The 60,948-nt window shown below is 39.7% G+C and overlaps 1 protein-coding gene across 5 annotated transcripts; it reads left to right on the top strand.

Moving 5' to 3' along the window:
• Nucleotides 1-4,135: 4,135 nt before the first annotated feature.
• MAP3K7CL (MAP3K7 C-terminal like) lies at nt 4,136-42,936 on the top strand. 5 transcript variants are annotated; one of them, XM_075101241.1, is made up of 6 exons: nt 4,136-4,254; nt 13,810-13,954; nt 14,472-14,580; nt 23,915-23,973; nt 33,349-33,464; nt 41,755-42,936. In XM_075101241.1, exons 3-6 carry the CDS (start codon nt 14,511-14,513, stop codon nt 41,933-41,935), a joined length of 426 nt encoding a protein of 141 aa, XP_074957342.1. In that variant the 5' UTR covers nt 4,136-4,254; nt 13,810-13,954; nt 14,472-14,510; the 3' UTR covers nt 41,936-42,936. The 5 variants fall into 5 exon arrangements, with proteins under 5 accessions (XP_074957342.1, XP_074957337.1, XP_074957350.1 ...); XM_075101236.1 differs by lacking the exon at nt 4,136-4,254 and adding an exon at nt 11,226-11,666; XM_075101249.1 differs by lacking the exons at nt 4,136-4,254; nt 13,810-13,954 and adding an exon at nt 32,664-32,924 and having other exon boundaries at nt 14,554-14,580.
• Nucleotides 42,937-60,948: the final 18,012 nt, after the last annotated feature.

Below are 60,948 nucleotides of genomic sequence, written 5' to 3'. Positions count from 1 at the left end.
GCTGATGGCCAAGATATCCCTAAGCCTAGGTTAAATATCAAAACATGAAACAGTGCTTGATCTTTTGATCAAGGAGTCTTGATTCATGCTAATTGAACATATACGATACCCCTCTTTCCAAGGAGGGGACGTTCTCTTACTGAAGAGGGTGGCAGGCTCAGGGCTGAATAGCTAAGGACATAAGTCATGGAGAGCAAAATAAATAACTGTTTGCAGACTCCTGGAAACAAGCTACTGTCACACCTGATTTGTATTTCTTTCAGCTCTGCAGACACTAAGCAGAAAAAAATGTAGCTAAAAGGTAGGATCCTGAGATGAAGACCACAGCTTAACGTTGGCTGGTGCCTGGGCCACTGAGATCTGTAGTCTTTCTTCAGTGTGTCACACCTTGACTTGGATGCCCAATCTGGAATTCTCTAAGGATGGTCTAAAACAGTACTAGTTCTTCAGGACAAAGGCAGATTTTTGCCCATTTTTAATACTTGGTTCCTCTACTCAAATAATTTTAAAGACCGTGGCCAAGTAACTGCAAATTTTGTTTCTCACATTGTCCCTATTCTTATTTGGGAATTAACTTTAGGATTCTTAATCATGTGTCATCTGAATATACCTGTTAAGAAATCTGTTAATTCTCCAGAACTGAGGTCAGTGGGAGTGTCCTGGCCCACCTGTCTCCGAATCGGGCCCAGGGTCTGCAGAGCACTCTCCTTCTTGCTGCCAGCATAGACCGTGACCCACCAGCATGACCTGGGGAACTTCTGGGGGTCCCATTACTTCCTGGCTACACTGTCAGCCCCATATACCTGCCAGCAGCTAGGAAATTGGCCCACATCTGAGCCTGGTTGTGAATCGGAAGAATTCCAAAGACACCTTTGCAGCCCTCATTTCTGCACTGCATAACCTTCCTAGCTGTAACTATGAATCATAGCTCGCACAGAAATGCATGGTCTTTCCTACATGATTCTTTTAGTGTTTAAAGAAATATTAACAAATAAGTGCTGTGCACTTCTGCAAAGCCGGAGATACTATATCACATTGTACAAATAAGGGAATCATGCCATAGCGTAGTAAAGGCCAAAGGCCACGGAACGGATTCATGCCGAAAGCTGGGACTATCACACAGGACTTGTTCCCATCATTGCATGCTAAATCCCAAAAGTGCGATCTCATGCCTGAGCAGTAGACACATCGCCTACTGCTTAAAAAACCTGTTACGTTGAAGACTATACCGTCGTTATTTAAGTTCCACAGGAGAGAAAAATAAAGTAACAGATACATGTGAATAAAATAACTATGTACAGTTACCAAAGTATCATTTAAGCAGTGCATCACAGTTTACTTATAAAGAATAAGCAGAGAACATTTTCTAATGAACACTTTCAAAACAGGTAATTGTGAATGTACCGGTGTTGTAATGTCTACAGCAAAAGAAAAGCTAATGTCCTGGAGGTTTGTTTAATAAGAAAATCACCCTAATGTACATCTAATCAGCAGAAACTAATGTTTGTACTGTGCTATGACGATATGTAAAGCTACAGAAATACTGCATTAGTTTGTTCACTTAGATTTGCATGTATTTGCTAAGTATTTGATCTCCGGGCCCTTTGCATGCTACGCAATGAATGGGTGAAGTGAGAACAAGAGAACTAGGCTAAGGGAAGCAAAAGGATGTTACCGACATCGAAGTTCCAAGGAGAAGATGGCATCTTCAAATATCCCTGACTCAGCAGTATCAATAGTTTTCCTTGTTGGCTATCAACCAGATTTAATTCCAAACCCTGTATTGGGGTTAAGATTCTTGAAACTAATTGAGCGGTAAAGAAATCTCTGCTTTTTTGCTTTTGAAGGATAATTGTCCCAACTGTTTTTCATCATCAGTATTGCTTGTCTTTCCAACTCTGCAGGCTGGGTGTTCATTGCTTAGCAAAAAATAGATTTCATCTGTGATGCATTTCAGCTTCTTAATTTCTTTTTTTCTCTAAACATAGTACAGTGGAGTTCTGAATGTCTAAATGTCTGTTATGCATCTTTATGGTCCAGGTTCTGAGTTCTATTGACTAAAATATGGGCATCAGTAAGCCATGTGTGAGATCACAACAGATTCTATGCTCATCATTCTCTTGAATGAAAATGGTCCAAAACATATCACACAGCATCACATCAGTTGTTTTGATCCACTAACAGATGTCCTTGTTGGCAGCCAGCTGGTGAAGAGACAGCAGAAGACATTAAACTGGTGCTTGAAGTGGGATAATATGTGGCAGCAAGCCATACCACCACTCTTACTTTGAACATCAGCATGTTGTGGGTTTAGGAGGGAATCATCTGTGTTCCCAACACCTGCAGAAGCTCTGACAGAGCAATTGTCTTGTTTGATCACTTACAAAGGTTTTGGATATGTTGGCCCAGAAGCCACCACCTTCACAGAAAGGAGTGGTGGAAGGCAGAATGTACAGGACTCCAAACCATACTGCTATGTTTTTGCTCCATTTGTACATAATTTGCTTTATTAATAAAAGAATACATTTGACAATTAGACTTGCTTTGTGCATGAACTCAGAAAAATACAGTGGAACAGGATTCAGAAGGATCTTTGGGAAAGACGGGAAACCCAAAGCAGTCATCTGGCAGCGTGCAATTCCATTTACGATGCTTTTGAAAACACAGGTGTAACTCCCTTTGTTCTCATCAGCAGTTTGATGCCTGCTTTTCAAGCCTTCGGAGTCCCTGAAATTTGAACGCACACCTTGTGGGGTGAGTTCTGCTTCCCGGCCTCCAATCCTCTACAATATGGTCTAGCCAGCAATTTGTCTTCGATCTTGAATTTCTGTTATGCCTGGCGCGTACAGGAGAACTACAAAAGAAGATGCTCTATTCTGATGAGACTTATAAAGGATTATCATTTTGAGAGCTAACAATTGATTTTATGTACTAGAATAACAGTCCAAGCTGAAACAGTTAAACACAGAGTGTATGTTTTTAAGGGTGCCATGTACAGCATTTTTGCTGTAAAAAAAAAACCAAGTAAAAACATTCTTATGATTTTACCCACTGATGATGTAGGTTAAGATACTAGTAATGGTGTGGCTTATTCAGTTAATCTATGATCAGACTCAGCAGTTATAAAAAACTACCCCAGGACCATCAAATGGGTGAAAATAAGGGGACTCTCAGAACAGGTGGGATTACAGGTGTTTTGCTGTTGTATGATACGTGGTTCCAAAAGGTTCCAAATGCCCCAACAGCCCTCCTGCAGACTTCTCAGCAGCTCTAAAGAAAAGGTTGTTTTCAGTTGCACATCTCTCTCTAGTTGCTTGTGTTAAAGGATTCTAGATATGTGCTTTCAATGTTTCTCCCTGAAATCCTGGAGAAAAGAATGAATCCTCTGCATAACGTCTTACGGTCTCACAGGAACCAACTGCTTTAACTTTTTGTTTGTGCCTATTTCTTGGTGTTAGGAAGCTTAAGTGAGGTTATGGTGAAATCCGTGAGTGATGGTGTGAAGATGAATAGCAAAAACCTTGTCGCATGTGGATATTCAGAACTTTGAAATAAGGGAGTTCATCAGCAAGTGAAACTAGACAATGTTTCTCAATTTTCAGTATTTCATAATCATTATGGCAAATTATGGCTTGTAAAAGAAGTTTTAAGAGAACACATTTGAAAGGTTTTTTTCTTACTTTTTTGCATTTTTAAAATTCAAAAGCAGTCTGTCAAATCTATATGCCATGTTTTTTGAAGCTTTTGAAAGCAATGCTTTAAAATGGAATTCTCATCAACCGCTAAGCCGGGGTAACACAAACTATCCAGTTCTAGTAAACAGGACTGTATTACTGGATTTAGCATTTCAAGAACTGTGGGCTTTATTAATAGCTAATTTTGTTCATTTTAAACCACTGTTATTTTGTTTGCAAAACTGTAGGAACTAAGTGAATGAAATGGGAGTAGTTTTCATTTTAGGTATGTCAATAGTAATCTTCTAATTTTGCACGGTGTTTGAAGACTCATAATACTCGAGTGGCAGACAAGTTGATGATGACCTGAACTGTAACTTGGATTGTACAGTTTTCCAAAAAAATTTATGTGCTACCCCACGTATCTTACAGGTTTTCTTATGGTGCCATTGACGGCTACTTGAGACTGCAGTCTTGTGTTTCATAGCGTTTCATCTGAAGTGGACAGTTACCAGACATTGAGATCTAACTGCTCATCTAAAGAAAAGGCATTCAAGGGATGATGAAGCTTCACACACAGGTAGAGGTGTTGTATTTTGCAAGATGAGAACCTTAAACTTTTTTATCAGGAGCCTGTAATTCAGATAATTTAAAGATCAGTATCCCCTGCAGCCTCCCTGTGAAGGTGGCATTCCTGTCACTCTCACTTGAGAATCAGGGGTTAGAGAGCTCAAGCAGGAGCTATGGCAGCCTGCGTGTAGTTCATGGTGTTAAAACAATTAGCTGGTATTGCCAACAGAGCTTTAAAAAACAAAAAAGAGTAAAGACATTAAAAAAGATTCGGCACAGGTTTAGTTTGGAGATATCACTTTATTCTTGGAATATTGTGGATGACCACATCAAGAAAATAATAAAATCAAAACCAGGATGTCATTAGGGGCTTGCATGAACATGGTATGGGGAATCAAGGACTTTTTTTTTGACAAAAATTGCTGTAGCAAAGGCGATTTCTTTTTAAAGAAATTACTTGATTAACTCTGAGGACTTTTGCATTAATGTGCTATACTGGTGAACAACCAGTATCAATATAGTCAATAGGTTTCAAATGGTGCAACTTTATACTGTCCTGATCCTGTTCTCCTTGTACTGTCTTCAAAGGCTCTTTGACACGAGGTGGATGAATTTCTCGAATGTGTCCTCTAAGGGGCAGCATTGAAGAGCAGGTCTCTCCATAAACGGCTGCTTCTATTCCTAATATGGAGTAGGTGTAAAGAAGTGACTAACAAATTAGTGCTTTTTCTCTGTTGTTTGGAATTACAGGTTTTCAAAGGTAACCAATATGTTTGGGAGTCATTACTGCAAATCTGTCAAAATCCTCTAGCAGACATATTTCAGTTTAAGTGATAAAACCATTGGAATTCTCCCCAGTGAAAAGACTCAAAATCATACAAAAAAGTTGGGCATCTTGTTAATTATTTTCTTAGTGAGAAACTGATGGCAGAGCCTATTTGCATTTCTTTCTTGTGAGAAATATCAATATTATGTCGTTCTAGAAGCAATATGTCATCTTGGCTAATGCTAATTAGATAATGTCAAGTCTTTCCTGTCAGTATTGCACTTAAATAGTATTGTGTGGGTGCCTTAATACGGGAATATTCTCGCATATTAATATCACTGGCTTAGTGCTGCACATTAGATCACAAGAATATCTGCTTCTTCCTTATTAAAGTCCTGTGATAAGAGGAAGAGCTTGGCACTAATAATGACAGAATGGTAGTGCTTGGTCCTTTACCTGCAGTCAGCCTCAGGGGCATGGATAATCATTTAGGAAAAACAAAGATCAAATGCTCTTTTCCCCCTCTGAAAAAGAAGCAGTTTACTGTCCTTACCCTACTAGGTCTTGTCAGTGTCCCACCAGAAAATTGGTAGCGTCTTGCTTTCTGGGCAGGAGCTGTTGCTGAGTGAGATGGCTTTTGAAATTGTCTTGTATAATTTATCTGCCATAGCAAAGTTCTTTTTTTTTTTTTTTTTGTATAGCATGACTTTATAAAAATATAATATCTTTGGGTTTATAAAAATATATCTTTCATTGGAACAAGCAATCCTGTCTGAATTTGGGTTCATGGGGGAAAGTGGTGTGAAAATCCATCATTAAAGACCATATCAGAGATGCACAAGGGTTCCAAACCAACTGTAAATAGGGAGGCAGGTCACAGGTCTGATCGTTTTTGACTTTGTAACCATAATGATTTCTCGTTTAGTGTAGTTCATTCTACTGAACAAGATAAATTCATACACACACGTCCTGTCATTGTGTGATAGTCATGTGCCTGATACATCTACCACACTGCTGAACTGCCTGCTCTGCTCTTGCAAGCTATAATATCATGTTTTCTCTTCAGGGAGGGAGGGAGGATAAATATCTAGAGGAGGCGTGAGGACTTCCTGGACTATTATAAGCCACATTTAGTAATTAAAAATTTTTGCTAATAAGCATTCCAGCATTTATTGTTTCTAAACTGCTCGTCTACAACTGCAGCTGGCACTATTAACTAAGGCAGTTTTGGTGCTGAATAAGCAGTGAGATTTCAAGTATGGGCAGAATACCAGCTGCTTCTGGGGATTTCACCGCATTCTTCTGAATGCTGATTTCTTCCTTATAGCAGCAAAGCTTCATGAAAAAGTGTGTTGACTTAAAAGCCTTTTGCATGTATCCACGAGAGCATGATGACCTCAGCCATCATCAAGTGAGGCTGTAATGTCTTGTAGCATCCTCTTCAGGTAAGTTCTTAAGTCAGCTAAGCTAAGCATTCCCTTAAGGAATGGCAAGTCCAATTGAAATGGAGTGATTACTCTGCTTTTACATGGATATGAGAGAACTATCTATTCATCCTAGGAGAGCTGGTTGTGGTTTTGTGGCACAATCGGTAAGCAAAACTGATACATTTTTGTTTAGGTGCTTGTGAGAAAGTCCTGGTCTTTTCAGTTAGTGCTTGCTAATGCTAGCTTTGAACATTCAGCTGCTGATCTCCCAGTGAATTGCTTCACACTGTCAATCAATATCCGCCATCATTCCCTGATGAGATGATGTGCCACTATTCTTCCTGTAATTAGTTTCTAAAAGTTATTGCCATCTCTCTGCTCATGTGAGTTTGCACCTGCTGATTTCTGACAACAGAGAGGCTTTTCCAGTAATATTTCTAACTTCAGCTTTCATCTTGTTTTCAATACAAGAGATATGCAAGGGTCTTTGGCAGCATCATATCTCAGAGGCTGCAGTTTTCTTCCTCTCAGCGGAATTAGCTTCCCACAATTTCTGTCTAGAAAGCGGTGGAAATGCTTCTAGAAAGCTTCTGTTGCTTCTAGGTGGAAGCGATAGAGTTTTTCACCAGTCAGGCTTTCAAACGATTCAAGATGCAGTTATTTCCAGGTGGTCTGAAGGCAGGTGTAAACATTGTTGAGTCAACAGCTGTAATTCCACATTAGGTTGTCTGAGCCAATTTTTTAATTGTCTGCAGCAACCTCCTTCATTAGATCTGTATGATCCTATATAAGTGAATTCAGATATTGCTTATCAATTTTCCATTAATTTTAAAGTTTCTTATGTGCTATTTTTTAACACAGGGCTCAATGTATGTTTCATGCTGGTTTTAATGACTTAATTCTATCTGATAGTGTTCAGCCATCCATGAGTGTAGAGCTTGGGGGAAAGTATGTCATTTTACCTGTGTTAAACCACTGCCCAGGCAAAGAGACTGGAGGTAGTATCTAAGAACAGTAATGAAGTGCTCTGTTGGATGCTCCAGTTGTCAGGACATTAAGTTGTGAGTGAGGTGCAACAAGACTAATTAATGTATATTTGATCTATAACTTTCCGTTACCCAAAAGACAAGAAAGAAGTATTCTCTGGTTCCGGACTTCTGGTTGGGAATGTTGTGATTTGATTACGTCATATTGGATGTTCTGATCTCATCCAGGATAACTGCTGCTGTAGAAAAAAACACTTCTCTACCCAGTTCCATGCAGACCTGAAATGGTTATCCTTATGACTGCAAGAAGAAACAAGGTCAACAAAGAAATTCTATTTCTGTGGCTAGTGTGAGGGCACTTATCCAATTACAGTGGCAGACAAACTGAATATACCACCTACCTTTTAATATTTGGCGAACTCTGGGCCATGCAGTCCAAGTGGTATCGGAAATTCTACAGGTAATGTGGAGTTGAAGGACGTGACTCACCAACGTTTATGGTTTCAAAATCAATTATCTGAAGCATGGAGCAGCTGCACCCTGATCAGCCCCAACGTCAATAAAGGGGAGCAAATCCCTCCCACAGTGGGATTTTTAACAACTTTTGCTGCAAAAATAAGTTCATCGGAAATTGTCAAAAATGGGATTCTGTTTGTACTCAGAGGAATCTATAAAATGAAGATTTTGCTCCGTGTGCAGTTTTAGGCAAAGCATTTTTTTTTTTATTTCTCCTTGGAACATCTTCCATATGCTAGAATATTTAAAGTGTATTTTTAAATAGTGACTGGCAAGCTGTGAAACACCATTTTAGCATGAATGAGGTCATACGCTACTAAAATACTACTTATACTAGGAAACGGAGATGAATTGAAAGTAGCACAGCTAAAAAGGGGAAGGCAACAGGTGTTTTATTAGATAGCAGATATTGGCTTTTTTTACATGTGTAGAATAACCGATACTTCATCCTAAAAACTGTAACAAATTTGCATGTTTCTGCTACTGAACATCAGTAAGTCCCACTGTTCTTAATTTAGAGTGTTTCATTAAGGTTTCTTTGCTGAATAAAACATGATATCCTCTTCTAACATTTCACCAGTTTCATAATGTTATACAGGATTGAAAGAATTTTTGCTTGGGTACCAGGCATCGGATGACTAAGAATATGCTGGAAACAAAACAGGGCAGGCTGTGCTTCTGCACAAAAAACCCTGGAGTTATCAGCATTCTGTAATTTTCACAGAGATGACTGTGAGGTGTATGCCCAGCCTGTTATAAAGAAGGGGTTTTTGTGTTGCGATAAATGGGAGAGTAATTTTCTTAGGTGGGCAGATTTTAGTCACCTACTTAGTGAATAAGAGAAGTGAGACTTATCTCTACCCAAAATCTACAATGCCTTTAAATATTAATTCGAGCAAGTAACAGAAGTGAAGCACCCTGGACGCAATTTCCCTGTTGTTCCAAATTGAGTTCTTCCCTAGTTTGTTGTTATAAAGTAATTTAGAGAGCTTTTTAAAATATGCTGCTCAAATACATGTTGTTGGGGGTTTTAGCTCCATAGCCCCTAAAATAAGTAGATGATAAAATGATTACAGTCAAATAATTTCTTCTAATGCTTCAAATTATATGGTCTGTATACAGAATGCTATAATATTCTCACGTTTTAAAAATATGCTACCTTCCATAAAGTAGTAGTTTCAGGTGACTAATCATTGTGTAAAGCACGGAACTGATATTTAAATGCAAATCAGGGGCCTTTTGGTTTGTGCAGTTTTGGTATCTTAGCCCATGATTCATAGCTTTCGGGAGCAGCACACCCCTTAAAGAGGAGTGTGTGAAGTACAGGTGATTCCACCTCCTTTTGTAAAGGGTGTATAATAATGCAGATTTAACCAGAAACACTGAGATTTAGGAAACGTGTACAATGGATACAAAACATAAAACGATTATGAACTCAGTTTGCAAATGCAGATACAGTTTAAACTAAGTACAACTGAAGTGTGAGCATGGAAATGTGGGGTGTCAGAGCCATCTGGAAAAACGACCCCATGGCTATTCAGCCATCATTTCTGTCCAAGACCCTCACTGTCATGGCTATTGAAGATTTTACGTAGAGAGCCTTTTTTAGGCTTTACTGTAATGGCATGTAATGAAGGCCATTACATGAGCAGGAATGAGAGGGAAATTTTTCACAGTGAGGACAGTCACCCATTGGAATAATCTCCCCAGGGAAGTGGGTGAATCGGCCACATTGGACACTTTCAAGATTCGGCTGGACAGGGTGCTGGGCCGTCTTGTCTAGACTGTGCTCTTCCTAGGAAGGTTGGACTAGATGATCCCTGAGGTCCCTTCCAACCTGGGATTCTGTGAAGGCACTTATACAATCTAAATACCATCTGTCCACACAAAGCAGAAGAGGATTTGGGGGAAACCCTGACTCCATGGAAACTGAAGCAGAATATTTTTAGTGACTTCACTGGAGCCAGCATTTTCTGTATCTTCAAACAAATACTTTCACAATAATTGGACCTGGAGCTGGAGATCAATATCAACTGCTGATGGTATTGAGCTGCAGAATGGTATTTGCAATAAAGGTTGTGATCAGAAACAAATCTCTCTCTCTCCCCTTCCAAAGGAAACGTATAGGGAGGAACCCTTAATCTTTTTCAGAAACACATCAAAAGAAGAGAAAATTGTCAGCGTAGTCAGAGGCGCAGTCCCGCTTTTCACTAACTCTTTGGGGCAGAGCCCATAGTCTGCTCTGAAAACACACTGCAGTTAAAAAGGCAGCCTCACCAGATACCTAACTAATGGTGTAGCTGTCTGATACCCTCCTGGGTCCTCGCTGGGGGAAAGGCTGTGTGGGTAGAATATCTTTGCAGTTTAGTCATTTCAAAATATGAAAAAGGTCTTTTGAGGCCACAAGGGCAACTGCTGGCTTCCTGAGATTTGCACTGATTAGATCAATCTTGGGCTAGGGCCAGAAGGTGAGGGGGTGAGGAAGGATGACAATTTGACTTCAGTCCTTCACGTCTCTGTCCTGCAACCTCTTTGTATCTCAGCGGAGCCAAGAGAATCTAGCAGTGTGCCTACACGGGAGATCTGTGTTAGATAAACCTTTTCCATTTGAAATTTAAAAACATAAAAAATGTCTTCAGGATAAAAGATAAAAGGAGGAGAGCCCCCTTTTCAAGCACAGAACAATAATTACAAAGACATCCTGTGTAATCATTCCATAATTTCTCTCAATTTTTCTCCATTTTTTTTAATGACTGTGATAGCAGTCAATAACAGAAGTAATGTAGACAGTACATGTGTGTGACACAGCTACAGAAAAGTAAAGTTTAGGCTGAAGAAATTAATCTCTCCTGTGATACCTCAGGATGTACCTATTAATTGCTTGCCTGTGGTTTCAAAACTGACAAAATCTATCCAAAATTACACTAGGAAATCCTCTGAGTTCAGTCAAGTCTCTGACTTAGTCAGCTATCACTGCCATCATCAGCTCATCTATAAATACATCTGCTTTCACAGCATACGCATTCTGAAATTTGCCCGTTGCCTCCTCAGAAGAGCGGGGCTATCATCTGCTATTAGACAATCCTGGCTTGACCAAAGCCAACATGAGCCTAGCCTAACGCGCCAAGCCCATCCCTTGTTGTTAGCTTTGATAGTCGCTGCTATCATTTGATAGTTTGCTTGTAGCCAGTCCAAGTTGGCAGTGTCAGCCCAAGCTGATTGGAGCCGCAGACATTTTTGCTGACTGGAGTCATGCTATCTTTGCCAGTTTGCTGGAATAGACACAGACACTGATTGGGTCATGCTGAAAACATTCCTGTCCTATGAAGCAAGTCTGTTTGTATTTTAGGTTTGCCAGGACTAATGAATTAAAAATCTTGGGCTCGCCACAGTTTGCTGCTTAATAATGCCTGTGACAGAAGGATTTTTTCCTCCCTGAAGCGTGACAGCATCACAGTCTCTCATCACTGGCAAGGAGAGGAAGGAAAAGCGGAATTGGGGAGAAAAGCGGAAAAGGGTGATCTTTTGGGACAGCAAAGCCTATGGGAAGTGCAGGTAGCAGCATGTTGCCCTGACAGCTGTCTCAGCTTCTCAGACCTTGTCAGTTTGTTGCTATGCAGCAGGTGCAGCCTTTTCTTTTATTGAAGCTTTACTCCATAAAGGCAACGACAAGCCAAGGCAGTGGCTGGCCCTGGATTATACAAGTGCAGACACTCTGCTAAGTGAGGTAAGGCAACAGGTGTGAAAACTGAACTAAATTGATAGAGCTGTAACAGCACTTAATCTGAGTTCTGCTGCGGATTTTTTATGGAGAAACAGCAGCCAGTTCTGTAGGCAATTGTTGTGAAGAAGGGAGCTGCTCATTAAATCTCGTTAAATTCCAGGTTGCCCACTCACCCTCATCTCTGTCTACAGAGATATTGTTCTTCATGCATGGAGAAAGCAGGTGGGGAATTGGGGGCAGTCGGTCTGCGCGTTTCCTGTACCACCTCATTTGCACACAGCCTGCTTCCATCCCTCTCTGTTCCCTTTGATTGCTTTTTGTGATGAAGAGCTTGAAGATTTTGCACAAAAAGGAGTGAAGGGATAAATGCAATATTAAAAAAAACAGATAGGAGGGTAATTGCTGCATATAAAGATGAAATTTCTTTTTGTGGATTGCAATAAAATGAAAACACAAATTTGTGTTATGATAGAATTCACCATTGCTTATTGAAGGGGTATTAATTTTTGTTCTCACATAGTAGGTGGTTAAAAGGGGTAATTTAAAGATATCTCAGACCACAGAGTATGTGGCTGGGATAACACAACAGATTTAATCCTAACAATATTGTTATGTCAACTTTGAAACCTCTAGCAGAATGCATAATTTTAATTTCGTAGGCTATGATACGAAAAGTTAACGATACTCCTTTGTGGAAGACCACTTGAGATAGGAAGCAGATGTCAGGGGAATGAGTGCCACCAACATAGAATGATGAACAGCTTTGTTTCAAGGATGTGCTTATCATTTAAATATTTTTTTTTTTTTGCTTTACCTTGTATTAGGAGGTATGGAAGGGAAATATGATAAAGAAATTTGGCTTAGTAGCTCTGTTGTTTAATTTAAAAACAGTGAGATGTCTCAGATGTTTCTTATAAAGTGAGGGTTTGGGGGGAAAAAAAGAGATCAATAATACTCAGAAGGTAAAAGTTATTTAGTCTAATGCAATGCACTTAAAATTAGAATATTTTGGTTGATTCCAGGGATCTTTTCCTGAGTCCAAAAACATACACTGCAGCACTTTAGTTGACTTTGCTTTGTGTCTGCCCAATAGATAACCAGTTTAATTTTTGTGTGTCTTGATTATTAGCAATGGAGATAAAGGGCAATCACTGGTATCCTTTATGTATTAGTAGAAAAAGACACTCTCAGATCCAGATAAGATTTATCTTTAAGCCGTGATTTTAGAACGTTTGTTGTCATTTTAAAAAAAGATTATGCACTGCAAATAACAGTTCCTTGTGTAGCATTGCTACAGAGTAACCATATCACTCTGCTAGCTAAATATGAAGACAGACAAAGCAAATAAAAAAAAAAATGCTGAAATTAATGGGCCAAATGCAAATTTGATACTCTTCCACTGATTGCAAGGCAGTGATGCCAGAGAAGAGTTTGATTCACTTGTGCATCACTGAGGAAGATTATAAGCCTGAAATATTGTGCTATTCTATTGACTTTCTGAGACTGCCAAATAATTAAGTGTAAATTAGAATGAGTTGTTGGGATTTCCGTGCAATATAATAGCTACTTTACTGAAAAACTGCAGGACTATTAGCTTAGGAAACTGTCTTTTGTTTTCACTAGCTAAATGCCGTGTTGTCTACTGACGTGTGGTACAACTTTTAGTAAATAAATCATATTTTCCTGAAGAATTTGGTTTCTAATTGACTGAGGAGTTTTTATGGTAATTTAAAAGCTACTCTCATCATTGTCCACATAGCTGGTATGGATACAATGCACTCTGGATAGCATAGTCTTCAGTCCTAAAATAATTTCTTTATGGGCAGATGTTTTGCGTGCATGAAGTCCCACTGACTTCATGTTCTCCACACATGGAGCTAATCAGAAGATTAATATCTGTGAATTTTAGCAGCTTTGTGCTAGGTATACGAGGAGATTAAGTTTGCATTTAGCTATGTGATAGAGTTTAACCAAAACTGCTCATTCAGAGGGTTAAATATACATGGTAGAGCTCTGAGTACAACTTTTGAGTGTTCAGAGATGCTTTAGTTGTACCATTAACGATCAGTAGTAGCTAATTCTTTTGTTGCTTAACAATTCTTTAGTGCCCTGCTTGAAATGAACTAGCAGTTTTCTTAATGGACAGGGTTTCATCTCAGTAAAACCACTTTTTGGAGCTGGTGGTCTCAGAAGAAAGACCGAGGACTGAATAAGGTCCCAATCTGGAGTAAAAACCCATGCAGACAGACCCCTACACCTGCACAGAGTTCCACTGAAGAATCACCACCAAGGTTTGGAGACCCAGTAACTTTCTGACCATTAAGCGTGTGGCTATCAGGCGCAGTTTGAGTGGGGGAGTATGGGTGGAAGGTAGGAGGATGGGTGCCTCCTCATTGACACCATGTGGAGTGGTGTGCACGTTTCCAATCACATGGCAGGCTTGGGGTCATGTTACTGTCAACTCCCCACCCCTTCTTCCTTCTTCACCTTCAGAACCAGGCAGCATTGCCACGAGTCAAGGCTTGCTGAAGGGGCAATGGCGGGGAGCAAGCAGGTGAGGAGAGGGGAAGCTTCCTTTGCCATCATTCTTTCTAATCTGTAAATAGCAAAAGAAAGGCAGTCTCTGCACTGTATTTCACTCGACTCCTTTTTAAATGGAAAAGTGAAATGGCACTCCCTTGACTTTGATTCTAAATGTTGCTTAGCTAGAATGAGAAAGGTGGCTGTGAATGCATGAAAAGCATTAAAACTCATTTGTTGAATGGTGTCACATGCTCTGTAATAAATATATTGTTTGTATTATTGCAGCTGGAACAAACAAGTAAAAGCATTGACTCAAGTGCCCACATGATCACCACCGCCAGGGTACCTGCTGATAAGCAAGTACGAATTGCCTTCAGCCTCAATGACTCCCCAGGTACAGTTTAATTTATGGAGTAAGCCACAATGAAATAATTGCTTTTAAATCTTCATGTTTTTACCAGCGTTTACAGTATCAAATGAAGTCCAGTGTTATGGGTGCATTTTTTTTCCTGAGTGATAGCATGTGATCATTTTTCCTGTCTGATAACTTTTGATGTTGCCATTAACAATTTCATTAGACTAAAACCTGTAGACTGACAGTCTCAGCTTTCTTTCAGTGGTTTGTGGAATATACTTAGGACTGTAATTAACTCTCAAATTTACCTGCATAAGCACTGGAATTTTAAAACAAGTAAAAGGACATTTTGTATTGAGGATGAGGCTAGAGCAGTAAGAGACTTTCCCTTCAGCAGGAAGGTTGGAAAGTGCTGCATGTGCCCAGCTTGGTGAAAGGTTTCAGGAAGCGGATGCCCCGCATGGCATGTTCCCTGAGAAAGCAGGAGAAATTTCATTGATGTTTATCCTGCCAGCTAGTGCTGATTGAGCATTAATTTCCCCAAACATACCCTGTACCTACATGGACCCTTTGGCCTTTGGAATAAATGAATATTATTCGTTTGCATCTTAAATGTTATTAAGGTCTAGAGAGCTGTTGCCAAACAGTAGAAGTCAGAATGAAAGAGAGTAAATCAGAAGTTGGGAAGCATCCCAAAAAAGCTGGCTGTGCTGTTGCTAAAGGTGAGTGCCTGGAGTCAGGGTTGAGATGTGTTTATGGCATGAAATGTAAGGATCTCTGATAAGAATAACTGAAACCCACTGCTGCTGAGTGCTTTATGGGATGGTATGCATTGTAGGGTTATGTATGAGGCAGCCTCCTGAGCTGTGCGTGAATAGAGTCTCAGCTTGAACACAATTTTCTCATTTAAAAAATATTTCAGAATATGCATCATCTTTCCTAGCTAATTGCTGTGTAATATTAATTTGCAGCTACAAGCCTGAAATAGAATCTCATCACCTATGCAAGGGAATTTAAAAACAAACATTTTCATATATTATTGCACATAACTTCCAGCACGTAAAAATGAGTGACACAGAAAGATTGGGACAAGGAAGATAAAGAAGCCGATGTGGCTATCTATGTACCCTTTTTTATAAATTAAAATAATCTGGTAATTACATTTTTATTACAGAAAGTAATAATGAATCATTCTCATCTCTCAATGTATGGTAGCATGGTAAATTTCTTACAGGAATTATGGGAAAGAGAGGTCCTGAAAAGAGATGTAAAAGAAAGGGGAGCGCTCTGACAGCTTAGGGAAAAAGAATGATTATGTGAGACACTGAAAACAAGTCAGGGAAAGCCGAGACCATGGGAAAATCAAAGAGGGTAGAGTGGTTTGGGACAAGAGATGGCAGTAGGAAATGACAAGGTTGTGAATAGCTTGGAAGAAGAGGACATGAAAGGCAGGAAGCCTAGCTTCCTTAACATTGCATCATATTTTATTTTTTACCTTGCTATCCTGCTAATAATTCCAGCCTCTCTCTTAACATTTAGAGAAAGGAAATTACAGAAAGGTAATCTTTTTCTGCTACATTTCGTTCAACTTCTCCATAAATTTGAGTCCTTTATTGTAAACATACAAGCGTCCCTACAGCATGCAATCCAGAATCTCTGTCAATACTGACAAAACTAAATAGCAACCAATAAAGTGAGTGCCATGTTCTCCACTGCATCACATCCCTTTGGGGTTTAAACCAGCATACTGTTTTACCACATCAGAGAAATTCCACTATTGCTTTTAGTGGTTAGCCTGAACACGGTTGTTATGCTTGATATATTTAAAGAAGGTAAAGGAAATGAACTTTCATCAGGTTTGAAAATTTCCAGCAAACCATAGTTGAATCAAGAGTACAAATAACTATATAACAATTTTTTTTAAAGATGAGCTGCAAAAACATTGAACAGATAGACCTTTAGGTATTCTATACTTGGCTTTTATTTTATTTTTTTCCGTCCTTATTTTTTTTGTATTTCTTTAATATTTTTTTCTGCTTGACAAGGATATTTGTTTTCAGTTCAAACAGGAGTTACGTGCTGTAAGTGTGACAGTAAAGCATCAGGTGAGGCTTGTGTACTGCTAGGGTATATAAAAAAAGTCCTTCACCTGGGCTAAGCGGTGAGGGAATCTATCTGATTTAAGCTTTTCTGTAAATTTTACCTCACTTGAAAGGCACAGTGACAGTTTTCACCAAGTAAGGCTGCATTCTCCTTCCGGGGGCTGTACAACTGCTTACTAGGAGGAACTGGCAGCATAACTAGATATAAAAAGGGGAAATGGAATGTTTCTTCTGGGTGGCGATTATCTCACTGGCTAGGATTGTAACCAAGCACTGGGTGTGAGGAGCAGCGAAAGGAGAAACTGCTCTCAACTCATGAGAAGAGATTACTTTGTGTTAACTGACCCACAAGAGCAGAGCTGGCTTATCCTGAGTGTACAAGAAATAATTTAATTGTGGTATATTATTTGTCAGTCAACACCTGGTGACTGAAATCCTGGCCAGCTTTGTGCAGTATTTTTAATGTGAAAGAAGGCTAACCAGTTCCTTAAAAGTCTCAGGAGCAGCCCATCAGCGGGTGCTAAATAAGAAGACAGTTTTATTATGTATCTCTTATTCCTGTATATATAGATATCTATGTTTGGCTCTTTTACTCAAGTTCACTAAGCTACCATCAAACATAGGTTTGCCAGGGCGTGTCTGCGCACTGTATTGCACCGAATTGCGCACTGTATTGCAGTTTGACCGAAGGTACTGTTTTAAATTAATGAATTTGAAACATATTCTTTCAGCATATCTTGTATCAGTTGGAAACTAATGCAAGTTAAACTGATTATGGTGTTCCAAAATTTAAATAAGTGTTCCCAAATAGAAAGTTTGATGTCATTTATCAACATCAATTTAATTAAATCAGTGAAACTCAATATGTCCTAATTTATATCACTAACTCTTATTTACTGAACATATTGAGAATGAATGATTATAACAGGAACTTTATTAAATTTAGAAAAGTGGATTTGTTTTGTGTATTATTTCTAAGGGAAGGTTTATAGGTAAGCATCTCTTCACCTTCCCTCCTAGAATAAAAGCTTGAAAAGTTCTGCTAGTGACATGTGGTGATAAATAACTGGGTTTGAAATTATTAGTAATTTCTTTTGTTTGAAATTAGTCTGCCTCTGATAGCACTCTCCAGGAAAATCACTGATAACAAAGGCAAAATATACATCTTCTATTGAAACTGACAGACAGTGGAACAGTGTAATGTTTTTGCAAGCATAGCAAATCACTAATTTTACTCCTCTTTATGCCTTTGTTATCCTAGTGACCATGAAGAACTTTTTACTTTTATAGTTGTTCATGCAAGACTGTTTTGCAATGGTTGCTTCTTCAGCAGCAACCTTCAAATCCCTACTCCATCCTCATTTTGGTTGTAACGGCAACAGAGGCTTTCCAGCAGGTAATGTTTTTGTTGAAAACTAGTGTGGATTTCTAAAATATATGGCTAAAATTTACAAAGCTAGTTTCCTAAAACTACACCCAACCTACAAGTAAGTGGTTTGATCTTTGGGAAGTTAGACAGGAATTTGGGTGAGATACCCTCTAAAGGATAGTGGCTGTGTGTTCATCAGAGGATGCTTTAGGCTTAGGTGAAGGTGTGTGGAGTAGCAGGGCTTTGCTCTTATCTCTTGTGTTATGGGCCATTGCTATTTTTGGGAGGTCCACAACTCTTATTATTGAGCAAGCCTTCATAGCCTATTCCTGTGTCAGGCAGTGACTGTTCCCCACCATTTTATGAGTGAGGTAACTGAGGGGTTGTGTAAGGTCACATCAGGCAGGGCTGTGAATAGAAGCCTGGGAGCTTCACGCAGCAGTGCCAAGTCGCAGTCATTTAGCCACACAGCCTTCCAGGACAAGTTCAATGAGTCTATGCTTGTCTGTCAGTAACTAGGGCTGGAGCTGCTAGAGCTCACCACCCTCCTAAGACCAAGACTGGACCCTGATACACAGTTTGCCAGCGTTGTCCTGCTGTGAGTTGCAGTGCTTACAGTCGAGTCTAAGAAATTTTCCTTTGTGTGCTGGTTTTGGCCAGGATAGAGTTAATTTTCTTCATAGCATCTAGTATGGGGCTATGTTTTAGATTTGTCCTGGAAACAGTGTTGATAACACAGGGATGTTTTAGTTACTGCTAAGCAGTGCTTACACGGAGTCAAGGCCTGTTCTGCGTCTCACCCCACCCCCCCAGCGACTCGGGGTGCGCAAGAAGTTGGGAGGGGACACAGCTGGGACAGCTGACCCCAATTGACCAAAGGGAGATCCCATACCGTAGGACGTGCTCAGCAATAAAACCTGGGGGAAGAAGAAGGAAGGAGGGACGTTTGGAGTGATGGTTCTTATCTTCCTAAGTAACCATTGTGTGTGATGGAGCCCTGCTTTCCTGGAGATGGCTGAACACCTGCCTAATGATGGGGAGCGATAAATTAGTTCCTTGTTTTGCTTTGCTTGTGTGCACGGCTTTTGCTTTACCTGTTAAACTGTCTTTAGCTCAACCCAGGAGTTTTACCTTTTTTTCAGATTCTTTCCCCCATCCCACTGGTGGGAGTGAGTGAACAGTTGTGTGATGTTTAGCTGCCTGCTGGGTTAAACCACAACACTGTGTAAGAGCTGATCCACTTACAGGGCAACAGCCTACTTATGTTACCAATTTAATTCTTTAATTTAGGAGGAAGAGATCTGAATACACTTGCCCACGCATGTAGGAGAAAAAAATAGTACCTGAGTATATAATTAAAGACTGGATCATAACTCAGTTACTCAAGGAAGCAGAGCTGTGATTGATATTTCCTAAATTTTGAGTGCTTGATTTAGCAACCTTAATGTGCTTTCAACACTTTAAAATTTTTATGTTCTATTTCTGTCTATCTTTGTGAAGATCCTAGAGAAACTGTAATTTGTGAGTTTATACTGCAAATAAATCAGAGGTTGTTCTTAAAGTATTTATTCATTAACTATTGACCAAGCCCACAGTTCAGCTAAACGGAGCAGCCACGTAGGAAGAGGCTGAGGTGTTACGCTTCGTTGTACCAGACATTGTGTCAGTCAGACAGCAAAGTGTGAGGGATTTTGTTTGTTCTTCTACATGGGCTACTGGAATCTCCAGAAGGCCAGAAGATGATTAAATAAGTGAAGCTTTACCAAAAGCATGATTCATTCTCAAATATGCAACATTAGCATATATTAGGGGACTGAATGCACCAGGACAGCACTGATAAGTAGTAAGCCTTTTGTATGAAGACAGTTAGTCTTAATACAGTTGAGCCTTCTAAATCAGATGGCTTGTGTGGACCTCTGTACCACACATTAGAAGCACATCTCATGTTTCTGTTAATAGGTGCCAATAGCAGAGACGCGAGACCTCACCTGGACAGCGAAGGTTGAGCAGTTTAGCCTTGCCGCCTTTACACAAAGCTGCCCATCATGCCATTTCAGCATGAAGGTGTGTGCTGGCCGGGCAGCATGCTTAGGGAGCTCATTCTTTCATTATGCTGTTAGTGTTGCTGTAGGAATGGTCAGAGAGCTGGCTCTGACATAGAAGGGTGCTTTGTCTCAGCCCGACTGAATGGAAACCAAAAGGAGGAAGTGATTTCCCTGGAGACCCTCCCTCAGAATCTCTCTGTTATAATGGCAGTTTTCAGCAACAAGCACAGCAAATGTATGAACCTGATGAAACAAACATGAAAGTCAAACTATTCCGTGCATGTGAACCAAGCCTTTGGTTAAAAAACCATCAACTGTATGTGCAGAGAGTTCATCTTGTAATCAGAGTACAGGTCTTTACCTTTAGTGCACTTTTAAATATAGACCTTCAAAATTAGTTTCGGGATGTATGTGCAATCAGGAAGTGCCACTCATTTAGAAATCATGCAACGGATACTGTAACTTAGGTGGCTGTGATGAAGTCCCTGATCTGACTTTTTCATGTCACAAGTTAGCGCTGTTGAGTTTGCTGCGATGGCCATTAACATTCATGTGTATATTTTTCCTCCTTTCTTGTTTTCTTTTTTCCAGAATCTTGACTCATTTTCAGGTGCAGCAAGTTGCAGTCTCTGATTTTTAAAATATTTTTATTTTTAAACAAAATATGTTTTCATCAACCAGCTTGAATTAAAAATCCTTTTTCTTTATGAGAGACAGGGAAGGGAGCAGTAAAATAGTGACTGCAAGGGTGAGATGCTGTTTGTATCTGGTGAAGAATCAGCCTTGCTATTTTCAGGGTTTTATGGTACAGAAAAGCTGCTAATTTTATTTTTAAGGAGGCCTTTGATTATATCAGTGATTCCTTATACCAGTCTAGGCACTTATCATATATTAATAATAAATTGAGAAAAGGAGATAAAGAGATATCTCTGAATTCTGTTATCTAGTTAAGGAGATGTAGAATAGAAAAGAACAAATACAGACAGGTAAGGAGATAATTATGAGAGTCTTTTGATCTTCAGAGTATTTTGTTTGACATTTCAGACATTTTCACTGTTTCTGATTTTCAGACACACAGGTTTTTAAGGCTAGAAGCGAATGTGATTTTGTCTGATCTCCTGTGTAACACCAGTATTCAAGCTTGTAAGGGCAATAGTGGTTCTTTTGGAAGAAAATGCAAGAGTTTGTATCTTTCCTCTTCATTTTCTGCAAACATCCTCAAAAGAAGTTTTAGGAGGCATTTGCCTTCCCCTTGTTTGAAATCTAAACGTGTTTCCTTTTAACCAAGTGATTTTTGTTGTTATTGTTGTGGTTGTTACTTTGACAACAGTGAAATACAGACTGACCTGATGCAATAATTTATTTCACTGGAAGCTGTAGGGAAAGTTTTTTGTTGTTCTTTTTGTGGAAAACAAGCTTGCAGTTAGCCGTGAAGATTTCTGTTAATTTTCATAAACTTCAGCTGAAAATTTCAGAGGAGCCTAAGAGAATTAGGAACTCAGAAAAATTTCAGGCCACTGAAGTCCCCAACTTTTCTCGATGATCTTCTGCACATCAGATGATGATTTAAACAAGTCTTAAACTATCATAACTAAAAAAAACCCCAGCAGCTGTTCAATAGATGCTAGGGCAGGCCCTCTATAAAATGTACTATGGTATGCCATAATGGTTAGGATACCAATATGTTCTACTTTTAGTACCATTGACTCAGTCACTTGAGTTCAGAAAATAAGCAGGGAACATCTGTTTATTGAAAGGATTTCCTCTATAGTAATTTCTCTCTATATCCATCCTTTTTAAAGTATTTCCAAACTTTTTTTACTGGTTCTTTTCAGAAGATTGTCCAATATATTTTCTAATATTCTGACACTGCATTAATTTTGTTTTCTTATGAATATCCAATGTGGTGAAAAAGTAAATATTGGCTGATGTTTCTTTAAAATTCTTGGGGTTGCTTTTGCTTTGTTTTTCATAAGTTAAAATTGTTCGAGGTCCCTCCTTAACGCTACTGTACCAAAGATTGTACTGCTGGAATTGTCAAAACAAATAGCAGCTTAACTGCTGTCCATGACTCTGGTCCAATATCTCTGTCAGAATATTTAACAGCTATTCAGCCAAATATTTTGTAGAGCAGCTGTACCCCTAGTCGGACTGAGTCCTATTCTGTCCTTCCTTTTAGCCTTGCCATATGATTCATCTTTCTTCTTTTAGAATAATAGTCTATTTTTAAATATTGTACAAGAAAGCAACTGCAAATTAAAGGTAAACACTTGCATATCAGCATGATACGGTTCTATAAAATGAAAGCAATTTAAGTATTTTCCAGAATGGACATGTCTGGGACATGGTGTGAAAAATGAAGTTTTGTGTGTGTGGGCAGCATGACTTCTTGTTAATACTAGCAAGACCCCTACACCATGAAAATATAGAACTTTGCTTTGTTTCCTGAGGAAGTTCAAAATCTTTTGCTTTTGCCCTCTGTATCCCTGTTTGTTTTGTTTTTTTTTTTTAATTCTCTGGGCATCCCTTCCCAGAAGTGCCCAGCTCTAGCTATGTTAGTTAAAGTAAGGCTCTGACCATTTGTTAGCCAGTATGTTTATTCTTCATAGAATAAGGTGGCTTATTGTACTTGTTCCCCTCACCTACTTTGCTGTATGCCCACTGAGGGCAGGATAAAGAGATAACAAATATCAGGCAAATAATTTAAATCCTAGTCTGTAGTCTTTAAGAATATTCTAAATCCTGCTTTGATATGCAGTCCTCTTAATCTTGTTGGGGTTTGTTGTAGTGTACATGTCTGCCAGCACAGAGCAATTTGCAGGATCTGCCCCTTTTAAGCAATTTTCTCCTATGAGAGCCATCCTTGTTTAATTTTGCCACATTACAAATAACTGACTCTGTAAGCTAGCTAATAGTAACCTTCTCTTCACCTCCCATAACCTGTAGTAAGATACATAAGCAGTCATCACAATCCAATGCAAAACTGATAGTGTGAAAGTCACTGAGAAAGAAATATTGCAGTGGCTAGCTGTGACGCTACCAAGTATGATTCATATTTCTGATCTCAGTCCAGCTACTAGTGGGCAGGTGTCCACATCACAACGCTGACGTAACTGGCACAGTCTGTCCCACCTTTGCTGTACTAAAAATAAAGAAATAAATAAAAACACAGTTTGGCTTGTTGTCATGAATGAGCTAACTCCAGCCCGTACGGATTGTTATCTACAGGTTAGAGTAAAGACACTTCTTTGCAGTATGGAGAAATTTGTGGTGCTTCCCCATTCTAATCACATCTGTGTAGGTAAACAGTCTTCTAGTTCCAGGGTTGTCAGGCTGGTTTGCCGTTGTTTTTATTGTTGCTTTTGGGTGGTGGAAGAAAAGGTTTCTAATATGGCTGGTTTAGCCCTGATAAGTCATTGTATTGTGATAGGGAAAATACCTTGCCCTTCATTCAAGTAATGGACTCTTCGGTAGTAAGGATGCTATCCTTGGAAGGTTCTTTACTTTGCAGTGTAATGGAGAGCTCAGGAAGAAAAACTGTTTGGATTTACTGTTTTTATTAAACTACCACATGTTCTACTGCTCTAACTGGCTTTGTTTTGTTTCTTAATCACTGCAACACAAAATAGGCTTTCTGTCTCTTTCCAGCCCCTAAACATTTTCTCTGTTGCCAACCCGCTAGTATTTTCAAGGAGTCTATTAAGGTATCTCAAGGGTAGAAAAATAAGCAGATGCAGAGGTGTTTGCAGGATCCCAATATTATTGTGAATATATGCAATGTAGAACTACATTAAACAGATCATTTGGAATGCCCTTTTTGGTAGACATTGACTTTTAACATAATGTTTACCTTTTAGATGACGCTTCCTCTGAAAATTTCCCTTTGGCATTTCCAGAACTAGATCAGCAGCTACAGGTAAACCTTTTTTTTTTACTACTTCACATCCACTAGATTTGTTATGATAAAAAAACTCTGGTTGCTACACTAAGTTAAAAGTTTTCGGTGCTCCTTCTCTAACCTATTAACATTTAATAAGACTGTATATTTCCATGGAAGAAAACACTGTCTTTTCAAGATCTGCAGAAAAAAATTTATTTGACATTTTTAATCCAATTGCAGGGAAATGACTATTTTAACAATCTCACCTGCTTTTTAGTGGTTGGGGTTTTTTTTTCTTTTTTTTTTTTTTTTACATTTCCTGTGCAAAACAGCATGTTCTGCTGCTCTGCAATGAAGTGAGTTCTTGTGGTTTTGATGGGAGAAGGAATGAGCCAGGTATTATATTCTCATGCTTACAGATTGTGCTAAGACTGGTATGATCAGCTTTCTCTGAAGCATCCCAAGAGAATGCAAAGGTATATTTTGTAGTGCCATCAATCTCTAATCTTGGGTAACTAAAGCCAGTCATCAGGACCGATGAGAGCCTCCTCAAAGTTACTCTAGTTCAGGCTGCATAGCCAGCAGCCCTCACGCTTGCCCTCGCAGGTGTCTGCAGGCAGCATGGGATAAAAGTGGTAAATCCTTTTGAGACCGGTACGATTTGTCAGCGTAGCATGATGGAGCCCCGATATACTGGACAATCAGACGGCAGTTGATGGCAACTCCGTGGTTCACCAGGCACAGAGCCAGTTCTGTATCCAGGGATTATTTCCCTTTCCTCTGTGGCGGTTCTGGAGGGTTTGTTGGCTTTTGTAAACTACTTCAGATCATCTGTTTCCCAGGAGCATTTAGACTTCCTCTGATATTTCAATATGAAGGCAGTTGTTTCCTGAGTGTAAATTGAGAAAGGCATTAGCAGGCCGTGTTGTCCAATGATGTCATCCTTCCTGTCCCCATCAACTAGTGAGACAACACTGTAGGGCTGCTGACTTAAAGGACTGACTTTTCTCTCCTGCTGCTCACATCAAAAGGATGACTGAGGAAGGAATGAAGGATGACAGAGACTCTTTTTGCTCTGTCCCTCTAACCCTGAGAATAGGGGCAGGTTCCTTAGGCGTAACTAGGAAAGATTAAAGGACAAATAGCAACATAAGATTTGGGCTGAAAGGAACAGGGTAGTATGTTAACCTCTTTATTCCACTGATCTTCCAGTGCAGCAAAGATGATTGATACTTTTTTTCTCTCAGAAGAATTCCATTTGAGAAAAGCAATATTGTTTTGTGGCTGAGGCACTGAATTGAAAGTAAAGAACCTGCATTCTGTTTCCAACTCTGTCAGTGACACATTGTGTGATCCTGGAGGAGTTGCTTCATCCCTCTGCTCATCTCTGAAATGACATTAATAATTTTTACTTTTTTTTGTTAAAGAGCATCGAAGTCAGTGCGTGAAGACTGCTCTAAAAGAGCAAGGTATGATTATCATTACTGCTGTTGGTACATAAAACCAAAATTACTAGTGTTAAATGTAGGTACTTTACAGGCCAAGTGATGATTTTTTTTATTAGGACTTTTATGACCCATTTCTGGAACATATAATGTACTCTAAATGTGTAATTTCATGCTAGACTAAAATTGCTCCTCTGGAAGCATTCAAGTCTGCTGGATAAATAACAGCCCTTCACTAAAAGTTTTTTAAATATGTACTCGAGCAATTCCACTAAGTACACCCTCTTGGTCTGTTAAGTACCTGACATTTTTTTCAAGAGAACCTTCCTTTACTCTCATGATCTCAGTATGATAACAAATTCAAAGAAACAGTCAAAGGCTTTGATTCAGAGAATGTTCTTTTTATTAAACTTCAGAAACTCTTCTTGGTAATATTGAGGTAGTTGAAAGGATAACTTATGAGGACTCTCTGGCTGACTCAACCACTCAGAAGTATAAAGTTAGTAGTGGAGCTTCATCCTTCAGCTTTTCAAGCATATGTGCATATTTATATTTAGATGCCTTTAGGTTCAACCAGGGGCAGTTAAGTCAACACAGGGTTCTGAGCTGATGCAGAGGTAACAGGGCATTTAGCTTTAGCAATGAAAACCTGAATTTCCTTACTTTTGTCAATCTTGATCACAGCTTAATATTATAACTATTTAATGTAATTACTTTATGTTTATACTGCTTTAAAATTTCAAACAAGAAATATCTCTAACGAAGTTATAATTTACCTAGTAACATTTTCTTATTAATTACTTTTAAAAATCACTGTACTCCGAACCGCCACAGGTGTGTCAGCCCTGTATAGTATGTGGTTGTAATTTATGTTAAAGTAACCATACAAGCTTTGAAACAGGTACAGAAGCAAACTGCGTGGGCTTCACCAGGACCTGCAGAAGTACTGAATGGTGGTGTCCCTTGTCATTCCATCCATGCTTTTCTCTATCCCAAAGTTAGCTAGTAGAAAGGAGCACTCATGAAGTGTCATGTAAATGAACACTTTAATCAACTGTGGCATAGCAGCCTGCAATGCTTGAATTTGTAAGAATGCTGGTACATATTTTCATAATAAAAATATCACATCTAAAGCCACAAGATTTTCATCACCATGCCATAAATACAGTCAAAAGCATTTGTATTTTATTTAAAGAAGCAAACTATAAATGAAGGGTAGGTGGTTATATAATAATAGGCACTTCAAAAAAAAAAAAACAAAAGTAACTTTCCAGGTTTCAAACATACAAAGGAAAATTTTGGAAAAAAAGGCCAAATTAGCTGATCTTCAGGTTGGATTTTGAAAGCAGCTTGAAAACTATGTAAGTTCACTAAGTGTCTTGGAAAATCAGAGCCTTAGAATTTTATGCATGCAGGCAGCAGACCACAGCCTGAGTACCAAGCAATTTGCACCTCTGTTTTAGGCTTCAAGCCCTTGTTCTTCTATGTTAGGCCCTGGCAGACAACTTGGCTGTTTGAGCAGAATTATCTAGTGTTCCCACTTTTCCTACCACGATCCTACCATACCTACTCCCTGGACACTGGTATCTGATGGCAGGGCAAAGTTCAGTGCAGCCTTCCCCTGACAGGGTAATAACTGTCCAAGCACTGAAGCCAACTTTACAGAGGTAGAGGTAGGATTGGCTGGAGAAAAGGTATTTCTAGGAGACTAACTGCAAATACCTCATTGTCTAAAGGGACTCTTACCAGAGGACAACCCTAGTTGAAAGTTTCAGCTTCCTTCTGAAGAATAAAATTGATCAGTCTAGTCTGATCTACTACCTAGGTTCAGACCAGAAATGTTGTCTTTTCTGATTACCTTTTTGAACGTTACGGTTTTCTACTACTATGAGAGGAACAAATTCCAAGAAGCAATTGCTAAGAAAATCATATAAATTCTTAAACTCAAAAGTTTTACTTTTGTTTTTGTTATTGTTTTTTTTTTCCTTAAAAAAAATTAATGGAGGGTCAGCAAGACACAAAAGCCCTACATATGAGGGCAGAGCAGCTTAAGCTATATGCAGGAAAAGCCTGGTCTCTTTTGCAGCTTTATTATTAAAAAAACTACAAATAAGTTCCTGATATGCCACCAGTGAAACAAAGCTCATATTAATAAACATATTGCTTTCAATTCCTTTTGTTTGCAATATTGGAACTTATTCTCTTCCCACTGATGAGCAACACTTTGAATGAGGCTAAAGCACCTGCTTATTTGGGCTTCAGTGTCATTCCCTCCTGCCCTTGTGTGAGCGATGTGGTGGGTAGTGCAGCGATGGTAGGCTTGCTACATTTGTCAGTTTGTTATTGGGAAACATTAACCTTTGCCTCGTGTAAAAGTTGGACTGGGCCTTGGAAGGCGCTTCCTTGATTAGCTGCATAGTGGGTGGTGGCCGCTCTGACAGACACTCTACTACGGGTTATCTGCTATATTTAGACACCTACATCAGCATCTAGGGCCTTGTTGTTTAGGTCACTGAATATAGAGGAAGGTATCCAGTGTTAAGTACCAGCACTACTATGCCCTGTGTGCTTTCTGTCCTGGCCCAGCATTTCCTGTGACTTGCTCAGTTCATGTCTCTCTTCACTGTCACAGTCTTTATTCCAGCTGGGAGTTTGATCTTGAAGAGGGAAGAACACAAATCACATATGGATGCATAGGGTGTTCTGTCATACTTTATCTCTTCTCATGAAATCCTGGGCTTGAGAGAGGCGCTTCTGTCATATTTTGTATTACAAATCTGTTGAGATCAATGGATATTTGAAAGATACAAACATTTAGCAGAAACCTTGTTTACTCTGGAACTTTAATAATTGAACTATTGCTTCTACTGACTGCCAAGACTCTTGTTAGACACATACAAATTATTTTCAGAAGTTTAAAAGTATACTATGTTTTTAAAGGGTATGATGTATTTTTTTCATATGTATTAGATTCCAGGAGACTTCCTAGAGTACCGTGGTACTCCTATAATTAGATTTGATTGTCTATGAACTTGATAAGTCTCCTGTAATGCTACTGTGATAACTACGATCTTATATTAGATTATGTAAGACATGGATTTACAAAGTCGGAGCATCGTACTAAGGTTAGAAAAGAATAGAAAATCTCTCAGCAAATTGAGCAAAATTCAATTGCTCCCATCCACTTGACTTGAATTGTCTGGAGGAAAGAGAACTGCTTACTTTCATAGTAAAACTCAACTAGACAAGATATATCCTAGACTAGAGATCTGAAGCTGGTTGAAGAGTTCCAGCTGCACAACAAAAAGTAGCTGCAATGTGCAGCTATCACTTTTGCTTGGAATAATGTGGTTTTGTCCATCATGGAAGAGTGCACAAGGCCATGTCATGAACACGGGCCACACACAAAATATTGGCACTGAACTTTCTGGTTTTCCAGAACAGTTTAGCTGAAAATTCATAAAAAGTGATACATCACTCTCTAATTAGACCAGTGCTAAAGACTGCCTTCTAGACAAGTCCACAAGGTCAGCTGGCAAAACTGCATGCTATAAGTTTTTCTTTAAACTTCAACCTTTTCAGGAGAAAGTTTTGCTCTTTTTTTCATGGTAGAACCAAAAAGTAAATGCAAACAAATAAAGGCAAATTAAAAAATGATCTGTTTTAAACTTTTTGAACGCTTGGGCGACACCATCAACTATACGACTTCTGTGGATATGGAATGCTGTAATTCATATGGCAAGGCAAAACACACTTTGTAACGTCAGTGAAGCAAAAAAAGTCCAGAAAACTGTCCCTTTGTGTCCTCCAGCAAAGATTTTAACTTCAACGCTTCCTTCAACCTGTCTTAAAAACAGGCAGAACCGCTCAGGCTCTTTCTATTTCTTCAGGAATTGCCTTTGCATCTCATCTTCCAACATCTTTCACAGCTGGATTCCAAGTGAAAATCTAAAGAAACAGTGCATGTGTCTTGTAAAGATGTACATACCTATGTGCAGTTACAGAATAGCCTATAACAGGACCTCTTAGTCTCTACTTGCTGGGTTCTGTAGAAAGTTTGTCAATGTCACAGTGAGTTATTCAATAAAATACAAGTTAAAAAACAGATCTTGCTGAAAATCGGGCGTAGGAGGATAGACCCCACTAGCACCACTGAAAGCTGTAGCTTTCATACTAGCTTTGTGAACAAAATCAGAGATGCTGTTTACGCATATTTTGCCAGCACAGGAAAATGAGGGTGGATGACACTGACGCCTGAAATAAGCAGGATTAAAAGTAGCAACTGTTGCCATTAAATATAACTTTCTTTGGCAGGGGTGTTTTTTGCTTATGTAGCAGGTATGCTTTTATATATACTAATTTATGGATGGGCAAGATACTTCATGAAGTAACAAGCTTGGGCTGTCCTAAGGAGAAATTAAAGTATGGCTGTTGGCTTCTCAGAGAAAAAAATATGTACTACAAATGGAACTCTATTAAGACCTGTTATAATTAGTCACCTGGGTAAACTAGCAAGTCTTACAAAAAAAAAGTAGTATACAGAATTCATGGGTGAAAAGTGCTTTCTACTGGGAATTCCAGTTCTTCCTCTCTGCCACGGGAATGCCATCAGGGTAGCATGTGCAACACTTCCCATGGCCTGGCTACAGGCAGTCAAGAAAGTCATTCCAGGTGAAATGGAGAGCAGAGAAAGGCTGCTTGGATAAGCTAGGGAAAATGGAAATTTCATCGAGGGTGGATTAGAGGAATGCAGCTTTACCGAGACATAGTTCTTGGAAAGTATATGAGAGCCCTCTCTGAGTACATCTCAGGGGGAAAACAGGTAGGTCAAAGAACCACCATTTGAATGAAAATAGTGCTGGCACAAAAAAAGACTACACAAATCTGTCTTCAACAAAACCAAACTGGGAATGACAAATATGTTTCTAATCCCTGGTGAGGCTCTGGGCCAGTCTTAAAACTGAGGCAGGGGACTTCAGTTTTTCTAAGACAGAACTGAGCAAGCCTGTGAATTGCAGGATTTGCTTCTGATAACAGTGGACTGGACTTGCTGGTTTTGCAGGTTCCTCCCATTCCCATTTTGATGAGTACGGGCTAGTCCATTAACTGTTACTATTCTGTTCCTGTTTTCTTTTCTGTGGAAATATGTTAATACTGTAAATGTCTGCTGGCTAGTTGGAGTTACCCCTTTGGAACAAACAAGTTTTGCCTCTGTTTCTGCATTTGTTTTTCAGGAGTTTGCCCTGCCATCTGAAAAGGCTTCTCTGGGTGGGGACAGATATATCATTAATTCTTTGTGCTCTTGTTTATGTCAAGAATGTAGTCCGTTACACATGGGTAAAATAATTTCTCTGTGGTTTTGGCTTGCATTTTCAGGTGGGCAGCAGAGAACTGACCACAACTGTCTCTCTCTGTTTTTTTTTTTTTGCTTGTGATTGCAGTAGAGGTGTTTGTTGAATAATGAATGCATAAACCTGTTTCATGTCCTCCTGGCCAGAAATTACTCATGGACATTGTAGTACTATCTCCAAACCCGTTACTAGAAATTCCAAAATTACAAAAGAGCAAACCAAATTGTCCAGTCATCTAGTCATATAAAAACACAATAAAATTTATATTTTGAAGTAAAAACACACTCAAAATGAAAAAGTTCTTGATATAGTGCTTAATAGCATCAGACAGGACTGAAAAGAATCGTATGAACAGAATAATAGTAAACTGATTGTATCTTTTGTTGTCAGTTTATTTTGAGTGATAAAATATCAATGTAAGAAAAAATGACACTGAAAAGGAAACAATGATAGGAAGGGGTTTGAAAGTCAGCAACTGGTTCTAAGTGGGAATTAGATACTAAGTCTCAGCATGACTAGATAATTTTTAGCTCTCTATATATATCTTTTGAGTGGGAAGCTGGAATATAGAAACTGAATGCTGCTTTAATTTTTAAACTGGTTTAAACCAGCTAGATTTGCAGAAAATAAGTTGGAAGCAGAAGCGAGTTTTTTTTCTTTTGAAGTATCACTGTTCGGGGACTTTCCCCCTGGGTACTGTTCAAAATTGTTTTATTGTGACGCATTTGTTGTTTGCTGATCTCTGGTAGATACCAGAGATGCTACTTTGGCTCACCCTTGCATTCTTGGATTAGAGCACTGTGACTTCTATATTCTGTCTTGTTAAATTTATGCTGATTATTTGGGTGGCTGTATGAATGGTGCTATTGCTCATCCACATTGAAATGCGATTAAAAGCCCTTTCCTAGGGACCAGATTCATCAAGTAATGGATTGTCCTTTCCCTGGGGTCCCAAATTCTCCAAGCTCAGAGAGAACGAAACAATGTGCTGTGAAACAATTTTGCCACAGCATTTTTACATTTAAAACATGCAAAACAAGTGTCTGCTTTAATATTTCAGTGTGGAACCACGTACCATCTACAAGTACTTGCAAGGTCCATAATTAGTTATATCTGTGCGTTGGTGGACATCTGAAGCCAACTTACCCTGCCTCCTGGATAAAAATGGTTTTTATCTTTGTCTCTGAATATGTTTAGTAAAATTGAAATTTCCAGTTAAGCTAAAAAAAAAAGGTTTACAAGGTCATAAATAGGAAAAGTCTGAAGACTTGTGCTTTTCTTTTCCTAACAATGTCACTGAAGGAATATTATACTGCAGAGAACAGTCAAAGTAGGACAACAAGAAACAAAAAATAATTTACTTATATTGTGAAAGGCAATTGGATGTTCCTTAACTGGACAGTAAAGGAACTATTTTAAGTGCTTCCTTTTGCTTTAAACAGGTGGCTCAGGCATGCTATTTGGAGTTCATTTACAGTCAATTGATTCATGGCTAATAACTTAAAAATACTACACTTCCTGAAAGTATTATAGCCAAGATGTGACAGTCAACCCTGAAGCCTGAATTAAGTTGCATTCTTTTTCAGGAACAAAAAGCACTGACGTTTAACCAAAGTGTATTTTCAAGATCTTGGTTGAAATTCATATGAGGAGTCCCAGGACAGAGTGGTTTTATTTGCCATATTTATTACCTCCAGTGCGGGTTGAAAAAAAATTAAAATCTTACTGCAATAACGTTGGTATTTACGTTAGGAGGTACAGTGCTTTTGCCTTCACTGTCCCTTTTTAATCTGATTTTGTTTTTAATTGCTGTCATACTTCAACTCTCAATCTCACCTGCACCTCTTGTGGAAATTTAAAACTTTGCAAATATAGCGGATTTAAATCTCATAACATTTCTGCTGACTAAGTATGTCCCCTTCATCTACAGGAAATAGAGATGCAGAGAAACTGACTATGATCTTGAGCAACTGCTTACAGCTTGAGGCACTGCTGGGGTAGAACCCATCGTGAAATCTTGGCTGCAGTGGAGTCAGCAGTAAAACTCCTGTTGAGTCCAGCAGAATCAGCCCCAGTGTCCCAATTCACGGTCCTGTCTCATTTAGCTGGACGAAGCATTGCATCTATGAAAAAAACAGTGTTTAGTCAATAGCTTTCCATGCCTTTTCTTCTCATCTTGCAGAATTGGAGAGTAAGAGCTTGTTTGCACTCAAACTACCCTTCTGCTCAGTGCTGCAGTTTCTGCAGTGAAAACATGCTCATGTATTTTATGGGTGTGACCAATGCCTCAACTTTAGCATTCTTGTATCACTGTAGCTGGAAAAGAGGGAGGTAAGGGAGAAATCTTTCTTTGAACAGTCATTAGGGATAATTTGCAAAGTTGACAAGGAAAGTTCTGAAAATACTTATTCTTATGCAGGGAAATGTTTTTTCCCTTCCTTGAAAGTCCATCACTAGGACTATTTGGCCATATCCTGCAGTTAGGGTGAAAAAATATTCCTTAAGTATTTTCACAGGAATTAAGACAAATATTGTATCTTTCAAAATATATGGGTTTTCCTAATATTTCATTCAAAAGCAGTGTATATATATATTTTCTTCTTCTTTTCTTAAAGCCGCTGCCTCCTTGTCATGACTCTAAGGAATCTATGCAGGTGTACAAACAACACTGCAAAATAGCAGAAGAGTACCATGAGGTCAAGAAAGAAATTGCTCTGCTGGAAGAAAGAAAGTGAGTAACTTTCCCAAAGTATTTACTGATGTGTACTTTCTCTGTAAAATCCTGTTTTAAACCTGAGGGTTTCATGTGATATTTTCTGACCCTAGACCTCTGCCTGATGGTCACAGTACAACACAACAGTTAGGCCATTGGTCCATAGGATCAACAGGGACCACTAAGGACAGACTTGTCTTAGCTCTGGGCCCTCAGTTATACAGATGTCCCTTAAAACCTTCATTGACAGCCTCCAGGTCACATAACAATCTAGTTCAGCTGGTGCAAGCCCCCCTTTTCAGTTTTAGGGATATTTTTTTCAATTCAACTTTACACGTTTTAATGAAGAAAATAATGGATCCTCAGATTTAGAGTACTTGACAATATTAGTAAACATTTTTCTGTGAGGTGCATTGTCTCTACATACGTTATTAACCCTTTCTCAGCCAAAACCAGCACAATATCCAAAATGCAAAAGGCAGAGACTTTTGTCTATGGCCTGTACTCATACCCCTGTCACCTTTGCATGACTATTAAGTGGCAAAGTGCACTCTGTAACCCTTGATCCCTCTCCACAAGAAACCTGAAAAAGAAATTCAGAGAGAGGAAATAGGGTGAACAGTGGAAGTTTTTAACAGACAACCAACCCAAAGGAATAACAGCTACTGATAAGCAAACTTTCTCTTTCAAATGCTTTTTTATTTTTACATTCACACTGAAGGTGACTTCAAGCAGTGTTGCCTTCTTTGGCAAGAGTTACCTCAGTGTCTATCTCTGAGACTTTTTGCGAAAATGATGACCACACCATCATTTTCCCAAGTGCTGCTTGAGCAGAAATATTGGTAATATAGCAACACGGAGCAAAAGAGCTCTGTTGCAGAGTGGGCTTTGAGTAGAAGGTGGACCACTGTATGTGTTTCACAGCAATCTTCACACAGCTGACCATGCAGGTCAGCCAAGTTTGCATCCGTGGGAGTCTCCAGCTGCAGAAGCAGCCTGATGGGAGAGAAACTGTTGAAATCCCATAGTCTTACAAGTAAGATAGCCAAAGATCTCCTTGAATCCAGACTATGCAGGGTAAGAAAGTGAGACTTGTCTTTACTGGGGTTGATGGCTACAGCCACACTATAGTTAGTTGTTGCCTGAAGTGTCGGAACTTGTTGAGGATTTCCACTACAAATCCCCTTCCACTGTAGGACCTGCATGGCACTCAGTTGCTGACAGATTGGCATAAAAAATAAAAAAGAAGCAAAAATAACTAGAAGAGATTAACACTACAGTGTCACAGTGTTTGCATTTGATTCATCATTAATTAAACTTGGCCAATCAAAAGTAATTGGTGTTTTTAAAAAGATGCAGAGAAGATAATTAGTTCAAATAATTTTGCAACAATTTGTCAAATTTGATTGTCTAATACAAGCTGCTTACATGTGTATTTAGCAGCCAAGTGAATTCAGTGGAAACCGTGTGTATTTGTCTTCTCTGAAAATCTGGACAACAGAAAATATTAAATAGTTGTTTAAGTGCTTAATTTTAGACGTATAAACTCAAAAGCCTTAGATCGTTTTCTTTTTAGAGTCTACTAATATAAATGCATTATTATTACTGACACATCCCTGAATCAGTTATGCACATTTATGAAGTAAGCTTGGAGCCCTTGAAAACTAGACTCGCGTATATATTTTTGCATTTACTAGAATAAAAAAATTGCTATTTGAATGCTTTTTCATTTATCTATGAAATCTGTGGTACCAGCTGAATTGGAAATGGCATATACATGCACAAAATTGTTTACTTGAGCTCAAAACTATCCCAATCAACCTCTGAGGCCACAAGTCAGCCTCTCAGCAGTAGTTACCCCAAATGAATTGAGGCTTTAGGCTGGCATTTTCCTTCATTCCACTGGTGGATGTCAACTGTGGAACAATGTGAGGAAGCTTCCACCCATGCTACCTTTGCTGAACCTGTTCTGTGGATAGAAGATCTCATGCCCCACTAAACATAAATTAAAACAAGAGTGGCTGAATAGGGCAGCAAATAGAATTACATTATTATGATTCTTATGTGCCTTCTAATTACATATTTGTGGCCTAGGTAATCACATGCTGTGTAGCTGTGAAATGCCTAAACTTGACAAATATCAGTGGGGCACCTTTCACCACCTTCCAGGTCTCTTAATCTGAAGAAATGGTCCTACAAGCACTGGGATTGAAGATGCTTTATTTCCTACAGGTTGGTGCACTGTGGTAATAACAGAATTTTGAAGTTTAGAAAGCTGCAAGTGCCAACTGAAGCTTTTTTTTTTCCCTCCAGATGGGAACTATTTATGACCCCTCCCTCCAGGCAGATTCTCCATTTTGTAGTATTTTGAGGAGGTCTCCCGAAACTGCCTTTCCCTTTTGGGGTGTCTTTCTGTAGCAGTCTGTTTTTATGAAACCTTCCAGAAACTAACTGGGACTTCTTCAGTGCATGAAGTTTGGTTGAAATTGGAAGGTGGATTAAAAAGTTATTAGGACACGTATGCCTTTACAGACATGTAAGCATATACAGCCTGAACACATTAACCTTGATTTTTATATAAAACTACACAGAAAAAGAGTATAAGTGTGGAGGTGGAGGAGTAAGCAAGGAGAGAGTTTTGGTCTGGCGATCATGGATTTTTATCTAAAAATGTTCTCAACAGTTACTGTTTGAAAGTTAAAGGAAGTTTATGGGGTAGTATATGCTATTGCATTCTCAGAAGACAAGGATGCTTTGACTTTTCTAAAAAGTCTGATGAGATGCAAAGCTTTTAAAAGGCTCAACGCAGTTATAATGAAATTGAAAAGATTAATTGTTTGCAGCTTTCTGAAATTTGCCTCTGTTGCAGGTGTCTTTATCTTCTCCTACATTTGAATTTGAAAGTATGGAAATAAAGATTCCTAACTGCCTAATACATCTGCTATTGTCTATTTCTTTTAAATATTATTTTGATGAAATGGACAAAGATAGTTTCATCCCTTGTAATGGAAACAAACAATTTGCGCAGTGTTCTTCAGCGTACATTTTTACGAAAGGCAGCCAGAAGTACTGTTGGATGGTGCCCCTGCCAATGGTCTGAACTTCCTCTCCACAGATCAACTCACCTGTGGCATTGAAATGCCAAGTCCCACCTAGCCGTGTCTGCACCTGTGGTGCCTACTGGCAGTACACTGTGCACACAGAATACTGAAGACAATGATTGTTAGGAAAACAGATTGAGCAATTATTTTCGATTTGTCCTCTAGGAGGAAGAAATAATGTCAAGTTAAATTGGCATGAAAGTCCATACAGGTATTGGAGCTTTTTAGTAAAACAAAAAATGGAATAGTATTCCTCCTACTTTAAACAATTTTTGTTCTGACCTCAAAATTTCAGTGTGACCTTTCATACATGAAATAATACCTGCAGGTATATTTCCATAGGAGGCATCTTTAAGAAAGTGCAAGTTGAATAACGTTGGTTTAAAATAGTCAAAAACATTTCCTCTTTTGCAACTTATTGAAGGCTTTTAATTCTGCTTAGCTTGACCTGTCTCTCACTGTAGTGTGAGGATCAGTATGGCTGAAGTACAGAAAGGCAGTGGTGTGAAATGACAAGGGTTGCTATGATCACGGCAAGAACAGAGCCAGCTTGCCCCTTTCTCTTGTATGCAATGTAGACGGGAAGAGAATGTAGTAGGCTGGTAGTGGGAGAGAAGACAACTGTTTCACAGGTAAATGGGAAGCATGAGAGAGAAAGGGAAGTTGCAGGTTCAAAAAAGGGAACATCAAAGGACAAAGCAAATAGGAAGGGGAAAAGAACTTACTCAGGAAAAAGACAAGCAAAAGGAAGCAAGAAATTGAAAGAATTTAAAAGAACATTGGGTAGATTTTTGTGCTAATACAGATCATCATAGCTTTGATTGCTGTCTTCACTCAAACTCTTCCCATTTATGCCAGCAATATGTAGTACAAGGGACAAAATCACTCTGGAATGGGAGACATGATCGAAAAGAAAGAAGAGGGTGTGGAAGTGAGAACACACCACATTTAGGTCATAGAATGTAATTTAATTTATGTTCCAGAAACACACATGTATTTCCATAACAGATGTTTTTGGGTATCTAAGTTTGGGTGAAAGGGATGGGATGGCTGGTTATTTTGAGCACTTGTTATATTGCTATTACTAGATAATGACCCTGGATTCTGTAGTTAAATATTAGAGTTGCCATGGTTGCTACCTATATCTTATATTCTTAGCACTGGCTGGTTTTCTCTTTTTCCTCCCCCAGACAATTCTAATATAACTCTCCAGAAAATATCATTTGACCACCACCTGGTTTAGCATCACTCCTTTTCTTTGCCATGGATATGATTTCTTTTCCTTCTTTTACACATATGACAGTAGACATGCAGTGAAGATGTCTACTTAATTTTGTGGGATCCTTCCATGTGTTCTTGCATGCTCTCATGACCATAGGATGGTATCTAAGGTCTCAAGTCCAGATGGTTTCTCCACGTGCACTATTTCTGGAGTGTCTTCTCCAACACTGTTGAGACTAGTAGTCTTCAGAATTCAGACTAGTATAAACGATAAAGGCAACCTTTTATGTTAATAATTTTCCCATTCTAGACCTGGTTTTTCATCATCTCACGTGTATCCAAAATATATGTTACTTGCCAAATAGTGGAAATTACAGCTTTCCTAATTCAAAGAGAAACCTCAACTTGCCCTATTGCAGAGAGGAATGCTTATGGACCTTTTATGTGCTGGCATTCAAGAAATATTTTCATTTACATTGAAGCAGGCTGTCTGATTGGTTTAAAAATTTAATTGGTAAACTTTGAACACTCAAGGGCAGTCTCCTCAGACAGCAATTACCTTACAGGCTCTCATGATTCCTCCTGATGTGAAAGCTGTGTCAAATATGGGAAGAGTAAATCACCTTATGGCTACCAGAACACACAGACACATGTTAGCTGCGAAAAAGTGTGTAGTATCACAGGTGCATGATCCTGAATACGTTCTTCACAACAGGGGAAAGACAAGTCTGCCTCTTTGCACTGTGAAAGCTGTTTTCCTTGAGCCCAGCCTGTCTCCAAACACACTTATTTCCAGATAGATTTATCTGCTTTGTCTGACACTTTCCTTTGTATTTATTAATTGTGAATATTACTGTAAAGGAACTCTGTTCTCTGCACAGTCAGTCATTAAAGCCAGGACAAGACACGTAACTTCCCTAAGACCTTGCTGGGTTTTTCCTCCGCTCTGATATGGCATGTGGTTTATTGGTTTATGGTGCAAATCACACTGGTCTTCTCTTCCCACCTCAACCCCTCCCAGAAAAAGAACACTCAACGTGTCTCAAAGCTTCAAGTACCTCAACACCATTTTAGAAAATACCTTATCAATGCTGTTAATATTTAAACTCAGGGTAACCATTAACAGAAAACACAGATTACACAGTGCTAGATCTATTTAGGAAGCATCCATAACAAAGGCTAGATGGTGCAAGAGCTTAGTATGGTGTTCTTTAACCTCTGGAAGCTAAGTTCAAATCCTGGATTAGATCAGAAGCAAATGTTAGTTACTGTCCTCATCCTTTTGTGAGCTTCGTAAACCACACCATTCATAACATTTAGCAACTCCCTGGTACTCTAATTTTAGATCTCTGTGGCAGGCTGGCAGTATTTGCCTGAAACATCACCCTACCCTGTAAACAGGTGTCGATCCTGATGGGAAGGGAATAAGTAGGTTCTGCTGACTCAGAAGTGGGCAATTTTACTACCTCAGTGTGAGGAAACTGCTTTCTGTGAGGGAGATCCTAGAGTGTGGACTACAGCAATGAGTGTATTTTGATCTTAATGCATTTATATTTTGTTTAATAGCAAAGCTAAATCCCAAGGGAAAAAAAAAAGTTGCCTGTGCTGCTGGAGTATTACTGGAGAGCAGCATGGAAGCCATGCCTGCACATACCCTCACCTTATCGAACCAGGACTGACATTCATTAATAGAGCTGTCTGAGTTTGCATGCTGTCTGTCTGTGCCACCCCTGGCTCAAGTCCAAACAGAGTAGTTAGTACCTTCCTTTTACACATACTAAGAGTCCTCCTGAAAAGGTTTACCTGCTTTTAAGATGCTGATTGCTTCTTAGTGTGTTCACTGCATCGAACCTCCCTTTCAGAACCTCATAAGTGTGAGAAAATGAAAGAAGAATGGTTCTGAATTAATTTGTTTGGAACACTTCTGAGTCAACAGTCTCTAATTTGAAAGAGCTTAATTTAATCCTTCAGTCCAGCATGGCACCAGTAGAATAACTACAGAGAAATACTGCTGAAGCTCTCTTTTGGTCCTAAGAGACAAAAATCTTCAAAAGGAAGCCCTAAGAGATAAAAGTGATTAAAGCTGCTGGACTTGTAAAATCTCGTTGTCGCCAAGTGCATTTCTTACTCTCTACGGTGTACATGCTGATACTCCTTTGTGGCCTAGATTCCCGTTAATAGGAGCTGGAATATCGAGCTGTCTAGCAACATCAGTTCATCTTAGCCAATTTGAAAACTGGTTGATCTAGCATGGCCCAAGCAAAGAGAAATGAATCTGTTAATGGCTTGCTGCGTTTAAAATTCTTACAACTATATTGTGCCAAACATTAATAGCATTCTGCTGAACAGAAATATGCACTTGATATTTTCTCTTGAAGGCCTGGTGAAAGGTATGAGAAGAGGCTTTGCTGCAGCATAGCTGCTATGCACTACCTCAGCGGTATAAAACAAAGCCAACATTTCTAGCTACAGGGGGGTTTCTATATCCTGCAACTTTTGGATGGCTTAAAATTGCCGTAATGGCTGCTAACTCTTCCCGTCTTCTTCTTTTTTTTTTTTTTTTTTTGTTATGGGAAAAACAGTTGGGAGAAATGAGCGTGCCAAATCTAACTTGTGACTCCTTGAACTGCATTAATTGTGACTGTAAGCAGTCACCTAAACCATGGGCAAACTGTGCTATCACTGAAAGCTGTAATAAAGACAGAGGAAGATCAAACCGATCATAAATTAAGGTCAGATAGAAGTGTTTTAGAAACCCAGGTGTTTACAGTTTTGCTGCTGTAAATGGTAGTTTTGCAGCTCTAAGTAATGTAAGCGATCAGCAAATACTGAAATGTTAGCATTTCATGAATGCTCTGACCTGTGGTGGTAGAATTACTAATCTGTAGGAATTTCCTGTCTGCAAGCACTGGTCTAGCTTGACAGAGGGCTCCTTTAAAGACTGCAACAAAAGCTGTCCGCTTTGAAGGCATTACATCTTCCCACTGGTGATCTACAAGCATTGTTTTGACATGACTGAGAAATAAAGTCACAGGGCTATGAACAGTTAAAGATTAACTAATCTCTGAGATAGAATGATCAAAAGAACTAAGAACCTTTCAGAAGAGACTTCCTGTAGCAGGGGTGAATAAATGATTTGACCTAAAGGGAAAAGAAACCCAGAGGCCCCGCTAGCCTGCTGGGTAACTAAGTGGAGAGCGATTAGATACCCCATGAGTTACTCATGCCTTCAGTGTGTTTTAAGGCCTCTTTTATCTTAAATTCTGCTGAGGTAATTTCAGTTGATACTCTACAGGAGACTCCAGCTCCTGGCGAGCTCTGGGAATACAGGGCACTGTGTGACTCCTTCCAGAAAGAAGCAACAGCTTCAGTCCTCCTGTGTCTGCTCTTAAAAAGACCAGGAGGGGTCAGGTTTGCAGCTCTATCGCTCTTCCTCAGCAGTAGGGCTAAGGTCTGAGCATAAACACATTTCACAAACAATATATGTAGTTCAGATGCGTGTGCCTAATATTTACTAGAATATTTTTCTTTGTAGCAGAGAAAAGGAAACCAGGTGTACTTCGCAGAATTTACTGATAAAGTTAACCAACCAACCAAAAAAAACCCTTGTTCGCTTTCAAATATATTTGGTATTGAGAGAAAAATAAATTGTTATTCTTCAGGCAAAATATTAGCATGCAGTCCGCAGGAACTTGATTCTCCCCTGTGAACTGCATGTTCAGCTCTTACTGAAGTCAGAGATGCTTGAAGTTCCTCAGTATTTCGCAGGTTTGGTCACTGAACAGCAAGCCTATCAGAGATCCTGCCAGCTTCATCTTTTAAAGGGAAAAGGAGGACTCTGACAAATCAATTGTCCAGGCTTCTGTTTCACAAGAGCTCAAGGAATACCACGTTAACAATCTATAGTCTGGCTTTAACCTAACACACGACGAGAAATTTTTGCATACTGCCGTTTTTAATCTTTGGGTTTTTTTCATAATCGTCAGAAAGGAGCTGATTGCCAGGCTGGAACAAGTGGAAAAAGAAAGCATGGATGCTGCTCAGCTGGCTAAGGAGTACGCAGAACTGACAGAGGAGAACCGAACACTGAAGCTGGCCCAGACGCAGTGTGTAGAGCAACTGGAAAAGCTCAGAATACAGTACCAAAAAAGACAGGGGTCCTCATAACTCTCAACTGGCTTATGTGAGGCAGTTAATACAGGATTGGTCCTGTGCTGGAAAGAGATTTTAAAATAAAGGTCTGTTTAATATGTTATAATACTTTACTACAGATACAGAGTATGTAGAAGTCTATATTTGATTTAATGCTTGCCAGCCAGTAGCTTAATATAATGGATATTTCGTCCATTATATAATGGATATTTTATTTCAAGTAACATAATTGAAGTTAATCTATCCCCATTATATGTTCTAGTAGATCATGTTTCTTTTCTAAACATATTTCTTCCAATTTAAGGAGATATGGACACACTAGAAAATGATATAAATAGTCTCTGTGTTGGGAATTTGGACCATACTAAGGCATACAGCAGGGACAATGTTAATATATGGAATACATGTATGTTAATTTTAGTTTGGTGAAGATTTTTAAAAATTATTTTCCTCATGCCTAAAGTGTTTGGAAGTTATCTTAAAACGGATCTCCTCATGGGTGAAAACTATGCTTTATTATCCCATGTCAACTGTACATTGCGGTATAAAATCTGATAAACTGCACGCTAAAAATTGAAGTAACGTAGTTATTTTTTAACAAACAAGTGTACTGCCAGTAAAAATGTGCAAGTTATGAAATTAAAAGGAAACAGATGAAATCAAACTTTCCTTCCTCAAGCATAAATATAGCTTGAGAGTCTTTTTATTGTATTTTTTTGGCATGCAAGAAATGAAAAAGTAATATATGAATACTACCGTCACGGTTTCAACTGAGAATATGTTAGTAAAAGTACTGTGAGGATATTTTGTTCTTATTTTCCGGTCTCTTTTGAAACTTAAGTGGCTGTAAGTAGGGACAGGAGTTCCGTGATATACAAATAACGTAGAAGTAAAATGTTAATTTTACTTGCTCTATTTATCCCTGTATTTTCCTAGGTCAACTGAAAATTCTTTGTTATACTTCCATTTCTATTCATACAGTATTTTTTTCATTAAAAGCGGATATAGAAAAGCCATTTTATGTTCTGAATTTTCTTAAATCCCCCTGTATTTTTAACACTGCTTGACCGATGCAGCTTGTTACAGCTTCGTGAGGTTGGAATTCAACTTGGTGTGTCATTAGTACTGAAACGCGTCTTAGTAATTGAAAACTATGAGCTTACGATTTCCAGCAGAACTGTAGCTGTGATTGTTATCACTAATCTATTACAAAAATGGGATTTTATGTTAGTCAGAACAATTCCTGGGGAAATCTTTCAGCGCCAAAATGTTCCCCAGTAATTCCAGCAGCAAAAGGGACAAAATAATACAAGCTGCTCCTTAATATCTCTGTGCTAACTACCTACAGTATTCCCTGCAGCACAGGCGTGAAGACAGGCTCTGCATTACTACAAGCACCTGACGCTGCAGTATGAGGAGGCAGCAGGAGAGGACAGCCTTGTCTCCACTTCTCCTAAGCTGCCAGGGCAGGGGCAGCATCCGTGCCCAGCACCGCTTGCTCCCTTAACGTGGCCACTGCAGAGGCATGAAGGGAAATCACCACTCTGAGGCATGTGCTTTCTGCTGGGATGCTCCATGGGCAGTGTAACACTGTATTTGTTCCTCTTTCAGAGCACATTGTTAGCTGAGTGTCCAATTTTCACTATATCTTGTGAAAGTTAGAGAGAAAAAAAGCCATAATGAATAAAAAACACTTGGGACATCAAGTCTGGGAGCGCTGGAAGAGCCTTGTCCAAATTTTGTGCTGATGACAAACATACCCTGTACAGATTTCAGGGTTTTGCTTTGAGCACATGATGCTGCAGAATCTGGGATATATTATTTTTGTCTGTATTAATGTGCTTTGAACAACAAGATTGTAATTTTCAAAATCAGTTTGTTGATTTAGTCACAGATTTTTCTGTCTAGCTTTGAAAATATCAGCCAGTCTATTTGGTGATGTCAGTGAATTATTGGAAACTGCACAAAGTACATAAAATTATTTCATTAGCAGACTGGCTTTGGATGCAGACGGATCAGACAGCAGAACTTTACTTACAGATAACTTTGATGCCCTTGAAATTTTCTATTTAACTGCAGCCATTATATTTTAGATGTCAGAATAATATCAGATCATACTCTTTGAGAAAAACCTGAGGGAGAGCCAGTCATGTGAAGGAGGGAAGCTGGGCATCATGTGAGACACACAGCAATTTGAAAATAGCCAGGGAACATGGCTTTTCTCACCTATACAGACTAACCAGCATGGAAGTCTTCAGGAGACATTTTTACAGGTGTACAGACACCAAATTTGTCGTGTGGTCCAACTATCAGCCTGGCTAAATGGAACCCTTAAAACATCCCAAACTAATTGAAGTCAGAGGTCTGTATTTAATTTGTCCTGTGCCTATCTGCAATCAAATTTTCCTCCTATTTTAGTTACGGTGGAAGTAAAAAATAACTGCTTTGCCTCAATATATTTACCTGCCAGCATGGATTCTCATGCCCCTGAGAACAGTGACTCAGAGAAATTACATCACAATCCAAAAAAAACTGAAATAGAAATAGAAAAACGAGGAAAAAAATTAAAGTATCTCAAGAAAACAGATTTTTAAAGAAGAAATAGCAGCAAAACGGGATTCAAAGGCAGGAGGGTAGATAAATGGAATTTTCTAAAAATATTCATAGGCAACTGAACTTAAAATGCAGAAAAGTCAACATAAGACAGAAAATCAGTCAAATGTTGCGAAGAGTGAAAATGGCTAGAACAGCCTTCTGAGAGGTAACTGCTGTATCTATCATTCACCTCTTGATTTTTTTATCAAGAGCATAATAATGATAAACACTTTCATATTCAATAAATCTCCAGTTTTGACACGCTGAATTTTTCTCTAGATATTACTTTGAACTGTGTTGCTCTGCTGGCCCAATAGCTGAAATTAAGTTTTTAAAGAAAAAATTCTTTTGTCACATTGATGCTGTATTTTCCAAATAGATAATACGATTTGTGTCCTTCTGTTCTTTGAGGATAGACCTTAAATTGTTTTGCTGTCTAGGTCCCTTGTAAGTATAGCACTGTAGAAAAGCATTTTATACAATTATTTCAAAGATATTTTCACATTATATTTCACTCAAGAACTTAGAAGCCAGTTTCAGCTTTTGAGTTCAACTGCCAATGAAACATTCAACTCCATAACGTCTGACTACACCTGCGACAACTGCAGCTGTATTCAGCAAAACAACAGCGCAGTCTGCGGCACTTGCTCGCAATTCACGAGGGGTCAGAAGGCAAGGAAAGGCATGTGAAAGGCTCGGATGACAACAGAAGTTGCTAAATGCATACAGCTACGTACATATGGTCTGTTACGCAGAGAAAGTGTGTTTCTTGCTGTTATCCGGGTTACTCAGGTTAGCAAAAGTAAGCACGCCACTATGATGACAAATGTGTTTGCTTCAGACCACTTAAGAAAACAGTTAGTGAAGTACATGGGTTTAAAAAAAGCAAGACCTGTGCTTTCCATTTCCTATTATTACTAACTAACTTCCTTCCATCGCAACAAATGCTGAACAAGCTCAATTTAAGCATTCCAGTTAGCAAGGATATGACTCATGTAGTCTAGAAACAGATGGAGGCTAGGGAAATTTTACACTTGAAAAGCTTGGAAAAGAAGGACCTGCAGGTTTGGGTTTGGCAGCTTTTTTTTTTAAATGTTTCCCTTTCCAGGATTATCTTTATTCTGGCTGGTTTTGTGAATTCATGATCTCTGGAAGTGTGTCACCTCCCCCCAGAGGCTTTTTGGCCATCTAGGCCTTTGTGAGCATTACACACTGTTCACAGAGGGTACAAATATTCAAGGGTACGACACAGAGGTGTTCTCAGCCTTCCTTTGGACTGCGTGGTTGGGGAGCTCTGGCACAGGTCCATTTGCTGCTCGAACTCCAGTCACGGACCGCCTTGCAGAAACGAGTTAGTCACAGTCTTAGTCATGGAGTCGGCTGGTGGTTTTTCCTACATAAAGTTCCTTGCTCGTTCAACACACAGGACAGAAGTGTCTAGAGGAGCAGGAGAGACTGTTGTCTGGAAGAGCCTTGCCTCTCTTCTCGTGGAGAGTGCAATACGTCCAGTGACTGAAGAAGAGGATCACAGGGAAGGGAAGTTGGTCCAGGCAGTGACGTAGCAGGAGAAGCGCTGGCCCTGGCCAGCAAGCAGTGTGAGGAGAGCTGACAAAACCTGGGTGCTGGCATGACTTTTCTTTCCTACGCACATACTTCCACAGACATACGTGTGCACCCACAGCCCTGAGGGTCTTCTCCCTCCTGTCAGAGTGTCCTGGTATGTATATGCATGGATAATATGGCGATGAACATCCTTGGAAAACCCATGATGAAATGATTAACTGTCTTCATGACAGGCCTGGAAGATGTGCAGCAATGAAGGCCCAGGGCTATTACCGAACAAGTACCGAAAAGCTGGCCCCAGTTGTCCATCCTGCTGGGCTCCTCTGGGACAAGACCAGACACTGTGACTGCACAACTGTACCACAGCGCACATTAGGGAGGGAGGGAAGCAAGGCAAAGTTGGATGGGCAGCCTCGACCTTAACCTTTCCTCCACTGAGTCTCTTGGTTTTGCAGTGTTTAAACTGGAACTTGCTGAGATGGTCCTTCAGATGCGCACCAAAACCGTGCAGCTGACATTCTGAATTCAAAGTAGTCGATCACTTTATAAGAATGAAAAAAAATCTACCTTGCTTGGGATTGTGCCAGTCACCTCTAGGTTCTCCAGTGCACCTTACAAGGAATGTCGTGCATTACTCATACTTGTATGAACGAAAGATGACAATCATTCACAAATTGCTGTTAACCTCGACCCAGGCTTTCTAGACTGTACAGTCTGGTGTTTAAACTGTAGAAAGCACAAGATTTAGCATATGAGTCACTCAGTTTTTCTACATGCCAATCATCAGTTCCCCCTTTTAAACTTCAGTTCCTTTAACCCCCCCTCCCCGACCACAACCCATGCATCTGTACCCCCTCCTGAGTAAGCAGCATCACTCTAGAGCTCAGATACCATTGACTGGTGATCTCATGACATGGTCTGATGATCGCCGTGTGCTTGAGATGGTTTCCAAACGTTACAATTGTATGACATTTTGTGATTCAGTGCTGGTACACAGCAGCGAGGCACTCTGCCCACATGCAGGTGCTGACTGCGAGACATGCTTGCTTTCTTTGAACTGTTCAGGAAAATATAAGAGCAGGTGGTCTGTGGATTTAGTTATTTGTCTGAATTTTATATTAACTTTTAACACAGAAATTAGGGAAACGAAATGAGGATGTATGTGCTGATGTAACAAATGTGCGGCCACATGCCAGACTCTGCCTTGGGGTGCTCAGAATAAGTAATGTGATATGAGAACTGTAAGTGACGGAAAGGAACTAGTTACAGTGAGGAAGAGGAACTGGTGAGTGAGCTGTGTGCCTTAACTGCTTCCTTCCTTGCTTCTTACAGCTTGCACCAGTGGGATGTATAGGCTGTTGTCCTTAGCTCAAAATTAAGAAGCTTTTGTTTGGATTTTTCCCAAGGCTTTTCCAAGCCTAGTCTACACAAACATTTTGTACCGCAACATTTACTTCATCTAAGGTTATGTTTTTGTCTAATATGTCTAGTATCAACCAATCTATACTGTGATGAAGGTGCTTCCAGCGTTGCAGATGGTTCTTCTATAGAAAGAGGAATAATCAGTATCAGTATGTGACTCTATTCTGCTAATCATAGAATCACAGAATGCCTTGAGTTCGAAGGGACCCATAAGGACCACCGAGCCCAGTACCATGCCAGCTGCTGTATTTGCACTAAAGGTAAATAAATCACAGCCTTAATAAATAGTCTGTGTGTAGTAAAAACTACTCTGAAGCTAGAGCACTTTCATACTGAAATAAATGCATCCCCACTAATGACCTTTTGCTGCTTTCATTGCACAAGTCAAGCCTGGTGCTTTTACTAACTGGATCCCTAGTTACCCACATGAAGGGATGGTGATGTGGTGTTCTGCGATTAAAAAACTTCCGCCTCAGTCTTGTGACTTTCCTACAAGCGTATGACGCATCTCAGAGCACAGCCCAGATTTGCCTTTGCCTGCAGACTTTCTCCACAGCATTTCATCGCAGTGCTCTCCCCAGCTTGTTCCTTTGCCTCTTGCCTGTGACATTTCTCTGCTGTGCTTAGGTACCTGAAATAAGTCAACCACTATGAATTTTTAAGAGTAGGCAGAAGCAAATGCATAATTTAAAAACATTACCTGGTAAAAACCTTGGCTGACTTGTGGACAGACCCTTTTGTATTCATGTTCTGCAAGTATGTCAGTATACAGGCTAACTGATTAGATGTCAGTACAAAAAAAAATACGAGGCAAGTGTTAATATTCATGGAAGACTGAGGCACATTCAAACATAGATAAATACCGTTCTAAATGTTAAAGGTAACTCTCTGGTTGTGTGTCGAATCAGAAGGCAAGCCCACTACTCACATATGAAATAGTACCTCCTTATGAAGTTATCTGCACCACGAAGAATGTGAACACTTACGTGAACACTTGAAGGAATTTCAGAAAAGGAGTATTCTTTCAAAGGAAAAACTCCACATAACAGTTCCCAGCTAATAAAAATTACATCCAGCTATGTACTAACTGCTAAAAATTTGCTTAAAACTATTTATAACCCTTTAAACAGCTCTCAGTAGTTATGTCTCTGTAAGACACCCTTACATTTGGCTGTATGAGCTCCCTCTTGTGGATAACGTGACATCTGCCACTATTACTACAAAGCAAACAGAGACACCTCAGTAAATGCTTTGGGTATACAGTTATGTTTATCCCAGTGGAGTTTTGTTTGTTTAAGTGTTTATAGCTACTCTTTCTTTCTGTTACCTAGGTATAGGACAGTATACTAATTTCTCGCCATCTGATCGCATCTGAAACTACAAAAATCCAATATTTTATTGATACTAGAGATACAATGGTGTCGTTTTCAACAACACATTGGATGACAGCTAACATGAGCGCCCAAGTTAAATGAGTTCTGGCATCATAGAGCAGCTGAAAGAGTTCATAATACTTACAAATCAGTAATATCTTTATTTGTCCAAAGTGCTTCTGTTGAGTTCACCTGGATTTATGTGCCTCGAAATCCGGCCTATACAGCTTTACTTTTTCAAAACACTAGACAATACTAACTGATTGCAGACACTTTGTGTAAAAAGTATTTATTTAATGGTACAAAAACTAAGAATCAAATATGCTTCAAATAGCACAGTACAGAACAGCTGACAAATGTATCTCTTTTTTGCTGGTAAATTTTAATATCCCTTAAATCTCATACAGCCTGGTATTCATGAGTTACATTTTTATAAAAGAAAACACAAGTGTTATCTTCCTATTTTTCTCTTTGTATTTAGGTTAAGTAATTGGACACAGGAAGCGTTAGACTTCGGAAGAGTGCCCTAATGCATGGGCAATGGTCCAGCCACAGTTCAAGTTTCAACAACCCAAAGTGGATGTGCTGCTGGAATGTTAGGATTGTTTTACCAGCAATGAATTTGGTGGCTATTTCACACCCCACAGTTTTTTGAACAACCACATTTTTGGGAAATTTGAATTCCTAGAATGTTTTGGAAGGAAAAAGAGCAGAAAAGGTGAGGCATGAAGAGGAAAGAAAACATAAGCAGGATTTTACCAAAGGTGGTGGATGACATTTTTACTAGCAGTTTGTGATAGCTGTGTATCTCCTAAGAATTTTCAGATATTTATGAGATAACCTATATCCTGTAATTTCTATTCGAGTGTTAATTCAGTTTGACTGCCAGAGTGCCCTGATGTAAATCTACCACTACATTATTGCCCAAAATGGGATCTTCGGTGAATTTTTATCATGAGAAAGTGGCATTTAAAAGTGCTTAACATTGCTTCTAAAATGAAGGTGTCCACATCTAAGTAAGCAAGGCTGCCTGGTGGGTGATCAGCAATGCAGGAAGGCACCATATGGTAAACTGGATTTAGGCCCTTGTTCAACACAGCACTTACTGTGGGGCGCCACGGCCACATCAAACAAATCTCTTGAACACATACCTAACTTGAAGCGATGAGTAGTTCCCACTGATTTGCCAATAGGACTATTCACAGTGGTAAAGTTTTATTCATGCACTGAAGTGTTTTGCTGGATCAAGGCCAGGGAGACCAGCACCTCAGCTTGAAATTCGGCTGTTGAAAGTTCACTGGAATTTAATTACGTGCTTGTAGTGTTTACACATGGCGCTGCGTCAGGGCCTTTCTGTTGAACTGTCTGTCAACGAGCTAAACAGTTCCTCACAGCACCTAACGGAGGGGAGGACCTTCACACTGTGAGGTGCGTATGAAACATAGGCGTCTTGCTCCGGTGCTTTGAGCTGGGTCTAGGTCCAGTTGCAGCTGCTAAATGAGACAGATGCTGGCATGAGATGTCAAAGTGATGAAGAAAACGTTCCCTTCTGTCATTTCTGGTAAGCACATTTGTTCCCACTTGCACAATTGCAGCCATGCCAACCCTTTTGAAGAGGCTCTGTAGGGTCATTATATGGAACTATATGAGTTTAAAAAAAAAAAGCAAGCAAACACAGAAGAAATGTCAAATATTTACCGAGCACTATAAACATATGTCTAGAAATCGCTCTTAACTGGAAGAGTAACAGCATAATACTGTTAAAGAATTTTAGAAATACTCCTCTTGTTTTCCTTTTCTTCAGAAAAATCTGTCAGAAGTACTGGACTAGGATGAAAATGCCATGGGTGTCTGTCAGATAGGTCCCATTCCTCCTGTCCTCTCCTTTCACATACCCTTCCCTGCTCTTCCAGTTAGAGGAGATCTCAGCTGCTTTAAAGATGAGACAGAGAAAGAAAATATTTCTCAGAGTTGTAGTTGCAGCACCCTTTTCTCGGAGAAACTCCCCTCTGCTTTTGATGTAGGAATTGGGCAGAGGAGGAGTGCTTGGGTTAAAACCTCTGTTCTCTGACCTCCACGTGAATGCCTGCTCCAGTTTGGATGTGCAATAAGCATATTAAATTTTAGTTTGCATATGGTAAGTAGAGACCTACAGCTAAAATATTTCCTAGCTGAACTTACTCTGTAACCTAAGAGCATCAATGCAGTTGTGACTGTTCAGCACACGGATTGCTCTCACCCGCAGATGCATGCTTCAGACAGGCATGTATGACCACAGACAATTTTGCTTGTGATTTCACCTTGCTATTTGCTGCTCCCATGCTGTCAACATACTTCCTTTTGGTCATTGTAAATTGTGAAGGAGGAAGATGTCATGTTCAAATACAAAATGATTAAACACCTGGACCCAGGAAGGAAGAAGGCTCTGCCTTTAAATTTGGGTAAAACCCATTGCTAGTTTTCTGATTTGCTTTATCATCACTAATCACTATTAATCAAAACCAAAGCTTTTCCTTCTTTGTCTTTCTTTCTCCCTTTCTTTTCCTTTTTTCCTTTTTTCTTTCTTTTTTCTTTCTTCTATTTTATCTAATCACGAGTATTAAAACATATGCTCACAAAAGATAAGGAACTTAGAGTGCCTTTATAAGATAGATAGGCAGTGAGCTCAGACCTATCATGATATGTACAGCTGAACAAACAAAATGACTCTTACAGTATGATCTTATGCATTTGGAGCTTTTTGTCTAATGACACACTTTCCTATTTCAAGAGTAGGAATTACTTAACATCTGTCTGAAGCAAGCAGAGGATTTATGAAACACATCATCTTCAGCTAGTCTCAGCCTTACTGGAGCATTATTGAGGACTTTTATTTAAAAGTAAAAACTTCCAGCCCCATTTAATTATTTATTAAGCACATTTATAAATACCATTTTAGTTACAAGAGTCAATGCCAGCTAAGGGATGAAGTTAGAAGAAGAAGAGTAGTCCAGGGTGGGCTCAGATTGCTCACTGTATAATTTAAGGCAAGTTTTCAAAACTAAGTAGTGTTTGGGTAAGCAGCATGCAGTAGTCTCTCAAGGCTTCATTATCAGGGACTGGGTAACAGGGCTTTCTGAATATCAGATTTTTTAAATAAATCAAAATTGATACATCACAGCAAGCCAGACTTCACCTTGGAAAATTCAGGCTGAATGAAGATCTCCTCTGACAGACTTGGACAATACAGGAAGTGCCCCAGTTCAAAAAAGACGTCAGCAATTCAGATTCCGTGTTATCTGGGGCTGATGCTACTCTGGGAACAGAGTCAATAGCAGGGAGTAGGCGTTTATTCAGACTCTAAGTGCCTCCCACAGAGGTCCTTTACTTTTCCACTGACTGTATAGGAACCTCGGGGTCCAGTCACCCACCAGCTGGGTCTCCATGGGCCTCTTACTTACCACATCGTGTATTTGCATAATTCACTTACATACGTTCACTCACTTAAAACTTGACTCTCAGCACTTAAGTATTAGCCTTCTGGGAATGCTGTTAAGGCTGACTCCTGGCACTCTGAGTCATACTATTTGGACATAAAAAGTACCTAAAACTCTGTTTCTGAGTAGCATCAGTACCAATTTGTTCTATCTTTACTTGAAAAACCCCTCTCAGAAACAAAATACATATCAAGAAACTGTTCTGCCAACCACATAAAGGTGGGTCTGGCATGGGTACAAACTGAGCACCCATGAAAGGGAACTTGAAATCCTTATGGTACGTCTGTGCAGCTACAGTAATTGCTCTCTTGAATTTAGGGGTCTGACGTAAGCCCCACTGCGTGCCACACGCTGTGCAGCAGGTTTGCGTGACTTCCCTTCCTCATGGAGCCACCTCCAACTTTTGCAGGGGAAAGGGGAGCAAAAGGGGCTGCTCCACGCCTTGCCTGGCTGATTCTCCGTGTTGCTCTTCATGTGACCGGCAAAAGGCAGAGAGGTCTTCAGAGGAGAGAAAACGTGGCCATTTGTCACCAGGGCTCCAGAGGCACCATCAGGTGGCAAAAAAAGAAGCCAACAAGACTTCAAACCTGCAGACCAAATGCTCCTGCAGCTTCATAGAGGTTCTAGGGCGCTCAACAGTTAAGAGGAGATAAAGAAAATGAGACAACAGAAATATTCCTGTTAAAAACAGTTTAAAAAAAATATTACCGTAGTGCTGCAATGAAGAAGTACAAGATAGAAATGGACAGTTGTCTGTGCTATATAGACAACTATATTCAAGAAGAACTTGAGCTTTTTCAGGGTTCAGCCTGAAGCTTCTTCAAAGTGGAACAAGATCATTTGGTACTTGTGTAGTCTGTGAAAGAAAAAAGAAAAGAAAACAAACAAAAAAACAAACCCGAAGAAATGCACTCTCTGTACTGCTTCTGGTCTGAAGCCTGATAAATTGAAATCCTGGACACAGCCAGCCAACAGGTGGTAGGACATTGCTTTCTAACATGCTGAAAGAAGAAATTATTTCACGGTTTGAGCTAAGAAATATGGGAAATACACCCAAGAAACAAGTTTGCTCATCTGCACTCTTTGACATTCAGAGGGTTTTGATGATGTCTCAGTTTAAGAACAGACTTTTATTTCTATCATAGTGGAGTAATAAAGACCTGGAAAGAAGATAGATACACACTGTAAACCTTGTAACAATCTACGTGGGTCTTCTGGGGCTTCCTTGGAAAACTGTTTTGGACTGTTTCCTTCATGTGCAGAGGACAAGGAGAGAAAAGCATGCGGTGACTTCTTACCACCCTCCTCCCCAGTGTCGGTCTGTAGGACCTAGAAAGCCAGGACACGTCTGCTGACTCACGTGCAATGCTGCAGGAACTCCTGGGAACTCCAAGCAGGAGCACACCCACAGGGGAGGGAGGGAGGCACCGTGCCTGGGCTCCCCCGCATCCTTTGCCATGCCCCCACCTGCAGCCCACTTTGTCCGATCACTCTGAGCAGCTGACAAGCTGATCTGGATTGCTATTTTTTTTCAGTTGGTATTCCAGGTGATTCCTCCCTGAATCTTGTTACTAATTTTGTTTAAAGCTGGGCTATGCATTCTGTGAAGTCATCTCTAATTTCATCTTTCCTTCTGCCTAATTATTTCTGGAAAATCTATATCCATAAATTGGCAGTATGCACCAGCAGTCCATTTTGCTAAGGCAGAAATGTTTTATTTAAATGCTGTTTATGAACAGCAGTTTCAGGACTGAACTCTTCTGTCACTTATTCTTTCTGCTAGAACTTTTGTTCCTCATTTCCTTTTGTGAATTGAACCATTTCATTGTGGTTTTCATTAGAACTGCTCCAACCTGCTGTCAGACTGCTGTTTCCCAAAGGTTTCTCCCTCCCTGTAGAAAGCTTACTTTAACATGCACACGAAAACTTTATTTTAAAAAATGGAATTTATTGGTAGCAACATAGTAACTGCCTTAATTTATTAACAGTCAATTAATGTCACGGGCAGGTTTTCCGTGATTGTAAGAGCCTCTAGCAATTAACTACTTGATTTGTAATTATTCTACTTTCCCATCTCTTTGCTGACCAGTTGATTTATTTTTCCTCAAAGCTCTAATGCTCTTTTGGGCCCCCTTTTTACCTCTCTGGTTTTTTTTTTTCCTAGCCAACAGCAACAACTTTTCTCCCCTGTATAAGCTTATTTCTCTTTCACCGCCTGGAGGGTAGGGAGAGGGCTCTATCTCTAATACGTCTGCTTTGGCACTGATAATCTGGAGGCAGCTTTCCTACTTGGAACCTATTTTCCTAGAGCTTTGTTTCCTGCCTTTATCCAATAATGCAAACATTTTCTACTTTAACAGTTTCTATACGCAGGATGACTTTAAATTCAACAGGCAACTATGCAACTTTTCTCAACACTCGTAATTTGTTTTCCAGAGCGGTTTTTTGTGAACTAATTCTACTTCAATGTAACAGTGGTTAAATTTTATGCTTTCACTGTAAGGATTTTCCAGGGCATTATCTACCTAAATACATTTTTTCTTTGGATGAAGCTTCATTTTTATTATAAGTATTCCAATAATATTTGCTCAGCTATGGTGGTCATCTAGCCAGTGAATCAAGTACATCTTGGATCTGGAAGTTAGCTAGCGTTGTCAGCAATAGGTTGTATTTTGCTGTTTGAAACTTGACAGCATCTGAACAAGCTCAGTTTAATCCAAGCTAATTTTAATATTTTTAATGGCCTGCTGCCTATTTTTATAACCCATCAATTACAAGCCTAAAATAATGCCCATGGATTAAACTAAAATCCTTGTGATGTGTTCAGGAGAGTAGCTGTTTGATCATCAGAAACAGGCTGATGTCTTGAGAACTAATGAAGAGAAAGAGATGAGAAGAACTAATGAAAACCAGTGACGGCAACTTTTTAGTAATTTCTACCAAAATCATTCCAAAAGCACCCAGAGGAAAGAATTGGGAAGCCTTGTCAGCTTCGAAGACAGTGTCCCCATCACCAGAGCGTAGGTTAAATTGGTCAAAGCGCACGTGCGGAGGACGAATGCTGATCCTCTCATGTTGCACGTGGGTCCTCATGCAGGAAGTTTTGCAAAATCTGTGAGTGGGGGGAGAGCAAACAAGAAACAGGGCCCTAACATTTGGGTACTGGGACCCCCCGCCTAAATTTTATGCATATATTTTTTTATATCCTTTGCAGCCCTGAGATAAGGGTCTGAGTGCTTTCTGTTTCCAGCTAGCTTCCCAGTCAAGAAAGCAACGTGCTGCATTTTGCAGGAGGCCTGGCCTTGCCTGTGCCTGCTGGACGTGCTGTGCCCACAGGCACTGGCAATGCCACTCAGCACTCCCGCACCCCGATATTCAAGCAGAGAGTTTAAGTGGCGATGAGGCACCAACTTTCTCAGGCTGCAGCTGGCCTGTGCATACTGAGAAGCACAACCAGAGGCCCTGAGACCATGCTCAGGTCAAAGAGGGACGGATGGAGTAAACTGAGCCACATTCAGGAGGCGAAGCAAGGAACGTATTGTTTCGTTCAACATTTTGGATGTAAGTGGGTCTCAGTTTTAGATAGCTAGGTATATTTATGTACCTAGATATACCTAGGTGTATTACCAAACTCCTCCCCCAGCCCAGTATTTGCCATTGTGCTACTGTATCACCAGCTCATGACGGCCTTTTAAGCTGCTATACCAAATGCTGTATGATTAAAACACACTAGTTATTTTGTGAAACTGCTTCCCTCCCTTTCTTCTCTGGTTAATATTTTACATCTTCTAGCTTCCCAGAAGAAATACCGAAGAGCAACGCTTCAAATAAATCGTGGTTCTTCAATTTTTCAGCGCAAGTTTTCGTTAAAGACTTTGCCAATTCTTTAGGCATAAGCTAGATGTCCTACCTAAACTTAGGGCAGAAGTGCAGAGGGGTGCATAGACCCCAGATAATACAGTGACCCTTCCGAGGACAGACACTGAGCACAGCAGATCCCCTCAAGGCTGGCCTGTGCAAACCACCGGAAAATTCCTGGAGTGTGAGTCTGCTCAGCTGTCTGCTGGCGCTAGTTTCAGAATATGACTAAGGGCCTGTAGGGTCACGCTTTGCTTGTCAGGGAGCCCCATCACAGGCCTCATTTGGTGAAAATGCTGTATTTCTTGAGTGAGAGACTCATCATCTTGATTCACCTTCATTGGGGTACACCAAGTTAGAGTACCGGTGGAGTTGTGCCACCTTGCCCCAGTGCATGTTAACTCACATCCTTCTGGTTGTTCCCCTGCTCCAGTAAATCATAGCTATCTGCAGCAGCAGATGGATCCTCTACAATACACAGTATTATTCTTTACATAACTGTTAAGATACCGTGCCATTCAAGGAATGTCATGACAAAAAAGATATATGAGACATTTAATTTTACCATAATACTAAATTATATACTGAAAATAACAAGATATGACTTAAGAAGTTGCTTCTAAGGTAGTTTTCTCTATTTTTATTAGCATCAGCAGCATAAAAACTTGGAAGAAGTTGAATTCAAACAACTGCACCACTTGTGATAATCTATAGTGTTATTTCAAAACCAGAAAGTACTTAGAAAATACAACTGCCTCTTCAGTCAGCAGTTTTTTTGTGTTGCATCATTTCCACTGCAATTGGCAAATAACGAAAAATCGAGCAAGCTGTTCATGTCCTGACAGAAATGAGGCTTCCTTGGCACTGTATAACTGGGAACTTCTAAAACCAGATCAATACTGCAACGTGCATTTGGGAAGCTTCTACCAATTTTTAAGTGGTTATCTAAAGTATTTCTTGCTTTATGCAATAGCAAGTGTTGATATCGATGACGGCCAACTTTGTATTAATAGAAACATGTGAAGCTTAGTCATCACACCCTTACAAATACAACTGCCAAACAACATAAAAACAGTTATAAGTTTCTTGTTGGTAGAAGAACAGCCACTAAGCCGAATAAACATGACTCTGCTGACACATGACCTCTCTCAGTCAAAGTGACAAGAATTGCACAATGAGAGACAGAACTGGTAGAACCTCAAACTGTGTTCTATTTATATACCAATTTACATTTTAGCTGATCTGAATGAACTTCAGCAGATGGGTTTAGAAGCCTCAATAGGGCCAAGTTGGGGGAAAAAAGTAATTTTCCAAAGACAGTAAAATCTGTTATTATTGATTATTACACAACAACATTTTCTCAGAACTGCTCTTATACAGAATATCTGCTATTTCTTGTTTTGTAAGATTGGTGTTTGGAAGTTTCCCTCCTATTCTGCTACATCATTTCAGTCTTCTAAACCATATTGTGCCAGCAATGAAACTGCCAAGCAGTATTAAAATAACACAAATCAAAATGACAGGGAAAAAAGATCCCTGATATTTCCTGATGTGCAACAGAACAGGGTATGTTTTCAACAGATTTTTAAAGGCTTGTTCATTCAGATCTCAGTGGAACTGCTCCTCGCTTATTGACATGTACTCTGTTAAATGTCTTAGCAGATAAGGGACTCAGTGTATACTACATTCCACTTTAGTCTCTTTGATGAATTTAGCACACAACCCTAGAGTTGTGTAATTTTGCATAACCATTACTTACGTAGGCCATAAATGCCAATGCCAAAGCCTACGTTCCCAGCTGTAGTGGCAGCTCATTTGCGTTCCTGAATGTTTCTGTTTCATTTATTGCATTGTTCCAGAAACACTGTTAAAAATGCCCCTGGATTGTTCCTTCTTACCTACCCCTTACCATCGATGAATAAGGCAATAATCACTCCTGTGTATCTACATGCAATTTCTGCATGTATTTATTAAGTTCATAGAGAAAGATATCTAAATTGTGTTCTACTGTCTGCATACAAAAAAAAATGCAAGTTTTTGTTACTTTCGTTACTACCATTTTAAGATTTCTTCTCCTAGCACTGTCAGCTGTGCAGTTTCTGCTACATTTCTCTGCCTGAAAGAAATGTGCCATATAATATATCTCATGGTGTCATATAATAGCCACTGTACAACACAGCCACTAGCTGCCGCAGTTCGGTAGGTTCTCCTCATTTTCTGAGCCCCTACGTGAAATGTGACAGGTGGTGTCATTTTTTTTACCGTGTAGTGATTCATAAGCGTTTAACGTGAAGATTGGTATTTTGTTCTTTCTTAGAGGGACTTCAGACAAGATAATTACCACAATTTCTGATTTACAGCATTTGTCATAAAGTACAAGGCATTTGCATTTTCTTAGGCAGTAACATGCTTTTTTTCAGAAGGCATGCAAATGAGCACTCAGAGCTGAAGGTCTGTATTTTATCAGGACCAAACATGACTGTGCTGCACATAGAGCTGTAAACTGGTTGACAGTGACTTGCAAAACTCCACCTGAAACCCACAATCCCAAATCTTCCAGCCCATTCTTAGGTGGAGGGATGTGAGGAGAATTAGGTAATACACTCAGGTACAACACACCCCAGAGAACACTGCTCCCGTGAGCAATTCACAAAGCCTAAACTGACCCTGGGTGTTTTGAGAGGTTAGTTAACAGGAGAGTGCTCTGCTGAGTGCTCCCTCTTAAAGCCCCAATAATAACAGCGTGCTTGGCAAAAGCAGGTAGAGAAGATATTGCTCCAAAGATCCTACAAATGGTGACAGCCCTTACGAAGGCTATATGGTTTTGACCTCCTACTGAGTACACCGTACCATAGACAACAGCCTTGCACAAAGTCCTAGAACAATCCACTACGTACCCAGATAGTCTTTGAGTCAATATAGCTAAAAGTTGCTAGACAGACAAAAAGATGGGCATTTTGTACAGGAGAAGAGAGATCATAGTGGCATACGAAATAACATGAGAAAATTAATCTCCTAAACTAAACAACAGCCAGAGAGCACCTTACAGGGAATTCAAGGTCATGTTTGCAGTTATCCTTATCAGGAAATAAGTGTGTGTGCACAGAGGCACCCACAGGAATTTGATTGCCTCCCTCCCTTCTGGTAGAGTGGCAGCCCTTCCCTCCCTCCGCCTTCCCTCCTCTTCCTCACCCCTCCGAATGCTTGCTGAGAGGTAAAGCAGCCAACGTATAACCAAACGGGTCTCTTCTGGGGACTGAAGACCTTATGCGAGCTCTGCAAACAAGAGTTAGGGGATCATTTCAGGGAAGATACAAAATATGCAATCGGAACTATCATCACCAACATACTCACAGGCTGCCTTTCATGACTACGCTAAAGCTTAAGATACATTTGTCGAGTTTGGATATTGAACCTGGCACACGGCATAAGGTAACAGTAGTCTGCTACGTGGTCCAGGATGTCTAAATAGGTTTTCACTGACCTTTTCAGGTGTTTTTGCAGAAGGTTTTGAAAAGCTCCCAGGATAGGTAAGCTCTGGCTGGAGCAGAATCCAGACCTCAACAAACACCCGAGACCTGCACTGTCATTAAATGCAACATTTACACGTTTGCCTGAGAAAAAGCAAGTCCCAAAAAGTGTTGCAATCATTCGACAGTAGCAAGAACAGCACCGGAGGTTTTTGCTGAGGAGATATGTCAGCTTACTCCCTGACTAGGCAGCTTGGCCTATTTCAGCCCTCCTTTAGTACTTCACCCCTTTTAAGGGAAGGCTGAAGGGGGATCTCGTCATTGGGTACAAATATCTGAAGGGAGGGCATAAAGATGATGCAGACAGTCTGTTCTTAGTGGCATCCAGTGACAGGCAGTGGGCACAAACTGGAACACAGGAAACACTTTTTCACTATGAGGGTGACCGAGCACTGGCACAGGCTGCCGAGGGAGGTCGTGGAATCTCTGCCCTCGGAGATATTCAAAAGCTGTCTGGACATGGTCCTGGGCAACTGGCTCTATGTGGCCCTGCTTGAGCAGCAGGGTTGGACCAGATGACCTAGAGAGGCCCCTTCCAACCTCAACCAGTCTGTGATTTTGTGAACGGAAAGGGGAAAAGAAATAGTGTGTTCCTGAGATAAACTTTGAAAGTGGTTTCAAAAAGCTCGTGCCTTGCACCACCAGAACCCCAGCTCCAAAACGTTTCTAAAAAAGGTTGTGAGTCTCCTCCAGCGCTGGCAGAACCAATCTCCACAGGTGTGGATCATCAGCTGTCCAAAGATGGGAGAGTAAAAGCAGGAACAGTAGGAAACTGTCTGACTATTGTGTGCTAGGCAATACCTCATAAGACAAAAAATTAACAAAGAACCAAGTTATCAGGAAATGACACTATATAATCAGTTCCATCATTTCTATAACAAGTTCCAGATTTGCAAGTACACTTTCCAATTGTCAGCTTGCTGTTTTCATCAACTTTCATCCTCTGACAAGAGATGACCACTCGTTTGTGCATCATCTAATGCTCTGTTTTTGAGAAGAGACTCCATCACAGTCAGACCCAGTACAAAGAACTGCAGGTATATTTCTCTCAGTTTTTTGCATGTTGATGGGGATACCTCCTTCTGTGTCTTATTTGCACTGTGTACCTTTTGCTGTGTGCAGCAGTTTCAGGCTTTTTGTGACTTTCACAGAACTAAGCTAGAGATAAAATCAAAAGTAGAGTTAAAATTGGCCTCATTTTCCTTTCGGTA

Source organism: Phalacrocorax aristotelis, chromosome 1, assembly GCF_949628215.1.
Source record: "Phalacrocorax aristotelis chromosome 1, bGulAri2.1, whole genome shotgun sequence".
Classification (NCBI taxonomy): Eukaryota; Metazoa; Chordata; class Aves; order Suliformes; family Phalacrocoracidae; genus Phalacrocorax; species Phalacrocorax aristotelis.
This window is presented reverse-complemented; position numbering and strand designations above follow the sequence as displayed.

Excerpts from the sequence above, each read along its gene's own strand:
- MAP3K7CL (XM_075101231.1), top strand. The coding sequence starts at position 17,940 with ATGCAAGACTGTTTTGCAATGGTTGCTTCTTCAGCAGCAACCTTCAAA. Across the intron at positions 23,974-33,348 it reads AACTAGATCAGCAGCTACAG|CCGCTGCCTCCTTGTCATGA; the intron begins GTAAACCTTTTT and ends CTTTTCTTAAAG. Across the intron at positions 33,465-41,754 it reads GCTCTGCTGGAAGAAAGAAA|AAAGGAGCTGATTGCCAGGC; the intron begins GTGAGTAACTTT and ends CATAATCGTCAG.